The sequence below is a fragment of the Xiphophorus hellerii genome, chromosome 13 (assembly GCF_003331165.1).
Source record: "Xiphophorus hellerii strain 12219 chromosome 13, Xiphophorus_hellerii-4.1, whole genome shotgun sequence".
NCBI lineage: Eukaryota > Metazoa > Chordata > Actinopteri > Cyprinodontiformes > Poeciliidae > Xiphophorus > Xiphophorus hellerii.
In genome coordinates, this window is record NC_045684.1 from 26,436,509 (window position 1) to 26,508,597 (window position 72,089).

Below are 72,089 nucleotides of genomic sequence, written 5' to 3' on the forward strand. Positions count from 1 at the left end.
GTCAGGTATGACTAGAAAACTGCTTTATTTTATTGGCCATATGTCTCATCTATCCCAGTCTCTCCACTTTCTCCCTCATTTTCCAAAATAGCGTTATAAGATGTAGTGACTGTTCAATAGAAAATAGATTAATATGTATATTTTTGGATTCATTTTGCCGTCCAATCTCTGTTGGTGTCACATAACAGAGAGTGATATGCAATATGAGCAAACTGTCTACATCAGGTGGGAAGTTTGGCACCAGATTGAAAGTTTGAGGAGCAAATTCAGCAGCAATAAACCTGGAAGAAACTTTATGGCACTGAGTTTACAATTAAAGAGATCCAGCTTTCACCATAACAGTCCTTACTGCAGAAGGAAGCTGGTGCTTTAACAAACATATTTCATGTTTTTTTGTATCTACTGTATGTACTGTACATCTATTCCATAAATGTTTTAATGACAATATTAAAAGATAAAGGCAAAGGGAACCTTTAACTTTTCCTGGGCAACGCTCCTAAAGTTTTTATGAAGTTTGTTCTTTCGCTCTGCTTCATTTCAGGATGTGCAACTCGCGCCCATCAATAAACCAAATGGAAACTTGACTTTCCATCCCTGCTCTTTAAAGCTCAAAGTGGCAGTCAGTCTAATTGTAATAAGGAAGCAATTGATGAGCAGCAGCTGCATCCTGTGACCGACACTCTGCTCAGTCATTTGTCTCTGTCAGCTCCCCCTCAGCCCACCCATCCTCCACAGAAGCTTGAAAAGCTCTGGCACATTCAGCTGTGACTGCAGATCACCAGGTCTTTTGTCCCTGCACATGGCGTGAAGTGCACCCCCAGCCCTTCTGGTCAAGACCAGTTTGGCTTTTCTTCCTCTCTGCCAATGCAGAGTGACACTTAAGGTGGCAGCTGGCTGGGCAGCAGCCATGGAAAACCCGCTGCCATCACGTCATGTTCATGCCTGAGGGCTCACAGCAACATCTGCCTTCACAATCGGTAATGGAGCCAAGCCAGCACAACATATTCATACCACCGGATGCCAGCGTCCCTCAGCTGGGCAATCATCCTCTTCCTCCATCTTGTCTTTATCTCTTGCTCCTTTGCAGTCCAATAATAAGCTATTAGGAAGATGCTTCCCTGTAATTTATTTCCCTCTGCACTGAATGGGAACCACAACATGTATTTGGAAAATTAGCAACTTGACCTCCTGATTATACTTCATCAATGAAAGACGAGTTGGAGCTAAAATAGGGAAGCAGGTGTGTGACTGAGAAACAAGGATGTTCTTTGTGTAAGGCTGCCTAAGTTCTGCTAGCATCCGTTTTTTTTTAGATAGTTTTCATTCTTTTAGACTCATACCACTTACTGCCTCAATCTAACCCTTTCCTACTATTTCATGCTCCTCACTGACATGATCATCACAATCACTGGAAACACACTGCTCTGGAAGATCTGGCTTCTCCAGATCTCCCGTTTTACATTTACTCTACACTTACTTACTTTATATTTTAATATTCATATTTGTACACCAGCCAAAGCAGGCCTGCTGTTAAAAGTATGTTGGTAAATTAAGTAAAATAAATTCTGCATTAGCTTATCAGACTGAGGAAAGAGCAGAACATGATGGAAGCTCAATGAGCAAAAATAATTAAAACATGTAGAGCCCTGAACATCATCACTAACTGTAAATCACAATAAGTGGGCAAAGTCATACAGAGTAAACAGGACCTTGTCACAAAGCAAAATGCTGCTGCTGCTGTTCTTTAAAACCACATTTTATCTGATTGTGTCCTGAGGTAGCTGTGACTTTTATTCATTAAAAAGTGTACATGAAGTCCTGATGGTACTAGTATCTTTTGTTCTCTCCAATCTGCCCTTTCCGGAAAGAAATAGCTATATTTTATCAGCAACTAGGAAATGTCAAGGTAACTCTGAATTGTGGACCCATTACCTCACTGTAAACCAGAACACACTTCATTACACACAGAATAGAAGTCAGATGGTTGCAGTGATTTACAACTGCCTGGTCCAGCACCGTGTGCCATGCAGGGTCTGTGAAGGCTATCTGGGCCATTCAGAGCGTGATCCCATCGGCCCTGCTGGCTGAATTATGGAGATGCCATCAAACCACTGCAATGTTGTAGCAGTGAGACTCCTGGGGATTTACTGAAGCAGCTGTTTCTTTGCTGGATTAAGCCTAAGAATTCATCAGTAAAGTGTCGTCCTTCATTTATTAGGAGTTTGCTTGACTTGATTACAACACCTCTGCTTTTTTATCAGCCATTTCCCTCAGAGTTATTAAAGGCCTTTCTGTCAAATATACAGTAGAACATCAGCAATCATTAGAAACACAAACAGTAACAATCGCCACATGGATCATTTTAAAATCAAAAATGGTGTAGTCTACTATCATAATGTTAAAATAATGGTAGTACTTAACTGAATAGCAAAATGAATCAATGTTATTTTAATGCAGGTTATTAAAAAAGACTAAAACAGACAGATAAGAAAACAGCCATGGAGAAAACTTACTGGTTTCTGATCGGTGTGACAGCTGGCTGAACAGACACATACTGAGCATTTAGTGTTCACACTGGTTCATCAGAAAAATAAACCACTTCCTTTTTAGGTTTTTATTCATCTGTAACTTTAGATATGATCACATTTGATTCCAAATATTAAAACCTTTGTAACAGAAGCATGTAGAGACTGAATGTAGCATTTACTTTTCAGATTGTTCCCAAATAAAACTAATAGATCTTACTCAAAAAGTGTGCAAAGAAATTATTAGACAGCAAAACAAATTAATTATTGAAATTCTTAACTTCACTTTTCTGTATTATTAACTTCTTGAATCAGGTTATCTGCAATCATCATAAAACCTGCAAAAACACTAAAATGTGACTTTCTCATATTCCAAACTGTACAACAAACAAATGCCACTTCACCTCGAATAATCATTTTACTTTTTCCGTTTATGATTAGTGACCGGTCTGGTCATTGGGCCATGCTTAAGTTTTCCTGTTGTATGTTCTTCTCTCCATCGCTGAGTCCACAAAACTTGATGATCTCTTTCTGAAGAGGTCATTTCTTCAAATGTTCTGGTTGGACGTAGCATTGAGGTTCTTTTCCTGAAGGTGGAAGAACGTCTCTTGTGTTCCACTCCAGATGGGCTGGTTTTGACCAGCCAATCATGACAGCCAATCAAACTCCAGGAAATCCCCTCAGACGTGGGTTAGGGCTGTCAAACTCATTTTCATTTTGGGTCAAGATTGTGAATGTCCTTAAAAGAACATATAGATAAAACTACTTATTAACAAACAGTTGAAACAGTACAGCTCTCTCTGCATTCAATTTATACTTAAGATAAAATAATGCTTAACATATTTTCACATTCATGTAATTTAGTCTCCTACAAAAATAACACCCACACAAAAAAAAAATAAAGCAGACAACCGGCCGTTTGTGGTGTAGAGGGCCACAGAGGTAGCTAAGGCAGGCCAGATTTGGCCCTCAGGCCATGAGTTTGAAAATGTCCCTGTGTTAGCAGGGAACTGGATGCTCGGAACCCAACTGAGTCATAAGATTTTCACAAAAAAAAAAAAAAAACAACATAATTAATGATACAACCCTCATCCCCATCTGTTTAAAAATGTAACATGTTAAGTCCACACAATGATGTTAAGATGATATCCAGACAATAAGCTTCTGTGTCACAGCATCTCTGAAGGATGCAGAGTGGCTGTAGGGGACCGAATACAAAGAGCATCATGACTTCTTCTTCTGAAGTTGGACAACAGTGAGGAGGCCCACATATGGATGATACAGAGTGCAAATGCAAATAGTGGAAACATGACCACCAAGCTGGAATAAACAATGGGAGAATGTAGCCTTGTTGAATTAATCCTGTGTCAATTACTTGTGTACTTTATGGAAGAAGGGATTTTACTCCTGCAAATCCCTGAGTTTATGCCGTTCAAGCATATGTCACTTTAATATATACCATAAAGCCTACAGTTATCTGTACTCCTTGGTTTACATGAACCTTGTCTATGACCAACATTTTTCTCCGGACTGGCAGGAATGTTAATCTGCTGCAGTGGCCAACAGTCCCAACTCAAATCTGAGCTACAGAGTAGAATAATAACGAAGAGGTCTTAAGAACACTAAACATTATTTTACTATAATTATTTTTGAGCAATTGAACAACCTGTTTCCTATTAAAAGCACACTTCTTGGTTGGAAAAAAGCAAATTAAAACTTGTCAGATGTCTAAATAATTTAGGGTCTTTGTGTAAATGACTTTAGAAAATGACATTAAAAATCAGCATGTGAAAATTTCTGAACAACGAATTTTATTTTATTTTTTACATCACTGCATTGTTTGTACAATAAATAGATAATTACTGGATTTAACTTTCAGATAATCCTGAAGTGATCTAACAAGACCAACTCATGAACCAAAGTCAAAGAACTGGATTCTTAGTGCTGCAAAAGCAGATCTGAAGGTCTAATGATGAGACAGAGGCACTGCAGAGCAGATCCTACCATCTTTCTGTATGAAATGTATTTTACACAAAGCAATGATGTCAACATAGTGTGTTAATTAAGCATATGCCTGAGACCATAAGACAACGATTTTACCCAAAGAGCTTATTAGTTTCTGGGTTTAGCTTTGAACTTCAGATCTGAGTGAGATAAATGTGTGTGTGTGTGTGTGTGTGTGTGTGTGCGGGTGGGTGTGTGTGTGCGTGTGCTGTGTGCGTGTGTGTTTTAAATGTTTATACATGCCTGGTAGTATTAAAACTATATCATAATGTATCAATGTATTAAAAGCAAGAAAGATAAAAGAATAATACAAACAATGTTTGTCTTAATTTTCACCATGAACAATGAACTCAAAAACATAAGTAAAATACTTATGTTTTTGGGTTCCTCCAAAAACATAAGCACTAACTGGCAGGATTTTGTTCAGATGTGAGATTCTCTTGCTTAGAGGATGAAGCTATCAGGACTAACTAGTAGAGCAACTCATCCACCCGCTTCAAATGAACAAAAATCTTTATTTTTACTTCTTCAGTTTCGCCTGATCAAGGACACGGCGAGTGGAAACTTGGTATTTTGCGTCCTTTTCCGATATAAACAAACGTCCAGCCGTTTTATTTTGCCAAGTTTTCTCGCCCTCAGCTCGTCCCTCCCTCCTCCTGCCTTGTGTCGGAGACGCGCGTTATAAAGCGGAAAGCTCAGCCTTTCGCTTCAGATCGGCAAAAGCTCCGACCGCTGCGCGCACCAGCCGCCAGACAACCAGGACCAGAACCTGCTCCCAGCTATGACCCTGCTGCTGCTGCTGCTGCCTTCACCTGGATTAACTCTCAGCTAACTTCCGCACCTCGGTCGTACCCCACTCAACCAGAGCGCCGCTCCGCTGTGACCAGCAGCCTCCTCGGCGGGTTCTCCGGGTACCTGCTGCCCCACTCCACCCTCCCACTCTCAGCTGTTCTCCTGCAGTCATGGGGTACGTTGCTTCCTTTTTGCCTGGTCAGCTGAGGGGCTTGACCGCGCTGTGAGGGGAACACCAGGTGGATTCATGGTCGTGGGAGCTGAAGCCATCACTCGAGGGAATTAGTGGAAGTTTGAGCTCCGGGAGGATGCAGGTGACGTCTTGGTGCGCCGTGTTCCTCCTGACGCCTGCTCTCTGCGTGGTGAGTTGTGCTTCTCTGCATTTCTTGCACAGCTGCTCTAAAGTTGTACCAGGCAGCTGTGATAGAAACCATAAAGCCATTCCGGTCCTTGCATAAATGTTTCTTTAACAGAGTCAAGTTAGCAGGCGAGACCTTCTCACCTCATTGTTGTCGAAATGGCATTCTTGACAAATAAGTTATTAAAGTGCTCTTTAAATCGTTGATATAAAAATAATAATGAAAAAAATGGAAACAAAATCACAGATTCGTGTCTTGATATTGAGGCAGTGGTTTTTATTCTTGGATCATTTAAACAAGATCTGTTGTCCTCTTATTCGGAAAAGTAACAACTGGTGGCCAAAACTGAGCTTTGTGAGTATAGTTGTCAGGTAACCGTCTCTAGAGGGCGCTCTTGTTTACAGAAAATGTTAAATAACCTCAGCGGCCGCTCTGACTTCATCTAAAAGGTTTTTGATTTCATCTCATCCACTTTAAACGATAAAAGTATCATTTCAGGAAAAAAAAAATATTAACAAGACTCAGCCTACTGCAGACCACAGGTTGCTTCATGCTGATGTCATTTTCGTCCTTTGTCTTTTAGACATATTTTCAAAAATAGTTGCAATTCAATTTTAGAATCAGTCACTTTTGTAATTGTCTTAATCTCAAACACAAAAAGTAAACATGAGTTCAGAGTCGAATTCCAACCAGATAAGAGGGAAATGAAATCTTTAGAACATTTCCAGTTTGTTGCATAAACGTTTAAACCCTTTTCTTGAAAAACTAAATATGCTCCATAAAGACTCTCATTTATTCCCTCTAAATGACTTTGACTTTGTAATTTCCGGATGTATCATTTTAACACGGTCATTGACAATAACATATTTTATTTGATTTTGTTTGCTTTTTGTTACGACTGTTACGACTACAAATATTTGATTGTCAACATAAATTGGTTAAAACATTTATTTGTTTGTTTTATTTTAGTATTTTGGGCATTGTTTGAATATTAGAAATTTTTCCTTTACAATTAAGAACAGAAAAAGAATAGAGAGCCATATTTCTGGGTGAAGAGCTCTCCATGGTGCTGAATGTATCCTAAACTTCTCGGTCTGGTGTACAAACTCATTTACGAAATTCGCTGATTTTCAGAGCCCAGTCAGTGGATTACCACGGCAATCACACTAACCAGGTTTATTAGTGTTAATAAAATTGGCTGAATTTTAAAAGCTAATTTTACATCCCACTGATCCAATTTTTTATTTCATTTTATTTTTTTCTTATTTTTTACCTGCGGCTCAAACCCTGTCCGAGTGTTTCCTTGATTATCATTAATCCTTATATCTTTATGGACAGAACATGAAGATCTTTTTTTTTTCTTTTCCTGTTTTCTTCTTTCCAGAATGTCCATGGTAGTGTTAACTGTGCACACTGTCTGAGCGCACTGATGATGACATTTCTGTCTCCTTTTTGCTCTCCGCGCTGGAAAAGCGCACAGAGGCTCAGAGCCAGCCCGTCTGCAGGCAGCAGCCGGGGATTACAGCTGAACTTTGACGGTTTTATTTCGTGTTAAAGACTATTGTCTGCTTAAGCTTCTTGTCTGAGAGCCGCGCCTTGACCCCGATAACAGCACAGCCCAGGTACTGGTGCCTCACCGACACAAGGCCCGCTATTAAATTAAAACACCCCTCTAACAGTGATGTTTTTTTTTTTAAACAATTGAACATGATATTTATGGATTTGATGGAGTGTTTACTCTACTGAAGTTAACCCCTTTAAATTGTCATGATTTGCATTAATTATTTAATCCTTTTGAATTTCATACTGTTTTAACAGATTTTGAATAGTAAAACTGCTTTATTTAATTAAAATTACTTTGCATTCATGCATTGTGTTCTCTGATCCCTTCAACAAGTTGTCAGGGAAAAAAAATGTTGTTTGGTTTTAATACCAGGATAACAGATGTTATTAATTTGTACATTTTAAAATGAGACTTCACTGGAGAAATAAGAACAAAAACATGTTCATCTTATTTAAAATAATAATAATAATAATAATAATAATAATAATAATAATAATAATAATAATAATAATAATAATAATAATAATGATAATAATAATAATGATAATAGTAATATTTTTTACATGTATAATTTTGCGATCTGTTTTTTTAAGTTAACACATTTAGCAATATATCTTGTATTTTGTGTAACTTTTTGTTGCTTTATTGCTGTCTGGTGTAATATCTCTTTTTATGTGGAGTGATCTGTGGAGTTGTTGTCATTTGTTTGGTTCCTCTGATCACTTAGATTGGGGTGAAGTCACTGATTCTACTATTTAACACAAGGACAGCTTATTTTTTTCTGACATTTTTCCAGTCAGTGCTGCAGCTTTCCCAACCCCTCCTGATTTCTCTCTCCTGTGGGACAAACTTAAGATGTCCCACTGGCAGCAGCCATTGTTGTCGCATTAAAGTGTTTTATAAAACAATGCAAATGGGCTCTGCAGAGTCAAGTGTTCTATGCTTCAGGGAGGAAAAAATGTCCCACAGAGATCAGTGCAGCACAGCTCACACAGTGTGACCGCCCCACGGAAAGCACCAGACCCCCACCCAGCCCACATCACGCTGATCTCCCTCACAACAACCATCAGAGTCGATCACAAACCTTTAAGACGTTAAAAACAACTAATTGTATTGAACAATTTGAAGCTCAAATTAAGATCAGAAAATGTTTAATTTAATTTTATTTAATAGTTTTTTTTCTAATTATCTCATGCTACCTGCTGTACACACTTGGACATTTGCAGCATGTTGCCAGTAAGTGAGAGCTGTTGAGAGTTTTTCCTTCAAAAATGAACATTTTCTCAATTGCTTGTTGACCCTTGGCTCATCTTTTAAAGTGTTTCTCCGCTACACAAAGGAACACTGAACAAACGTGTTCAGAGTTTGTCCTCAGAAATCTACCTACTTCTATCCACCCAGCTTTCCAGCTCTGCTCCGTTCATTAGCCTACATACGGGGGGTCGTCTACCCCTCCAGTGACAAGAGCTACCCAGCTGCTTCTATCGCTTGCTGAGTCGACTCCACAGCTCTCAAACAGCAGAATTTATGGTACAATCATGAGAGTTGACATTAACATTATAGAAGGTAGGGAATTTAACCCAGGTCTTGGACGAATCACGTTTATAAACAGTCATGAAATGATGGAATTTTTGATGACTTAAGGGAATTAAAACACAACCATATTCAGAAATTAAGATTAAGCTGAAATGTATTATCTGATTTTTTTTATTCATGTTTCTTTCACTAGAAACATCGTAATGATAAAACGGCCCAGTCAAACTGTGAAGTGTAGCATGCAATCAGAACAAATAGCATCTAAAACCTACTCTGAGTTGTTCTGTTCCAATAAATGCATAGAGTTCAACTGATAAATGAGGGACATTAAACTGTTTTCTTTACATGGAACTTTTCCTGTAAATGTCAGACTAAGGAGAATAAGAAGAGATGAAAAAATACCAACCTGCCAGTGCTGCATTGTCATTACACCATTTGTCCATCAGAGAGCACTGAAAAGTAACTTTTTACACACCTCGATATTCCACTCACTAAATATCTCACACATTTAATACAACAGACAAAAATCTGATTATTTATGTTGTAAATATTTTGTTAGACCTCAAATCTAAAACCATAAGCTGTTATCTAGAGGGTGATGAACCAATCATGTCATGGCTCATGCAAAAAACAAAACAAAAACAAAACAAAGAAAACACTACAAATTTGAATATGCTGTGATTTGTTTCTCCTCTTAAATTAGCACAGAAATAAAATGAATCACCAGCTGATCTGGGTCCTTTTTGCCACAGAAACAGATTCCCATTGCTCACTTTCTTCTGCCACCTTTTGCAGCTTTTCATGGAGAACTCAACTTCTACTAACAATCAGTTCCTTCATGTAATCAAAGGACGGTTGTTTGAGGTCTAAGAAAAATGTAAATATCTAAAAACCTTGACTTACTTTTGAATTGGATTAAAGGAGCTGATGATTAAATGTAACGTTACGTAGCTGCTGTGTGTCTGGGTCAGCAGAATGACATATAAAGGTGACTGAAAATTTCATCCACCATGAACTGTGACCTTTTCTCTGAGTGTTGAGCCTCATGATGTGAGCTCAGCCTCCCAAAGCACCCCGGCTCCACAAACACCCGCAGCAGCACCTGACCTTGATGTTTGCCCAGAAAGTCCCCATGGACAGCACCAGGTTGGTTTTCTTCTTGCCATGCACACAGCGGCTAAAAGCCAGAAAAGGCAAACGAGGGAACTTTGCTTTGGATTTATTACATTAATGATACTAGACTCGACATGACTAAATATTCAGAGTCACCACCAAGTGTGACTAACTTTTCTGTGTGCATGTTTGTATTTGAAGAGGCAGGACTCTGTGATTAATGACTACAACCTCTATTCTTCACTTCATGCACTGGTCTAGATTTTCAATTGCGTTCTCAGTTCAGAGGTCAACAGTGGAGCTGATTGTTGAAGGGCGTTGCTCTGAGTACCCAGCCCTGCTTTGACCCAGGTTTAATCTTGGGGGAAGTCTAAATCCTCTCACTTCTCTCTCCACATAGAGCAATCCTTTTATGGTGAAGCGTGTGACACCTTGATAACAGAGCTTTGATGCAGGCCTGGGAGAGAAGTGTCTCTGAAGGAAAGAAGTGACTAGATAACCTGGTGCAGCCTGCTTTAAATTTGCGGGTATTCCGTTGAGTTGTGAGTGTGGGCCTGTCACAGCCGCTGCAGCAGAGCGGGCCGAGCCGGCGCTCCAGCTGCTCCCTTCATTCACATGAGATGACTGTCATCTGGAGGGTTTGCAGCCACCTGGATCCTCCTTGTCAGTAACACATATCATACAAAATTCCACCTATTTTTTTATTATTGCATAGAGCCTAATTATTAATTAAGAAAAAAAAAACAATCAGTTTAACTATATATTTATTCTCTCTGGATCTGCTTTCTCTTTACTCAAAATTAATTTTTTGCTTAAAATGGCAAGAAAACAAATTATTTTTGACTTTATTTTTAGTCACAATTCAGTAATTACAAATGAAACACACACACAGCTGAAAATTTTCTATATTGTATATATGGTTTTCCAAGGCAGAAACATGCATGCAGTGGATTGGACATTGTATTGTCTTGGGTTGGAACATGATGATGGGCTTGACTGACCAGTGAAATAGAGCAGGCTGAGATGCAGCAACAGGGTGGAGAACTGGTGGAAATGGCAGAGCAGGTAGTGTGTTTGTGCGGCAGGGACAGTTTTCCTCGGCTGCCTCAGCAGTGATGGAGCTGCCATCAGAGCTGCAAAGGGGGATTACCAGCCATGTCCTTTATCTCCTACTTAAGATCTTCCCATCCTGTTAGATTACTGCGACTGGCCACTCGGTTTCTGTTACCGTACCTTACCCCAGAGACATAATTCTGCTTCAGGAAAAAAAAAAAAAAATCAAGAAGAGTCCAAATTATTCTGTACAGCCAGAACATTACATTGGATTTATACCAGACAAATATGTGCAGTATGATTGTGGGAAAGTTTTTTCAGCAGATCCAAAATATGCAAAAGACTCAGTTCATAATTTTTTTAAGCACTATCATGACCGTTACTTACAAGTTTCATTTTGAAATTGTACAGATTTTGATTGAAATCCAAATAAATGATTATTAATATCCTCTAATAATGATGTCATGTATTAATATTGAATAAATAACACAAAGAATCCTAAGAAATGAGCAGACTGCACCAGACTGGTCCAGGAGTATTTTCTCTGTCAAGTTAATTTTAGTAGTTTTTACAAGGACATGCATAGAGTATAAACAAAATAAATGCAGATTTGAGGAAATAATTTAAATGATAAATATTGTCATGCATTGTCGTGGAACATTTTTCATAAACTTTTTAATTTTGACTTAAATTTTGTTGAATGGCTTTTCCATGGCAGAATCTGTGGTATTTTTAATTTTTTTACATTACAGTTCGGTCTAGAATTGAGAGATGTTGTATCATTTTAATATGGGTAGCAAATATCACATCCGCTGCATTCAGTCACATTTTATAAAACTGTCCAACTCCACTGGTGTCTCCTGAAAAACTTTTGCACCACAAAAAGCTTTTTTTTATTATCAGATATAATATTTTAAAATCTTACTGGCCTTACATGATATTATAGTGATATATGGTTCAGTCGGTAATCATGGCCATGTGGTTGCTTAAGAAAGTGAAAACAGCTGATCAGTTTCGGTGTATTTTAGGAACAGCAGTTATGCCACATGTGAAGTCTAATGAATATTGCTGTAATGTAAGTGCTGGAAGCCTTTACTACACACCCTGCATCATTTCCAGCAGTTTTAAGATGCCATAATGCCATGCTTCTGTATTTTAAACATTACACATTCTTTTATTTATTCTACTCCACAGGCCGCATAGTGTCGCATTGTGTATTTAATCTTTGTGATGATAATGTTCCATTGTTAACACAATGGTAATAGCTCACAACAAATATGTGATATTATTGACCAAAAGCACTTTGTCCACAAGAAGGAGCTTCCAATTTTATTCTGAGTCACAGTTTTATTCATGTAAGCTACAAACAGTCATCAGATCACTGCTGCTCCGTCTCACTGTCACAATCATTTAAAGGAGCAATCCTGTATCTTCACATTAATCACATTCAGCTTTAATTTTGTACAAATACTAAAAGTAATTAGTCTTCCCATATTATTGTATGAAAACACACACAGTCAATTTCATTAGCGAAAAGTTTTCCCTACTTGCTACACAAAAGATATTTCATGTTTTGTTTGTGAACATTCAGAATTCTTTTTAACTTTACTCCAATCTGCAGCTCTCCTCTTCAACATTTCATTTACTTCCAGTTTTAAGGCGGTAAATAAAGAGGATGTGTGGGAAAGGTGAACTTCATGCTCTGACTTTTTGTCCTGAACACTTTCGTCTGTCAGACTGGGCTGTTTCTGCTCTCCCAGTTTTTCTCTGCTTTATCATGCCTCAGTTAATAATTTAGAGAAATGCATGGATATCTAAAGTGACAGGAGATCTTAAGCTCTACCATCAGTCTGCTTTAAGCTGAAGGAGTAGACAATACATTACTTGATCTAAATGTGCAGCAGCAAATCTCCTCAGCACTGGAGTCATCAGGGTATGGATGCTGGTATTTTTCATCTCTGTGTTTCTTCATCACATTTGTGAGCTTCATTGCCTTCAGCTTCTCCAGTTGTGTTCATCCGTACAGTCCTTAAATACCTTTTTCCTGGCCAAATAAAAAGTTCAGGCTGTCAAAATGAAACATCAAGTGATTGTGTTACACTCTACCCTCCATTCAAACATGCCTTAATTTAGCTCATATGCAAAGTGTATTTTACAGATTACAGACATAGGGAAAAACAAAAATAAGTAATAGATGTATATAGATGGTAGCTAAAAAATCTGCTCTCTCAATTCAATTCAGTTAACTTATATTGCACCAATTCACAATTAATGTGGTCTCATGGCACTTTACAAATAACATCATTTCATATAAAAATTGTTAATTCAATCCAGTCTCACAGATTCCTAGTTTTCAAACAATACAATACAATCAAATTCAGTTTATTGTTCTAATTGACTAAAAATAAATATTTTTATAGAAAAAAACAGCAGATTGCTTCGAGTCACTGACTCGCATCAATCACCCCTCCTGGCTGAGCAACACAGGACGGCCGATTGCTTTTAGTCGCTAAATTGGCAGCAGTCCTTCATAATGTCCTTACCGATAGCAGAAAGGAAAACTCTTTTCCATTCTTGTTCTCCTCAACAATCGATTAAGAAATATGCTATTCTAACATTGTAAAAGGTTTTTTTCATACAATAGACTATTTTTTTTCTGATGAATAAAAATTTCTCTAAATATGTAGAGTGCAGTTTTCCAAATTGTATGGTTTCAAGTTCACAGCTCTGGATTAAAGCAGGATGTAGGCATCCCTATGACGACGCCAGCTTCCTGCTCCATAGTACACTGAACATCCGCCAGCTGTGTGTTACTGATCAATAACATCTATCTATCTATCTATCTATCTATCTATCTATCTATCTATCTATCTATCTATCTATCTATCTATCTATCTATCTATCTATCTATCTATCTATCTATCTATCTATCTATCTATCTATCTATCTATCTATCTATCTATCTATCTATCTATCTATCTACTGTATCTATCTAGATATACATATATAGACCAATATAGACTATCTATATCTAGACTAAGTACATTTCTCTTTTATATTGGTCAGTAATTTAATTTCACTTAATTACCAGTTTAAATTAGTTTAAAAATTAACAAACCATGGTTCTTTCAATATTTTATGAAATATTTCATCATATTCAATGAATGGTATGAAGACTGCCACGTTCTATAAACAAACCAGGCAATTGGTGCAGTTTTCATTTATTGAAGGATTAAAAATTACAGCAGTCGTGCCAGAGTTCACTTCAACCGAGCCCAGACCCAGGTTTTTAGGATTTTAGGTTTTTAGGTTCACATTACAGTTCTATTACACATTCACACTTCCCCAAGCGAGTTTGTCTACAAGCTCCAGTTTGTTTGTAGACAAACTCTACACACTAGAGACAAACTAGAGTTTGTAGACGAAATGTTTTAAAAACTGATTCTGAATTAGCATAATTAGAAACTACATGTCTTGATTAGAAAAGTAATCATCAGGATTGGGGTAAAAAAAGACTGTCCACTCCTGTTGAGCAGCAGAAAATCAGTGCAGATGGAAAACTCTGATATGTCAAACTTCTTCATTTAACAGCTGTGCATGAAATATTGTTTGATCAGTTATTCTCTACGGGGTCCCAGCTTCTTGTACCACAGACACAGATTTCCATCGTGGAATATACAATACAGTATTACATTGTTACATTGTTATGATCTAAAAAAAATAATTTTTAATAAAATGAACTTGATTTTATTCAAAACCCATGCAAATGGAGTTTTTAATGATTCAAAAATAGAAATATTACAGTTACAAAGATTTGCTTTGTTTCTCTGTCATGTGATGTAATATTTTTCTTATTAAATCCTGACTGAATGAAGTGATGAAGCATTGTTACCCATAGCAACACTGAAAATTGTGGCTGTATTGATTTTTGAAATGATAATTTCATCTTTTCCATAACCTAGGCCAGAGGAAGCAGGGTTTTTGTCTGTGGTGTCTGTCAGTCATATGTCAGCAGGATGGAAGTCGTCCTTCAGAGGTTAAAGAATGGGACTCTTCTCACACCTCCCTTATCTTGTTTCTCATGTACTCTGTTTCTCTGCTGCCCTGCCTTGCTCTCTGCCCTCTCACTTCCCATTCTGTACAATCTTTCTTCAGAATCTCATGAAAAACTTTCCTTATCAAGCTGACCCCCAACTATAAGTTCTCCTCCTTTAGCAAACACTGCTCCGTAGCGTTTGCTACATCCCACATTAATCCCTTCATGTCTTCCATATTTTCACACACAGTTTCATGGAAAAGCATTTGCCCTTTTACAGATGTTCTGTCTTCGTTATTCCTAACACTTAAACTGTGCAGATCTAACTAGTCTTATTATCAGAGATAATCAATGTGCAGTTTTACAATCATTATTTTATTGCTGAAGGGGATAAAAAACATTTCAAGCTAACCTGACCTTAAATGGTCTTCTTTGCAAATCAATAATTAAATTAATAATTAATCCAACTGAAATACAGCAGCATGAACTTGAATACATCTTCCATGCTTAAAAACATTTAAATGTTGCTAAATTAAAACGGTTCCAAAAATAAGAGCTCCCACACCCTGATGTACAGTACGAGACTCATGCTGTAGAGTCCTCAGCCTCTAGGTTAGGGTGACGTTCAGCCAGAGGTGCTCAAGGCTCTGGATGTTGTGTGGTTGTGTTGGCTTACACAACTGTGCAATATTGTGTGGGGTTACTCCAAACTATGGTGAACCAGGCCTTTTGATACGGGCTGTTAGGTCCCTGAATGACTGACAGCCCGACTCTGAGTGTCAGAGTTTGGCCCACGTTGCTGGCAATAAATCAATCTCGTTTGCAGTGAAGGTTTTCTTTTGTCATTGATTCTCATCAGTGAAAATCTGTCATTTATTTCTTGACAGATTTTCTAGGTGCAGCCACAGTGTTGAAACAGTCTGTTTTGGTGGCCTTAGAATTGGGTCTCTGCTTTTTGCAGATGATGCTATTGGCTATTGGCTGTGATCTACAGCTTTTACTAGAGTGGTGAAGGGACGAGGACCAGTTCCTCCAAATCAAAGGCCGCGGTCTCAAGCCAGAGAAGGGTAGAGGAGGAGATGCTCGTCCAAGAAGAAGAGACTACTCAACAAAAATATGTGCACTTCCTCAGTTTTCTTGCCATTCTGTCTGGGGAAACTATAACTTTGCTACATCTAACTGCATACTTTTACTGCAGTTATTTTGTGTGTAAAAACATATTAATGAATGCTAATGAGAGATGAGTAAATCTAATAAATATGATAGGATCAGGTAACTTTGGTTCGAGGTGCTGCTTCCATGCCCTGTTGAATAGAAACCAGATTTAATTTTTGTATGACTGTATGATGGATTGCATGTTTTCAGGCTTGGCAGTCATTTCGTACTAAAAAACATCAAACATTAACAGAGCATGTTATTATCATTTAAGTTGTGTAACCTCAATTGTTTTGATTGTTCTTATGGGTTTGAACATCTATCTGTGATTCTGTATAACTTTCTTCCTCTGATCCCTCTCAGTCCAGAGAATCTTGCAGATCAGTTACTGCTGATGGGAGTCCCATCCTAACAGGTAGTGAGGTGTCTCTGCAATAATTTGTCCTGTCTCTTTAATGAATTCACTAGGCATTCTGGACATTGGACTCGTAGCTAAGAGTAAAGCCTGAGCAGTCTGTTGGCTCCTAAAAGTCATTAAACCGTCACTGGTGCCACATAGTGCAGCTTGGTCACAGTGATTTGTAGAAGGTATCTCTGTGTTGGAGAATTGACTGAGAAAAGTCTGATTATATCGCAGAGCTTCCTGGAAGGAAATGCTGAAGATATTGAGTTTCTTATAAATTCTGTCAGAAATTTAAGGAACGGAAAACCTCTTTGGCAAATTAGAACTTTTTTGTTTTATAACTTACAATGTGGATGTAGTTTTGTACACACCAGGATCAAATGTCAGTCAAAAGAAAGAATGATGGTCACAAAAGAACAACCACTGTAAGTAGAAGGCAAAACAAACTGGAATTGGGAAACTAATAGTGTTACCACCTTAAATGCAGAAAAGGCAGACCAAGCACAATATACTGCTGTTATAAACTTTATCATACATCTTTGAACAAGAGATTGTTGTGGGACTATGACAGTCATGGAAGAAGGTTGATTGTGTGTCTGATGAAAGAGTTACTGAGGCCAGACCTTCAAACAGTTATAACAGGCTATAACTCCCAGTCTTGCTCTCATGTCAGTAAGTTAAGGTTTTCAGCTTTCAACAAACTCCACATCTTTACAGTTCTGATGATGGAACAGGAAAAGGCCATCACTGACTTGCGTCCTATTAACTGGTTTACATGTATACTGCATTTTTAATGGTTGCTATGGAGATTCAGTGACCTAAAGATGCCAAATTATCAAAGTTGCTCTAATTGTTACTTTGGAGATATTTTTACTTTTCTTCTCGTCCTGTGTGGTACCGATGAGCAGCTCTGCTCTGCCTTGTCTCACTTACAGTTGCTTTAACTTTTAATAAATATTTGCTCTCACTGTTCAAAGGGACACATTTAGTCAAAAAGCTGTTTCCTGGTGAGAATTTCCTTATACATGAAAGTCACACAAATCAGCATGTACTTGAATGGAATATTTCTCATCTTTGAGATTGGACCTTTTTGCAATGTTATATTTATACCTCAGGGAGAAAATAAGTCATGGATTAGTTATTAAAACTTCCTCTATACTAATAATAAGTATTTCATGAGAACAGTTAGAGGTGCCAATAATTATTGTATGGTTGATTTAGAAAAAAATAAGATAAAATAATAATAATAATAATAATAATAATAATAATAATAATAATAATAATAATAATAATAATAATAATAACTATTATTATTATTATTGTTATTATTATGCAGGATGTGGGCATATTTTGCCGCATTGAAAGACTGATTTACTTTATTTTATTGTTTTACATATTTTTCCAATAATTGTGAATTAAACAGCTGTATAAGCTGCTGTGTCTACATAATGAATGTCTGCTCCTTTTTATTAAAAGGTCTATAGTCTGCTGTTGGGGATCCTGCACACATTTTTAAAAATATTTTGTCACTTGTCACTAGCAGAGAATCTCTGTTCTCTGCTGGGATAACAACGATTAATTGATTATTCATAAAACAATTAGCTTATTTGTTATCCATCTTTTGAACAAACTATTTGCTGCATTTCTGCAAATAAAACAATCAAGTCCATCAAGTTCTGACAAGAAATTCCTCAAAACTGAAAGATCAGTTCTTTATGCCAACTGTTCTAATGGAACAATAAAAAAATGTTTTTATTGCAGAACTTTAAATTGTTAAAGAAAAAAAAACCTAAAACAATGGAAAGATTCACTGCTTTAAATGATTAACTTGAAGACAAAAACTGTATCAGAATGATTATTTTTATTTGGATTCAGGACAAGATAATGTGTTACTTAATTTCAATGAAAACAAACCCTTGTGTTTTGGTGGCTGTAGTTACATTATATAATTTTATTTTAATAAATGGAAAGGGTCCTGGTCTTCCCTCCAGCATACAGGGCTGCTTACCAAGTCTTCTCTCCCTACAGGTGTGTTGGAACTCATCTACAGTTTTACTCCAGCTGGGCCAAACTGCCCTCTATACCAGTCCAGGTCTAATTCAGTCTACTTCATTTCATTAGGTTTATTTACTCCTGCACAGCACCATCTCAGTTGTACTCAGTTGTGAGATTTAGCAGTGTGGTTTTATGTAATGTTAAGCTTGTTGACATTATCTTAAATGACACAAACCACAACATTTTAATATTTCAGATTACAGAATATATTGCTTATACTTCAAACTCTTATTAGCTTGTAGTTAATGAACTTGTTCTCTTGTCTGCTTTCAATCAAACTCTTTCCACAGAAGGAAAAACACAAGCCTTTCTGTGACTTGAACCTGAGAGGCAGTCACCAGGTCAGGTTGATCAGAGCTTTGGTTGCATGTGGTGAGGAGGTTCATTCTCAACTTGTTGCTGTCATTTTGTGAATGATTAACACACACAAAAAGGAACATTTTTCAACAATAATAATAGAAGTAATTGATATTTAATTAATGGATAATAGATTTTTTTTTACCAGAAAGAAAGAAAATAACTTACTCTTTTGTCCTACAGCCTCATGCATGAAATGATGGCAGGCTGCATCTCTGCTTAAGGCAGTGTCTAAGGCAGGTGCTATTTGCAGGAAGGTGCAAGACTATATATCACTACTGAAGCTCCTGGGTCATCATCTGCTTTGTCTTTCATACTCAAGTGGAATCTTCCTCTATATTGCTCCAACAGCTTTGAGTGGTACCATCATAGATACCTTCCTCAAACAGAATGGTGGTGACACTGTTCTCTGGTAGTTTGACCAGGTCTCTTCTAGTGAGTGTTTGCACATTATTTGCGCCTTCACTCATGTTTTTGTCCAGGAGATAAGCACAGAATGCAGGTTGCAGTAAACCACTGCATCACATCGACTCTGCTGTTCCAGTGTGTTATCACGTTTGCTTTTAGCTTGTGTTCTGGAAATTTGAGTAGCTTCCGCTTCTCTTTAAAGACAAAGTTTGTCACCATGCTCTGGTGAAAAAAGGAAACAACGTATCTCACTTTCTCCAGAAGACAAGCAACACCAGGATATTACAGGCCTTTATGTGTGATCAAAATTATAATATGTCTAAAGTATTTAATGTGTATTAGCAGACTTGCCTCTGGATCAGACGGGCATGTGGCCGTTCTTTCAGTTACAAATGCAAGTGTTTTGTCTATCATATGCCACTCCGTCTTTGCCTCCTTTAAAACTGCACCAAGATTCACTCCTGTGTGTGTGGGGGCCTGTGCAGGGGTGTGTGTGTCTGTGTTATTCAAAAGCTGCATATGAAGAATGTGAATATTGATTTGCAAGTTGTCAGTATGACATGTTAAAGTTCTGTTGTACATGATGGCTGTCCATCGGTAACGATGGACACTAGTGACTCACATTTCATTTCCATTTAAGCCTGACTGCACAGTGTCAGTATATAAGTTTCACTGAATTGTTTCTTCATCAGTATTGAATATTTCAGCTCTAACATATGCAGTAGTCCATTGTAAACCAGTGTTTTCAACAACAATGTAAGGTATCATATGACATATGAAAATGCACTGTGACACTCATTCCTCTGAGCTGTTGCTCACAGCTTTTGTGTAAAGAAAGAAGTCAAATGCATCTGAAACACCAAAGCTGGCAGAGCTAATATGACCTTCAATGCTGAACTTCTTCAGGTGAATAACTAGGTTTGTTATCTTGTGTAAATTAACTCACTCTGGTACCTTTTGCATATGGCATGAGTTTTGTCTGTTGAGTTCTGTTTCCATTGGAATTCAAAATATTTCCACTCTGTCCATGTGGTCAGCCTGGCCTGCAGAACTCCCCATCCTCCTTGTTTCTGTTAATGTTGTTAACATTCACAACATCAGCGCTTCTCTCAGAGTCCGTCCATAATCCATGGAGATTCTGGCGGTCCCAACACCGCTCCGGATGGAGCGAGTCCGGAAGTTACTCAGCGTATCAACATGACATCAATGTCCAACCTCCAGGAAAACCGCTTGGCAATTATAGCTTGTCTGGCGGTTAAGAGAACTACACCTGTTGAGTCCTTGCACGCCGCCATGGAAAAACCTTAAATGGATAATTAATGGTAAAGTAAAGAAATAAAATGAATAAATAAATAATTAAGTAATAAACTAGAATTAAGCTGTTACATTTTCAGCAAATTTCCAGCAAATCTCCTGTCAACATATGCAACTTTTGTGATTGCCAAGAGAGCTGAAAGTCACTGTGTCCATGTTTGCTGCCATGGTAACTCTATAGTATGGCAATCATAAGCAGATCATTCTGATCATTACCTGGGAATTGTGTACTATGAATCATTCACGATGTCTAACCCTGGTGTCTTATGAGTGACTGTGGGAATTTAATTTTTTCCTCTGTCCCACTAATATTTAGCTTGTAAAAGAGCAAAGCACGTTAAGCTCAGAATAACAGGCGCAGCAGCTGAGCTGAAGGTCTGGTTCCCTCCCAAAAAATGCAGCTGTTCAAATAACTGTGAAATTCTGTGGAAGATTAAGTTAAACTCTGCAGCATTCCAACAGACTGAATGAGCCAGGCTCAAATACAGGAGAGTTATTCTCATATTGTGAAGCACTCAGGAGAGCAGATATGAAGAGGCTTTATATTGAAAAGTTTTGTTGTGACTTTTACACTAAATCCCTGCATGAACATGAAAAATTGTCCAGTGCTGAACCTGGGCTGGTACTATGAGTGTCTCTTTACTTGTTCTGTAAAAGAATTGATTAGGTTTTCTAATACAGTAAAACAACTACTTCATCTTTCAAATATGGGACAATTATGAAATGGCCTCTGATTATGTATCCCAGCATTTTACCTGCCTGGCTGTTTACATGGCTAATATCAAAGAGTAAAAGTAAAAAAATAATTCAGTCATGTTTGGATTTGGAATTTGGTTTCCTTTCAAATCATTGAGATCACATTAGTCATTATTTAGCATTTTACTGTTGTAGGTTGAGAATGTGGTTAGAGATGGAAATATCCATCCATTCATCCATCCATCCATCCTTCCATCCATCCATCCATCCATCCATCCATCATCTATACCTGCTTGTCCTCACAGAGTCATGGGGGGACTGATGGCTATCTACAGTGAAGCTTCACTGGATTCACTCAAGTCAGAGTTGTGTGGAGGGACTGGTCTAACTGGGAGGAGTGTGCACAGGCTGAATTTGGTGACGTGGGCGGACTTGCTTGTTCATTACCACCCATAGGCTGAATGCATTGTAATGACACCAGTTATAAGCACTGTCCTGCAAATTCTTAACTTGGTCAGCAGAGCAGAGCGGCACTGTGACACTCATTCCTCTGAGCTGTTGCTCACAGCTTTTGTGTAAAGAAAGAAGTTTACTTTGGAACCAGCTGATAACTGCTTGAAATTCTAGTTTTTATTATTAATATTATTATAGAATAGTATGTGGTTTTAGAATACATTGCCGCTGACATGCGATCTCTTGTGGAATGTTTAGTGTTTGAATATTTGATTAAACAAATTGTTATAGAATAAAGAACGTGAAAAAACGAAAATGTCCCTGTTTGACCACCAATGTTTCCTCTGCTTTTCGTCACCCATCAAACCACTCAGTGACCTCTTCTTCTGAATGTTTCACCTCAAGATAAAAGTCAATGAGTTGGAACAGCAGCAAGGCCGAGATATTGATTTGTTGTGACCTTTTTCCAGACATTACAGTGCAGCAGTTTTTTCTGTATGATGTTTCTAATGTTCAGCCCATCGAGTCGCCTGTTGTCCTTCTTTCCTCTAATACATTTTGAAGGGATGTTGAAGTTAGATTGGTGCGGCTCTCACCAATCTAACTTTTCCACATTTCTACAAACCGGAAGCAAATGAATTTTTGTAATGCTAGCAGGTGCATTTTTGCCCCTGATTAACTAAAAAGGTCCTAACACAGACTGGTGGGTTGAAGTGGACTCAGGAGGAACAGTAAGGGGTTTCCAGCAGAACTAGTCCAGAAAAAAATTCAACCTCTATTTTCCATCTGATCTGAGAAATTATCATCAGAATTAGATACTGATGACATGTTGAGGATGACATACGATAACTGTACCTGTACTGGAAGCACTGAATGTACTTTGACACAGAGCCTAAGGCACTGCTGTCAACCGGCTTACCTCTCCTCAGACTAAAGTTTCAGACAGGGTACTGAGCACTAATCTCAGGCAAAATGTTCTTCATTTACAGCAGAGATTAAGAAAAATCCACGTTAAGGTTTTGTGGTGGTTTTTTATCCTTTCGATTTAGTGGCCCCAAAAACTGGAATGCAGGGGAGAAATTGTTTGGCATCAAGGGAATGAAAATGAAGAGCATATAGAGATATGCTTTGAAGAGTAAGCATGGTGGCATTAGTTTAATCACTATGGAATTTCAAGATTTAAAAGCCATTTATTTGATTTATTTTTCATACAAAGGGAAAGGAATAAATATGGAAATCCTTTCATTTATTTACTTCTAACTTCACTGTACTCGCTTTCTATCAAACTTACTAATATTAGAATGTGAATTATTATTTGACTTAGTGGAGATTATTAAATACTTTTTCAGATTTCTAAGCATTATTGTATCTTACCTGTTTAACAATCCAAACAGTGCTTTCAATATTAAACTGCTAACAAATAAAACAAAACATATGTTTTATATTTAATTAATGAAATTGATTGAAAGATGGCCCTGAGCTATTTTTAATGCAAATTTGATAATAATGGATCTTTTTAGGGATCCATCCATCCATCCATTTTCTGTTCACCCTTTGTCCCTAATGGGGTCGGGAGGGTTGCTGATGAAACTCTTAATTACATATAAAGCTCCTCCTCCAAATCAGATAAGTGAATGGCTTTGCCTTCCATCCTGGAGTTGGACAAGATATTCACTTCTCTTTTTTATCCATCCATCCATCCATTTTCTGTTCACCCTTTGTCCCTAATGGGGTCGGGAGGGTTGCTGGTGCCCATCTCCAGCTACGTTCCAGGCGGGAGGCGGGGTACACCCTGGACAGGTCGCCAGTCTGTCGCAGGGCAACACAAAGACATACAGGACAAACAACCATTCACACACACACACACCCCTAGGGAGAATTTAGATAGACCAATTAACCTAACAGTCATGTTTTTGGACTGTGGGAGGAAGCTCTTTTTTATAATCCCTTTAAATAAATGACTCTTCAACACCACATATGCATTAATAAGGACAGGACAAAACTACCAAATAAAATACAGTACACTGACACTGCTTTGAAAGGACCTCAAAAGATGCCAACCTAGCATGTAGGGGCAAATGTTGCAAAGGAAGTATTGGCAACAGCAACGACCAAAAATCAAGAGGCAGCAAGCTGTGAGGAACATCTGAAGGTTCTTGCAACTTTAACTTGGATTCAGTTTCTCAATGAAGTTTCAGAAAAGAAAAAATGTTAAATGCCATGAAAAAAACACATAATTTTCATCAAATCAAAAATTGATAAAGCATTGGAATGTTAGCATTTCTAGTATTAGGTCATGTTGGGACTCTCAGAGCCTCTGGACTGTTTTATCCGGCTGCTCTGTTTTTCATTTGAAATGTAAAATAACCAACAATGGTTCTGGTGTTTTGTTTCTGTTGATTATTTAAGCTGCATTTGTCTTTCAATTACTGAGCATTGTCTATATCTGAGGATAGACATTTTAAGAAATAGAAATGTGTCTTAGCAAAGTAGTTGTTAATATTTTTGTAATCATGCTAAGCAACTTCTTTTCATTTTGGGTAAGTTTTTATTTCTTTTTTGTTTGACATTTTCAAACTCATCATTTTGGGGGGAGGGTGTCTGAAATCCCTTTTTATCTCCAATTTTTATTCATCACTCTTGATGTGCATCCACTGACTGTCCCCATGTGTAGTTTATTAAAGAATAAACTACCTTTTTAATTTATGATTTGTTTAAGTCTCACCATCAAACATATTTATGAATTCTTTCATATTTTAACAAGAGACTGGGGTGAAAATGGAAGTCATGACTAGAAGAATCTAAAAAGGCTACTAAAAGAAATGCTCCTCTTGATTTTTAAAAATAAGTTTTATTATATTGTCTAAAATATAAGGACCTGATCTTGAAAGACGACAAATAAGAAGAGTTAAAATTGCTTGAGCAAACAAAAAATTTGCAAAGCATGTGCAGTCTGCTTCTGGATTAGTAAATTCAACTTTGGCTGGTACGTCAGTCATTTGCTTATCCTCATCCTGGTATTTTGCACTTCCTGATGATCAGTATGTGCTTGGCATATTCATGAAGGCAGACACACTAAACTTATCGTGCCTGTTATTCTCTTCATTTTGCTGCCAAATCATAGCTATCAGGTTTGCACCTGTTTTGTACGAGGAAGCATTTTAAAGATCAGGCCCACAGTGTCTTGTAGTGCCAAACTAATACGCTCCGTAATTTGAGAACTGAGTTGGAAAACATCTAATAAGGACTAATTGAGACCTGGAAGTGAGCATCCTTTTTAAAAAGCAAGTCAAATCTAAAATAAGCTAGGGATGGTGAAATCAAAACACACATAGAAAAAATATAAGCTTTAATGTGCTAAATTTTTTTTTTTTTTTGTCTTGGTGTCTTTGAACCATTTAGACATATTTTCAACAGTCAAAGACAACAGCAAGTTTTTTTCTTAGTATAGGTTTTAATGAACTCAAGTTAATTATCCCATTTAAACCCACCGGTCACAATAATGACCAAGAAATTAATTTTACTTTCAAGGACTCCAAAAAGCTTACTGATAAAATTTTCAGTTAATGTTCAGCAAATATTGAAAGTTTAGAGTGTTTAGATCAGGGGTTGGGAACCTTTTTGACTCAGAGAGCCATGAAAGCAAAATATTTGGAAATTTATTCCAGTGAGAGCAATATATTTTAAGACTGAATTCAACTAAATGTGAGTATAATAAGCCTCTGAATTTATTCTTTTAAATAATGTTATAATACTCACCATTAATGCGACTTCTGGTGCTGCATGAATTTGCTGATGTCTTTGTAGTCTGGTTGGTACTTGGTAAGGTTAAGCTTCATGCAAGCTGAGGCTTTCATCCGTTAAACGTGATCGTAGGTTGGGCTTGATGTTGCTAAGATGTGAGAATGACTGCTCACATGCATACGTAGATCCAAACATGGTACTGCTCAGTAGCTCTTGGCACGCTTTCTTTCTGCTGTCTCCCGCCGGGTATTTTGACGCAAAGGTAGCATGGCGTGTGTCGAAGTGCCGCTTTACATTCGACCGTTTCATCGACGCAATTTTGTCATTGCAAATTAGACACACCGCAGAACCTGCTCTCTCCACAAAGGCAAATTCTTCGGTCCATTCGTCCTGAAATGTACGATACTCCTCGTCTTTTTTAACTTCTTCGTTGAAGGGTTAGCTTTGAGCTAATGCCCGAGCAGACTGATTCAAAAGGGGGCATTTACCTGTTTACCCAGCAACAGCCAACGTAGGCTATTATTATCCAATTAAAATAATGGACTGCTCCTGCAGCCAATAGCAAGCCTGAACAGGACATTAGCGGTTGAAAATCGATGGATGGATAAAAACTTGTTTTAATCCATCCAAATTAAATATTTTATGTTTTATCTGCGAGCCAGATGCAATCATCAAAAGAGCCACACCTGGCTCTCGAGCCATACGTTCCCGACCCCTGGTTTAGATAATACTGATGCAGTATCACATGTTTAGAGTAAATTATCACATGACCAGAGCTGTTTATATCTTGGTTGCACCTTGGCGAGAGGAAGACTGCAACAAACCTCCCAAAGAAGAGGTTAGTAATATATGTTTAAATCAACATGAGACAAAGATTTTTGGTGCACGTCATCTTTAAAGTGTCTAGTTATGATATTCACTTTTGCATTATCAAAAATTGGTTTGGTGTGTGAGCAGGATGTATAAACATGTTGACGGTCACAATAGTGACAGGAGGGACAATACATTAGACTTAGGTACGCTTATTTAAATACGTACCATATTCTTCCAATTCCAAACTTCTTCTTTTTTAAGATTAATTTTGAGTGTGGCTCTTGATCTGTTGGACTTAGTGATGGCCAGACAAAGTATACAACAATGTAGTTATAAGAAAGATGGAATCCTTACTGATTTTGGTAGTGGTGGCTTAGACAGGGATAATCCATGCCTGATTTTGAATGCTTAGGATCAGTTCATGGGAAAAGAGATGATTTCCCCCTTCACCAATCATGTGGCACTCTGTTACCACCTGATGAAGGGACAACTGTCTCTTTGATGTACCCTTTAAAACAAAAGAGGATCCAAATGAGGTTCTGACACAAGACGAGAAACTGCTGGTCCACTAGAAAGACAACAATACTTTCACAGTAGAAACAAAGATGAGAAAGAACTACACAGAGACTGATGTCAAATAGATCAAATAGATCATGAGAGGTGTAGACCTTCATGACCAAAACCCCTCAAGGTACAGAATCATGATCAGGTCCAAGAAGTGGTGGTGGCCCATCTCAAAAGTGCACCTGTAAGTAGGATGACTGTTGCTTAGGAGGTTGGAGTTTATCTTGTAACTTATGGGTTGCCTACTGGAACTCCTACTTTGTCTGTGTCAGTCGTTGTGACCTTGATCAAGAGAACAATTCACCTGCTATGCCTGCTAGTGGTAGTTAAAGGACTCGGTGGTGCCAGTGTATGACTACCTTACTTCTGTCAAACTGTGCCAGGGAAGCTGTAGCTACAATACAGCAGCTAACTGCTATCAGTGTGTGAATGTGTGTGAATGGGTGAATGACTAAATGTGGTGAAAAGCACTTTCAGGTCATTTGGACTTGATAAAGAACTATACAAGTACAGGTCATTTACCATTAAGATAGTATTTCATAAATGTGTCAAAGGAGGGACGACTGGTTTGCTGACCTTCTCAAGGGTTGTGGCTTATTATCTTATGCAAAGGTTTGGCACAAAGTCAGTAGGTCATGGAAATAGATCTCAAATGGACACTTCTCTTTAAGATGTGACCAAGACACTTACTGGTCAGTCAATGCAAGAATTGTTTCCAGAGATGTTGCTTTTGCACCGCACATGCCTGAGAGAACTTCATAGCTTAATTGCACATTGAGTGCTTCAATAAAGTTCATGGAAAGTAAATTGGGGATGAAATAACCTAAAATTGAAGAACAGCAAAGTCACCAAATGGTGAGAAGGAGCCTTCTAACTAGCTTTTGATTCCAGGCCTTGGGGTCCTGTATACTGTAACTTTCAGGTGTGTCCCTGGTCCAACACACCTGAATCAAATGGATCATCTCCTCAGTATGCAGTCCAGTTCTTCAGAGTCCTGCTAATCACCTGATTCAGGTGTATTGAAGCAGAGACAGATGGAAAAGATGCTTGACACTTGACCCTCAATCCCTGGAGTTGAAGACACCTGGACTAAGTTTATTACTGTATGACAGTGTGACTAACAGATGTTCATGATTTTCAGTAATATAAATTAAGGCTTCTACTATAGATGTTGTCTTTATGATATGTTAACGTGATAACATAACACTACAACAGACTGAAGTTCAATATTATTATGCATAAACACTCAAGCACTCAAATTTACCTTGGTTTAGAATATACAGATAGTCAAATTTGTACTTTACAAAGCAAATGTTGCACTAAAACAATTCTGTAACAAATATACTCAAATAAAGAAACAATGTTCACCTTTTATGATCTTTTCTATTTGGAAAAAGCACTTTTAGCTCATCTTAGTAAGAACACCATATTATCCCACTGGTCACAATTGTGACCGATCATAAAACACACTTTTTCATATATGTTTCCACAATTTTTTAAATTATTTCCCCTTGATTAGTTCAAAGGGCTATCAATGACATCTGATTTTAATATTTTCATGTCTGGAAAAAATGTGGGTTTAAATGGGTTATGATGTCAGAAAGCTGCTGACACGTTCGCTATTGAAATAATTCTTTTTCTTAGATTATCCCAAATGGATGATCTGGGATCAGTTTAGCATGTGGTGGTGAGATAGTGAGGGAAACACACACACACACACACATGCACACCCGCGCACACCCCCACAAACACCAGCACACACACTCATGCACCCCCACGTGCCTACGCACACACCCACTCACCCCCACATCCAGATGAATTAATAAAGATGTTGGGTTCACAATGATAGAAAAACAGAGTTTTAGAATCAGGCCTTGCTGCAGTGACTGTGGCTTGTTTCACAGACATGTTAATGGTGATGCGTTGTTTTCTAATAGATTATCTCAACTGCCTGAGAGATCATTTTCAGCATTACAACAATCAAAACAGTAATTACATGAAATAAAACACTCTTGGCAGATGGCAGCAGAGTTAATTCTGAGTGTATTTTTAGCACCACAGTAATGTTGGAGTGCACATTAAGCTAATTTTCATAATTTTTAAAGACTTCAACACCTTGGGGATCTGCTCCAACTGATTACTGATAACGTGCAACACGCAACAGAAGCTCCAAATGGGCCCAACTCCATTTTTGTCATACAAAGTGTTTTAAAGTAATAATTTATAAAGCATGCTTCAGTGTAAGTAGGAATAGACGAAGGTGGCTTGGTTAAAAGCATTTGACTAGATGGTGGGAACAGAGATGGCAGGCTGTGCTTGGGGAGTTATTGCTCCACTTACTTTACAAACTGAAAATCTCATTAAGTGTGACACTGAAGATTAGTTGAGAGGGACCAAAGTGGAAAGAGAATGAACCCACCAAGGGGCTTTGAGGAGGCTTTAGCTTTGTTTGCCATCATTAATTCAGCATTGAAACAGCTCAGAGGGAAGCTCCCAGTCACTGATCAGAAGAGCTGTGGATATGACAGGCGAACAGGTGCCCTGTTTCCTCTCCAAACACTTCTCCCTTTTAGCTCCAATCTTCAAGTCTTAATTGAGGTGGGTTGTGTGTTTGGACCATCTGTGTGCTGACAAAATAAAGCCAGCTTTGATTTATTACACCTCGGGATGAATTATGTTCTGAATTTCATTTACGAAACTTCCAATTCTGATTGTAAACTAAGATAAGTGTGGTAACAATAGTAACACTGACATCTAAGAATACAATATGACATAAATTGATGCTTTTATTTAACAAAGGGAGTTAAAGAAACAATGTTTTGGGTGTACATTTTATAATCACATTTTATCATTATTGAAGGTTCACACATTAAAGCAGAGTGTGAAGCTCATAGAAAATCTGAGATGTAAATGTGAAAAATAAAATTACCATGTGCATGTTATTGTGCATATGAATACACACAAAAGGTTTATTAAGAAACTGAGCATTCTTTATTTTCTAGCTTGGTGGAAAGCTGCTCAGTGCAGAGACATTTGACTTTTGTTTTGGATTATGTTTACTGTGCTTGGTTTGTTTTGTTGTTTCACTAAACGTCTCCCTTTGGCTTGTAAAACTATCTTCTGTCTCTTTTGTTTTCCCCACAGATTAGAACACAGGACAAAAATAGATCCCTTCTATTTGTTCATAGCGGGTTGTAGTTCTGCTTTTCTAGATTTGTGTTACAACCATGGGACATCATATATCATAGTTTAGTAGTAATGGTCTGATACTAGCCAGGTTCTAAAACTAAGTGTGCTGAAACACAAAACAAAATTAATGTCAAATTTTATTTTTAAAAAAAAAACAACAAAAACTGTAGTTAAGTGGACTAGCGCACTTTGCTGCAAATCAAATGCTGTGGATGAACTGATGAAAAGATGGAGTTGTCTCTTCTGAAGGAGTCTTAGCAATTCATCTGTAACCACAAAGCCAAGAGGAAAAGACTTCAGCAATGAAATGATGGAAGCAATCGTTTCCTAACAAAATAGGAAGATTACTGCAGTTGTCTTACATTTCTGCCACATTCTTTTTAATATTGAGAGTCTGGAATTATTTGCATTGTTGTACACTTAAGTTTAAACTTAAATTATTCCAACAACTGACCAGAAATATGTTCAACCCTTAAAAACAGCAAAAATAAAAGAGGCCGTACCTTTTTTGATAATTATGTTTCTGTATTGTCATTTTTACTTTTGTTTTTGGAATTCAAGCTAGATGAGGAATTTGTATGCTGGATTCATTGTTGTCTTCATAATTCTCTTGACTTAATTAAAGTTACACAAAAAGTCAAAATTAAATAAACTCAAAAATTATATGAATCACTTTATAATTGAGTCAGTGCACTTACATGTGGCTCCACAGTTGTAATCAGTCACTCATAAGACCAGTGCTAATCAGATATTCATGAGCATGCAGAGGCGCATGTCTAATTACATTCAACCTTTTGTAAAAGGACGTCAATCAGACTTGACTAGCTTGATTTTCCTGTTAGAAGTTTGAACATGAAATAAAATCTTAAACACCGATTTTGATAAATTTTTCTTTCTATGTAATTTCAAATGTTGTTATGCCATAAACATAGAATAAAAAACACAACAATTATCTATCAGTCTTACTTAATGATTTCAGATCATTTTCATGAAGCATAGCAGGTGGGAAATCAACTCAGGATGTAATAATTAAAATGGTAACAACCTACCATTTGTGTCAGCACATCGTCTTCCTCTCCCACCGTCTCACCTGCACAGTTACATTACCCCAGTTATGTCTGACTGCCATGGGGGTCAATGTCCATAATATTAACTCCATAAATATATTCAAATCACTCTCAAAAACCTATCATTTTATGTTTTTAAGTTCTTTCATTTTACTATTTTAAATTGACTGTGTGCGTATGTATTTAGTCAGTATTGTTGCTACATGCATGCTCGGTCGGAGGGATTGCTGCAAAGTAAACAGCAATGCAAGCACTGCGTACTGGTCCAGGAGGAAAGAATGCTGCAAATCCATGACTCCATGCAATCTGCTGAGTTTGGTTAGAGAGATTTTTTTAAAAATCTTTTTGAATAATTAACTGAGAAACCTGCACCGTTTGAAAACGGTGCAGGTTTCTCCGTTTCTCTGTATGGATGATTGTATTGAAATGATTTTTTATAAAGTGCCCTGAGACAACAGTTGTTGTGAAGTGGCACTGTATAAATAAACAGAATAAATAAATTAATTGAATTGAATTGCTCTCTGTGTTGCCTTCCAAAAGAATAGAAACTTTCCCAGGTATCTCCCTACCTCTGGCCCAATGACTGCTGGAAAAAAGCATTAGCAGCCCCCCACCTGCATGGTGACTACAAACTATGGCTGGATGGAAACTAAAGGGAATTTTGCATTTGGAAAAAAAAAACTTATGTAGGTTATATAAGTTAGGTTAGGTTGTATAAGTAAAATAAGTTACTTATGTAACTTATATAACTAGATGTAAGAAACATAATTAAACTAGAGTAACAAAGAACAACTACAGACAAGAAGTAAACTAGAACCACTAAGAAGGACTGAACTAAAATAAAACAGAAACAAGGCTGATTGAAGACAGAAAGAAACTAAGGAACAAAATAATAAACAAAAATCAAAACAACTCAGGATCCCATCAAATCTCAAAATACCTAAAATGTCAGATATTTGACACACTTTTATATAGTAACTGATTTTTTTGGGGGGGGGATTTGGGTCAGTTCTTTTCTGTATATTTATTTAAGATGCATTTATAACTTCTGTTTTGAATCTGTGTGTTTTTAATAAAGGGGTGATGTAATGGGTAGAAAGTTCAGAGTCTTATTTCTATCCACACTGAACAGGAAATCCTTTTCTAATGATGTGTCTAAGAAACTCCTCACAGAACTCAGCCATTTGGCAGCCTCCAGCAGCAGTGTGTCGCTAAGCACCAATAGTTAACTTATACTGCCTAGTGTGGGTGTTAATAGCTGTTAGCGACTGAACGTAATGGCTTATTCTCTCAGAGGAGCACTTTATGAGATGTGTACACTGGGAATGAAGAAAACCTCTGGATGGTTTGGTAATGTAGAACGTGCTGTTCAGTGTAGCAGAGCAGAAAACCCATCAAAGCTTCTAATATGTGTGAACACAAGTGTTTTACACAAGTAAAATTACTCTTCTATTTTACAACTTGCATTTCATCAGTTTCTTTCTACATGTTTAGATTTATTTCCTGATCCAGTACATGTTCTGTGTGTCTTTGTTTTAGAAAGACCTTTGTAGCACTTTAATTATAAATAAAAATCATATTCATCAAGATTAATAATGTCATCATTTCTCAGCATCTAAATGTTTGCCAGAAAAATTCACCCTTCAACACTTTTTCTTGACATCACTGGCATATTTTACCTGAACATTGTCCTTATAGAACAGTTGGACAGAGAAGGTGACACAGAAAAGCAGGCATGTAGAGTTGGAGTCTCAGCGTGTTTCTCTGACGTGTGTCTGGTAGATAATCTTAGAAGGGAACCAGAGATTCGATGATGGCCTGCAGGGCTTCCAAGATTTGGAGATCATCACCAAAAACAAATACTGAAAATACCAATGGAAACCAATTATAAAAAGTTTTATTGCTGTAGCTTCTAAAGGAGAGTATTTATTTTCAAATAAATAACGGGCTGCACAGTGGCGCAGTTGGTAGAACTGTTGCCTTGCATCAAGAAGGTCCTGGGTTCGATTCCCGGCTGGGGTCTTTCTGCATGGAGTTTGCATGTCTCCCTGTGCATGTGTGGGTTCTCTCCAGGTTCCTCCCACAGTCCAAAAACATGACTGTCAGGTTAATTGGTCTCTTTCAATTCTCCCTAGGTGTGCGTGTGCATGGTTGTTTGTCCTGTATGTCTCTGTGTTGCCCTGCGACAGACTGGCGACCTGTCCAGGGTGTACCCCGCCTCTAACCTGGAACGTAGCTGGAGATAGGCACCAGCAACCCTCCCGACCCCATTAGGGACAAAGGGTGAACAGAAAATGGATAGATAAATAAATAACTTTTTAAAAGTTATAATATAAATAAGCAGGACATCATTTTTTAAATTCTATTTCTTTTATATTGTGTTACAGTTTTTCTATAGATTCGTAACCAGACACAAACATGGTGGTTGAATGAAAGTCATAAATCTGTGAGCTGTGTAAAAATTTCTAGGCTTTACTGTGATTGGAGGGCAGCAGCTCCAAGAGAGAAACTGTTAATGCAATACACAGGGTAACTTCTTCTGGTTGAAATATGGAGAGAATGGAGCCCAGATAAAATATTCATGCCAGTCAGCTTTATCCAGATGTTTTTTCCCCTTCATTTTAAGAGAGGTTCAATCAAAGATATAAATTTTGTCTTGGGACTTCACATGGCAGCATATGTCAGAGTTATGGTAGTTGCTTTTACTGTGCAGGAGAGTTCAGCGAAGGATCAAGCCTACTTGAAATCATACTCAAGTACTAAAATATCTGGGATGCCTCAGCCCATATCTGGGAAGGTCACCCTGTAAAGGTCAAATGTTTTTCACCTGGAACTGTCCAGCTGGGTTCCTCACTAAGAATCAGAACAAAATTGTTAGAAGTAGAAAAAGTATTTTTGTTTGATGAGTTGGTATTGATATGAATAACCAAATCTAAAAACAAGTTCATCAGCCTTTTCTTTTGATGGTGATTGTGTCTGCCCACTAGACAGCTTACAGGAGTTTCCTCTTGTCATGACATCAGGTTGTCATCACCACACCAGAAAACTGTTTTAGGAAACTTTGCATCAATCTTTGTTGTTAAGGTTTTCAGGGAGAGATGGTTCCAAGACAATAGAAACAATTTTAATGCTGTAAGGAGAAGAACCTTAAAATGCATTGAGTTCTAAACTAGCAGAATAAGATCATCCATTTTAAAGGGAATTCTGACAGGAATCACATTATCTGCATCAGAAGTTTATTAATCACAGCACTGCAGTTTTCAAAGATCTCAGTAACATCATCTGCAGGATAAAAATCATTTTAGCTCCATCTAGTGTTAGATCCCAGGAGCAAGACCAGACACAGGAAGATAGTAAAATTTTTTATTTTATATGAAGAGTTTTTCATTCCTCCTCAAAATTATTGTTTCATCTGATCTGAACAAAATTATCTTATAAAGCAAAGCCAAAGTAAATTTGAAAAGGGGGAAACTAACGTCCATATAAATAATTCCTTAGCTGTTTTTTTAACTGCTACATAAACGTGTGCTGTCTAACCAATGAGGAAATACAATCTGAAAAACTGTATTAGATTTTTCTTGTATGTGATTGTTGACAAGCAATACATTTGAATCATCTAAACAAAACTTTGGGGCCATTTACAAACCTAATGTAGAGACTCTGAGCCCAAGTCTCTTTCAAAAACCTCTCTGCAGCCATCTTTCCCTCTTGAGTTGCCTGTATATGGCTGTTAATTGAGATGACAGAATAATGCTGATAAACACCATCATTCACTGACGAAACAGAAAAAACTTTGTGGCCAACAATCAGTATTGTAATAATGCAGCATCATATAATTTTTAAATGAGTTATCTTGGAATAATTTACTCACTATGGATGTTACATTTCACCAACCTTATTTTCACTGGTTGTGGAGCCTGTTGCTATGGTAATTAGGCAGCAAACAGGCTTGTTTTCCATACAACTTGGGCGATTAATAATTAGGAAATCCTTACATGCTGATTATGTGAGGTAAAAAAAACAATCTGTCAGCACAAGAATGAGATTGCTGCACCAAACAGGCCCTCACATTCTAGATTATTGTACTAAAGACTTAAAATAAATGGACACTTTGTTTACTCTAAGATTGACCCACATAAAAAAATATTGAAATGCAATTGTTTAACCACAATTATGTGTCATAAGCATGTCAAGCATGTACCCCAAAGACTTTACAGGGAGTTCAAAACTATTTTAATTGACTTTGGTAGAGAGAGGATGACTGCTGTGCCAAGGGGGGAAATGCAATACTTTTAACAAATATGTGGATATGAGAGATAGCATTCTGTGTTGATATTTTCTAGACCTCACAGTTTAACAAGAGGGCAGGAATAGGAATTTTAAGAAGTTCCTGGTTTTACAAACTATGTGGGTTTGTAAAACACTTGAGGGAACCACAGGGCACTTAAACATGTGTAGCTCCATCTCAGAGCTGCAGTTTCCAAGTCAACCTCCCACATTACAGAGAAACCCTTCACACACACGCACACCACACGCACACCCCCGCCCTCACACACCCATTCACACACACCGTCCCACTCAGCTCCTTCAAACTAGCAGCAATTAACAAAAACTGTGCGTCTACTGATGCATAGATCTTTTAGATCAGATATCAGGAATAGTTTTGGATAGTGTTAAGGTTTTTATAGTGGGGGACTTTACCCCGCTATCTTCACATCTAAGGTGAAAAAATCCCCAATATATTTATTTACATCTTACATATTAACATTGAAAGTCAACATGTGAGATGAATGGAACAAACTAGACTAAAACCCCACAGAGTTAGAGTTGCTTTTGAGCCATTATAACTGAAACACTGACCAACAGTGTGATGGGTCATGATGGCACTTGGCACAATGTAATGTTTACAGCTTTTCTCAATTGTTGACTGTGAGGTGTCATCTGTGACTTTGGATTTTTACGATGTAAAGCACTTTGAATTCCCTTATTTCTGACATTTGCTATACAAATAAACTTTGATTGATTAATTAATTAATTAATTCATTGATTAAATAAAGCCTTTGAAAGACATTCATCATAAATACAATGTATTTTAGTAAAAACAAAATAATTGGCATCCTGTCTTTGGTATGTGAGGTGGCACTGGGAATATTTGTATAGTCTGATGTCTGGACTGTGTTGATTCAGAGTAGGACAACACATTTTTAAAATTGTTGATTAAAATGATTTAAAAATAAAGTATATGCACTTTGAATCATTGCATATGGACAAAAGACAAAAGTAATTTCTGTTTTCATCATTTCTCATTTGATGAGCAATGATGATTTTTATTGCAAATACTCAAAATGATAATCATTCTTGTTTTCTTTCACAGAAATATAATATTAAATCAAACTGTGATAATAACTGGAGTGATTCCTTGTTAAATCATATGAGAGGGTTATAGAAGGCAGAATTTTGATTGTATTCTCCATCGAGCCAAGATGAATGGGATGAATATGACCATCGTTGGGTTAAAGTGCCTTGTGAAAGATATTCAAGCCCTAACCTACAAACGTGTGGCTCCAGATTAGGCAGGGATCCAGCTGCTACCAGAAGGATGTGTTTGAAATTCACCAGATAGTTCAGAGGCGTTCTTAGTTTGATGAGGTTCATCACCTAGTCCAGGAGCTGTGTGCTGACCAGGGTCACCTCAGCGCTATTTTTGTCTCACTCAAGCCCATTTACATGACCTGCTGACCCCCAGTGGTGCCTGCATCTCCTGCCAGGACACCAACTACGGGCCTCAATGCCACAAACAAAGTCTGTCTGACTGGTCAATGCTGCAAAAGTTTAGATTTTACAACTCTAGCAGCTTTAGGCTGCTGTACACCAAATGTTCGAAATCTGAAAATGTGACACCAGATGCATTAAAAACTTCAAAGAATTGCAGCAGTAGACATGCAGTAAAACTTTGATGACCCTAGAGGCATGTCCACCTGTCCTTCCAACATCCACATTAAATACTTCATTTTTACCCATTTTCCTGTCACAGTTGTTAAAACATATACTGTATGTCCCCCTAAAGACTGTGTTGCGTTATTCTTATTTTTAGTTTATTATTTATGTTCAATTGTCGTGACAGGATAAAAAACTGTAATTCAGTTGCACTGCTTGCTTGTTTCAGTTTCTTTATTCTTTCCTTTTATGTATTGATTGGTAATACATTCTAGAGACTTTGCTGAAGGACATCACAACTTTACAGATCATATTCCTAGAAGGACCAGTTATAAATCCATTTAAATGAAATTCTTCACCATGCAGGAGTGTTGAGTATAAGAAGGCATTTTGTCTGTTTGAAAAGAAAATAGCTGAGGCTGTTTCTGCCTCACACTGTCAGAGCATTGCTGAGCCTGAAAGATGAGCTGTTTCAGTGTTATGTGTTCTGTGGTTTAATAAAATAGGCTTCACCAAAGTTGTAAATGAAAGAGTTAATATAAACCATGAAATTAATTGTATCACGTTATTCTTCATCAAAAATGTGAACTTTTCTCTTCTAGATACAAATAATCCTAATAAAGAGGGTTTTCAACAATTTCTAATCAATGTATCCTTTGAAACAAATCAAAAACTGGATTTAAGATTATTAATAATAATAATAATAATAATAATACTTTATGTTAATAATAAAATGCTTAAGCATCAACATCAGCACTTGTCTTACAGAGTAATGAGAATAGCTCCATTTCAGTTTTCCCATTCAGATTAACATCTGGAACATCCTTTAACATGGAATAACAAAGCGGTAAATCACAGATAACACAAATTTACAGGAAATATTTCGTATTTAAATATTTAGTCATTGCATGAAACATTGAATTTTTTTGTTTTTTAAAAATTGTGTAGTCTATATTTAGATGACTAAGTAGTAATAGCCAACGTAATGAATTTCCATCTTCTACAAATACCTTAAGAAATGTAAATAAAGCCTCAGAGGTTTGCCACAGCAAAGTTCTGGAGGACAAACAGTCCTTCTCCCTGCTCTGCCACATTATCCTCCTTCATTCCAATTTAGTATTATATTTGATCTTATTTCAAATTTTAACTTTGTTCTCTCCAACTAACATAGAGAGGTGTGAATGCAATCTTGCATTTTACCAGTGAAGCATTTATTACTTTATATCAGGCTTCTATTAAGTTGTTTCTCTCCTAAAGCAGGTATCACTACCATTAACTTCTTAGTCTAATATTTATAGAACTCCTACATCAATGCTTGTGTTTCTTTTTTGTGTATATCGGCTCTGTCTTCTCAAACTCCAGTCAATCGAGGCAGATGGTCTCTTGCGCTGATCCAGGTTCTGCTGGAGGTGTCTTCCTGTCAATGGAGAGTTTTTCTTTTGCTATGCGCAATGTGCTGCAAGTCACAGCGCAATGTGCTGTGACTTGCAGCACATTACGCTGCAAGCACAATCTGCTGGGATTCCTAATAAAAAATTTTTACCAATTGAATAATAAAGGGAGCAGCACTGTGTTGCTTGATAACTAGGGTCAATTTTAATGCATGCATGATATTATAAAATTATAATTTTTTGCTAAAAAAAAAAAATAAAACAAGGCCATGCCAAAGTGTATTTATTTATGGCCTTTTGAATCAGTGGTATGTAAATAAACTGAACTGAATTGAATCACATTGAAAAAAATGGATTCAACAATCTCACATCCTATCAGTGAATGGGACATTTACTGGGACATGGAAAAGTAATATTACAGTGCTTTACATCATCTGTTACTTTTCTTGAGTATTCAGATTATGAAGCATCAGGTATGAGTGAAAATACTCTATTCACTGTGTGTAACCTCAGTGAACAAAGAACAATGATGTTTTAACCAAAGATCCATGAGACGTAGACATACCTACTGTTAATGTTAAAGTGAGACTCATTGTTTCTGCTGAAGCTTCCATGTTCTGATGTTAGTATAATGTGCTGAGCCTTTTGTGACACTTTGTGGCTCAAAATACAGCAAACACTACATATTGTTTGCTACATTGCTCCTACTTTAAAAATTGGTCTCATAAAAATTTTAAGTTGGAACTCTTTTTATTCTTTTATTTTTGGCTTTTATTTACCAGAATTTGAACATAGCATTTCTTTCCCCAGGAAATAACTGAAACCTCACAAATATAATTCCTAAATGTAATTTTTCTCTCTATGAATGTATTGGGCATTTCATTTCAGATATAGGAGAAACAGAACATATGAAAAATGTACATTCTATATTACTTGAGAAAAAAAAAATATTTGTCCATTATCATCAATGAAGAAATTTCATATATGGCCTCATGTGACCTTGACTTTACCTTTTAGTCAGCCAATGTAGTTTATACATGTGTCTAGGGCACTCATCTAACACTGGCTAACAAATATATTTTACTCTCTTTCCCAGATTACAAGTGTCCAAGCCTCAAGGTCAGACATTGTAAAGACAGGACACCCCAAGTCCATGCCAAAGCATATATGGACAGAAAATGGGAAGGAAATGTCCATCAGCAGGCTCTTGTCACAGACTCTACATGGCAACAAGAACAGTACTGCTTTGGACCTTCACTATAACACCCCAGAGCCCTACTCAGATCAAGACCTATGGGATTGGCTGAGAAACTCCACAGACCTGCAGGACTCGAGGCCTCGAGCTAAACGGCGGCCCATGGTTAAGACAGGAAAGTTCAAGAAGATGTTTGGCTGGGGGGATTTCCATTCCAACATAAAGACAGTGAAACTCAACCTTCTTATTACTGGGAAAATTGTGGATCATGGCAATGGTACCTTCAGTGTGTACTTCCGCCACAACTCAACTGGCCAGGGGAATGTATCGGTCAGCTTGGTCCCTCCAACAAAGATAGTGGAGTTTGATGTGGCAGCACAGCAGTCGGTCATTGATGCAAAGGACTCCAAGTCTTTCAACTGCCGAATAGAATACGAGAAGGTGGAAAAGGGTGCAAAGAATACGCTCTGCAACTTCGATCCATCTAAGACCTGCTACCAGGAGCAAACCCAGAGCCATGTTTCCTGGCTCTGCTCCAAACCTTTCAAGGTTATCTGCATCTTCATTTCCTTCTACAGCACTGACTACAAACTGGTGCAGAAGGTGTGCCCAGACTACAACTACCACAGTGACACTCCCTACTTCCCCTCTGGCTGACATTCTCAAATGCAACACAGGCAATTCAACAGATGATTGGAAGAAAAACTGGGGACTCTTCCCATTCCAGAGAAATCTGTATGTTCACCATAACATCCCGCAACATGTCTGCACCATTCAGTATAATTTTGTTTTTCTTCATTTATTATTAAAATTGTTTAGAAGGAGCATATCATTTGAAAATGTCAAACCTAGATATATAGAACTGTAAGATGCTTAAAATGTACCTGGAAAAACTGTGTGAAAACTGATTGTTTGCTGTTAGAATTTCCCCTTTGAATTATGTTATGTATCTCCTCAGCCTGGGTTATAATGGAGAGGCTTATTGGTCCAGTTGGGGCTGTAACTGTCACTGTTAAACTTCATCCTACTTGTTCACTGTGTTTATTTATTAACCCCAAATCTATCATATTTTCATATTGTTTTTTGTTTAGTTTTTTTTGTTTTTCACTTTTCACAATGGATTAACTCTCTGGCCAGCAGGATCTGAAATTATTGCCTCTGCAGTGCACTTTTAAGCTCCTCTTTGTTCTTACATAACTGGAAAGCAAATTTAATTAAGTCATTCTGAAACAATAAAGGATACTCTACAGTCGATATTACTGAAACTGCAAAACAGTTGATGACAAATTAAATGTGAATTTGGTGGTTTTAGAAATGTAAGATGGTCTTTCCTGCCAACAGGGTGAACCGGGATTAAGCGAACTCCTTCACTCAAGTCCAGTTGAATTGTATACTACTAATGTCAATCCTCAGTTGTCCTCAGTATGCTTTTGAGTGAAGCCAGGATGTTGTGTTTAGTGGATGACTGGCTGACTTACTGAATGTTGTCATTGACTGACTGAATGATCATTCACGAAAGGGATGGATGGTGGGTTGAGCTTCCTCAGTCTGAATTAATATATCAACTGTAATGTACTAAAATCTATATCTTAGAGCCTAATTTGTATGAATGATTTGTACTGTACATAGTTTATCCAAATTCTGCTGCTTCTGTACACGTCCCCACATGAGCTGTGTGTTTACCCCTTCCTGCTCTTGTTCACCCCATTATAATGCTTGTTCTTGGTTCCTCTATCAGATACAATGATGTTGATGCCCTAGATGTGAGTTTCATGAAAACAACAATTCTGTACACAAATTGTAAAACTGACTAAATATAATAAAACTATTCTCAGAATTATTTTCTTTCTTGGGGTGCGGGATGAATAAAAACATGGTAAGCTTTTATGAATTGGATGTTCGTGTAGTTAAATTTTTTAAGTTACTGTTGCTATAATAACAACATTTAAATTTAAAAATCTGCTAATGTTCAGGGGTCTTATATATAAAGGACTGCATTGGATTCACACTAACCGTATATGTATGCCCAAAAGGCAAAAATATTGTACACCAAAAATAAAATAAAATAATAATCTAATTTAAAAACCATGTGCATGCACACAGGCAAGCAATTTTCCTTTATAGATCATAGCTAAACCTAAAAGTTTGTGCACAAGGTCCTGTCTCAGATACGGCCCTTTATACACAGAATTTCAACCATCCATCCATTATCTAACATGCTTATCCCTTACCCAAACTCTAGTGAGAGGCGGCATCACCCTGGACAGGTCCTCTAGTACATTGCAGCACATTCAACCATAAATTACCAATGAAAACTACCTCATGAATGTTACGGTGTATTTAAATGAGCCAGTTGATCAATGCAGTTTCATGATTAACAGTGGCGAATACACTGAAAAAAGAGACAAAAATAATACATTTTCACAGGGGCAGAAGGTAATGTTAGTAAGGTGGAAAGTAGTGAAAAAAAGAATTTTTGGTTGTCACAGTGACATGAAATGAAGTTTCTACAATGCTACTGGCGTTTTATGTGTGAACGATATTAAGGCGCACTTCCTCTGCTTCAGTGGGGTTTGGAAATGGTGTTTGGAGCCAGAGCCTGGGGTGGGGTGGAGGTGGGAGGGGTTAGCCACTGTTCCTTGCAGGTTATAGCAGGATAATGCATCAGTACATCAGGCCCTAATAGTTAAAATTCCACAAACTAATTTTTCATCAACTCACCAAGAAGTTGATGAAAGTGCTATCATCTTTAGCACCTGCCTGCTGTCTCTTCCCTACACCGATTTGCATCAGGATGAAGGAGTCACCAGTTAAGTCACTAAATTTATCAAGTTGGAGTCATATATGACTTGCACGTAAAACTGCCTTTTAATGTTAGCCTGCTCTCTAACATTCTGACTTCTCAGGCTAAATTTGATGCATTTACTGGTAATGTTAACAATATCATCCCAGATGGCAGGCATTATTGCATTTAGTGCTGGCTAATATCCCAGACATATGGATAAGTTTGCATACATATTTGGTTCTTTAATGTGGCTTCAGGTAGAGAGTTAATTTTTTTTTATTAATTCAAACACATACCTGTCTGATAATTTGTGCTGGTAGGAACCGGTTGCCTAGAACTCCAGAGTGGTGAAGACCTGTAATTGAACAGGGTCGTTTGGTTCTGGCGTGTCGGTCTCTCCTATACCAGACCCAATTTAACACACAGAAATCAATGCTCTAGTGAGTCTAAAGCAGCATATAAATCAGTCATCATCATCCTGGGCCTGAAGATCTTGGTGAGCCCTGAAAATGCCTCTATCCCTGTTCATTAAACAAGTTAAAACTAAACACACGCATGACTTAAAATATCTCAGCAAGTAATTTACATTTTAACTTCAAAATAAATCATTTGACTTTAAATGCGGGGAGGGGCTGCGGTGATGGGCAGGGAGACAGGTTGACCTCAAATACAAAAGTTCTAACTTTACTTGCCACAACTTTGTCTAAGCAGAGCAACCAATCAATGGCATACCCTCCCCTGCTACATCTTCTATGCCTCCCATCAGCCATCAGGAGAATGTTTGAAATATAGCTTTCATATAATAATAATAATGAATAATAATAATAATTTCAAATGTAAGCTCTTTCATATAATTAGCAACATTTACTCTAATAATCCTTGATGGCTTCTTTTTCTCATTGCAAAGACAGTAGACAAGTTACCTCTGTCAGTTAAACATGTAATTTAAATACATAAATAAAGCCAAATGAGTTAAGTGACATTACACTTCATACGTTACTAAAAATACCTCTTATAAAGTTCTGTAGATTAAGTTGTACTTTCTATTTGTGATGATCAGAGTATTTTAGCATGTAAATAATATCAGAAATCAGACAGGCTACATACAGAAGAACGGATGAATCTTTTCATATTCTGTGCTGTTGGTTGCATTTTGGAGATACATGGTGGTTTGTACACAAATTCACTGTAAGATACAAGAGGACTTTGATACTTTGTTATTAGGAGGTAGTTGTTGTATATTTAGTAATAGAACTAGTTACAAAGAGCTAGTTACAAGTATCTTTTATTTATTTTTGTGAGTCCGTGTACACTTATATTGCACTAAATAAGTACATTATAAAAATTATAAAACAATTTTTCTGGGTGTAGGTGATTTATGTTGAGCACTTTGTGATGAGCACTGAAGTCAACAACAGAACACCACTCAGGTTCAGATCAGTGAGGCTGTCATTGCTCACATGAACATTGAAGTCCCCCAGCTGAACAAGACAGTCCTTAGGAGGTTCATTCTGTAGGTACCCCCTCCAAAGATCTGAACTGCTGCTTGTCTCAAAAGCACAAGTGACAGTCAAAACCTGCCCTCCAACACATAGTCAGAGGGGTGAACCCCAACGCATGAGCACCAAGATGGGGGATATGTCCACTCCTGCTTAGTGCCTTTCACCAGGGGCAACTCCAAAGTGAAAGAGAGTCCATCCCCTCTGATGGGTACTAGTTTCTGAGCCAGAGATGTCCATTGAGGTGAATCCAACAGTTTCTCGCTGGAACATCTCAACCTCACACACTGGCTCAGGCTTCTTCCCTACCAAAGAGGTGAAATTCCACATCCCAAGTGCCAGCTTCTGTAGCCGAGGTTCAGATCGCCAAGGTCAACGCCTTTGGCCATCACCCATAACCCATTGCACCCAACCTCTTTGCCCCCTCCCACTGCAATTTGTCTGGTCCCTCACCTAAGTCTTGTTTGCTTTGGGTAACCCTACTAGTAGCATGAAGCCCCTAACAGCATAGCTAGTAAGATCATTGGGATATTCAAACCCCTCCACCACGGCAAGATGGCAGCCCATGGAGGGGATGATTGATACTTTGATCAATATATTTGCCTGATGATTTTGATGACAATTGACAAAATTTTGCGTTTATTGCTGTTTCATGTTTTTATGGTGTAAAACACTTTAAACAGCCTTATTACTGAAATGTGCTATACAAATAAGCACATTTACAATTGGATGTTAAATGTACCTGTTTATCTTGTAAAATGCTTAAGATGAAAACCATTGTGAATTGGCACTTTATAAATAAGTTTATACTTATAAATAAGTATACTTATAAATAAGTATAAATAAATAAGAACTGAAAACTGAATTAAGATTAGTTCAATAAAATATGTTCCCTGACATAATCTGAAAGAAATCAGTAAAGAAGTGCTTTAACCATAAGTCATGCTTTGCGCATCGTATTTAACATGTTTTTATAAACAATATGCATAATGAGTCTGTGCCACCTTTCACCAGAATGATAGTCATGCATGACTACAATTATTTTAGGAGCATGCTCTGATCAAGCACTATGTGTGATCAAACAGATTTTAATAATTGCCATAAAGTTGGACAGACAGAACCCCGTCCCTGGGGGTTTGTTAAGATTGAAATGTGATGCTGATTGCGTCTGTTCCAAGACCCAGTGGCACCTGCCATCAAATCATCCAACTCTGCAGTTAGAATCAGTTTTCAGCTCTAAATGTATTAGAGTGTCTTGGGTAGAGAAATCTGCTGCTCACAACATATCAGTAATTAAAACGACTACCAGGTTGGTGTGTTTATTGCAGGCCCTAGGAGTGCATTAATAGATGTCCTCATTAATCCTCAAGACCCACTGACAAAAGTTGGTCCTTAATGAGAACTTTTACCAAGTCAGCAGAGGTTGTTTATATTCAGAAAAGAACCAAATGCTTAACTCAGTGATTCTTGCTGATTCTATTCAAGACATTTTGACCTCAGAGCAGTCTCATTAAGAATATTCTTGGGTCCAACATGACCCCCTTGAAAATGGATAGTGTTTACTTGATTAACAGTGATGATGAGGCTACCTTCTTGATAAATGATAGAAAATCAGTACTTTCATGTTAAGCTCAGTGGAGAGTTAAAGCACTTCCTATTGACTTGTGTGGATAAGTACAGTTCATATTAAAAGTGCCCCACTCATCCCCACACACAACAGATGCTTTCTATTCGTTTTGCAAATCAATCACAATCAACATTTTTTTTTTGACAATCAAATTTACAAAACACTTTTAATGTCTAGGTACCACGGATTTCTACAAAACTAATGACAGTTGGATAAAAATATGAAACATAAAACTGGTATCGGCATAAATATTAACCCCTATTAAGTGATTGACCTAATTCAGATGTCAGTTGACATGATATGATCTATCAATCAGGCCTCTGGTTTTGTCAGCAGTTGACCAATCAGTGGTTGCAATTTGTCCTGAAGTGAACTGCCCCTTACCTGGAGGGTGCTGCTCACATCCTTCTCCTTGAGCTCTGCTTTGCTCCACAAAGTAGACAGTCATGAATGTGCAGGCTAGTTATTATAATATGAGGTAAAACTCAAAAATGTCAATTTTACATGATACTGCTTCCTTAAGATCCTTCTGATTCAGACTTAAAAATAACATTGCATACATTTGGACTGTTGCTGATTAGATATGACAGAGGCTTTAATCTTTTGCAAGTTGAACATTACTTGCCTATGTAATTGCAGATCATACAAAATTATTTCAAGATAGAATAACAGAATGATTTAATCAAAAAAATTCCACAAATTAATTTGTTTAAATTGATTTATACAGATTTGAGCATAGTTGACTCCAATTGAGAAATCAGTGTGGCATTGGTCCCCTTCCCATTATTGATTCTCTCAGCACAGGTTAGCAAGACAATAAACGGTAAGTAATAAATGTGGATCTGATATGCAGCCAGTCACCGTTCTGGTCATGATAAGGGCTTGTCCCATGAGAGGGTGTCTCTGTGAATCAGGGCATCAGAACAATGACTTTGGTATACTGCTCACATTAAGCCATCTTTGACAGTCTGATCCTGACCCAATCCACACTTTTCTCTGAACAGAATTTCGGCTTTAATCAAAAGTGGAATGGAAAAGGGACCTTGTGTGCCTCTGGGATATTTTTCCATTAACCATTTTGACACATGACTGACTGTAGGGGATTATTGGTTTTTGAAGAACTATTAACAGCTGTACATTTGCATTTTAATACAGTCCTCCTCAACTTACTAATGCAATTTTCATTTCAGCTTTTTTTTTGCCACCATATTCTTTTAGAAATTTGAAGCTATGGGCAAGAAGCCCTCTATATTCAAATGACTTTAATTGCAAATAAATATTAGTTGTAAATAATCTTAACCCTAAAACACAATAATTTAGATAATACAGGGCATCAGCACATTGTGCAGCAGCACAGGTCTGGTTTGCTATGAATATCTATAAATAATTTCATACTTACTTATTGCCTTTTAATAACACTAGTAATTTAGATCAAAATGACCAAGTTGGGGCATGATCATCAGAAAAGTAATAGCCAAAGAGTTCAGTCTCAGTGATTGTCTATAAATGGCTGCCTGACAAGACTTGAGTTTTTAAAAACAGTAGATGGAGGTATAAGTCAAGGACTGTCTGTCAGGATCCGGGTGGTTCGATTGTTTTGTAGTTTGATTTGATTCTAGTTTCAGTATTATTCTGCATTAGTTTGTTATTCTGATTAGAAGAACACACTTCTAGTTGTTTCTGTTTTACTTTCATTCAGTTCTTCTTAGTGTTTCCAGTTATGTCTATTTCTTATTGTTTATACTTACTTTTTTAAGTATACTTAAATTGTTTATCCTATGCTATTGCGAAAACTGCGATGAACAAGGTATGCTCAGCCACCTGGTTCCTCTGCTGTGTTTGCCCATAGAGGACCAGGGAACAGTTACCCACTTGACAATCAACTTGCAGTGTGTGCGTGTGGGGGTGGGTATGTGTGCGTGTGTGTGGGTGTGTTTGGGTGGGTGTGTGTGTGTGTGTGGGCACTAGGGGCTGAATGACTTCATATTTTTAAGGACAAGAACATAAACTAAACTTAAAATGAATGGATCATCTTTGATTACAGTTAAATTCAACACACACACCTTCTGCTTCTCTGGTTGGAACAGGGTGACGCTGATCAGTTGGACAGACATACTCTACGCTGGAGTTTTTACTACCCCTTTGGTCAATTACTTTATATTTTTGCAGTTCAAACTACTTGACAAATTCACCTGGTTCCAATCTTCTTGGAAAAATCAGTTTTGTCGTGTGACTGTTACAAGTCGAGGTGACTCGTAAAAAGGCATTGCAGAGCAAAGAGTCGACTAGTCTACTATTGGTGCAACCCATAGCGACCACACGGTGGTTTGGATGCAAGGCATCATCCTTACTCTGGAACGGGAATCAGGTTGCGGAGACAGCTTCGTCTGTTTGACTCACATGGGCTTCCATTGTTGATGAGGCTGTGCTTCTTTAGTCAGTTCTGAACTAAATCTAAGCATGGGCTGCTTGTCCTCTCCCTCAGAGGAATGGCAGAAAGTGTCAGTTTGATGATGGCAATCTTAAACAAACTATGATTCTAAGATTCCTTCTGCAGAATTCTAGGTAAAACCAATATCCAGGCCTATTAAGTAAGTACATTTTATTTCTATAGGACTTTTCTCAGACAATAGTCACAAAGTGTTTCATAGTAAAAATATACATTTGAAGGAACATTTAATAAATACAACATACAATGAAAATCGACAAGAACTCTTACCGCTGTTGCCACCATAGCCCCAATCGCAGTGTGCAAATGTGTGCATGAATGGGTGAATGACTGCTTGTAGTATAAAGCATATTGGAGTCCTGTGGACTCCATAAGGCACTAAACAAGTACAGGTCATTTACCATTTCATTTATTATAGCAGCCGAGGGACATAAAGCAAAGGGCTAAAATAATTACTTAAAAATGAATGTCTTTGGGTTTTTTTTTAAAAAAAGTACCCATGTCTCCAAGTAGTGTGGTTGTTCATTGTTTAATCTTAGACTGATAACTTAGAAGGATCTGTCTCTTCTGGTCTTAAAGGTTCAGATTCTGCACAGTGGATCTCAAAGAAGACTACACAGATGCAGGAAGGGACCCGTTTCAGTGCTGTACTTGGAATGTCAAAACCAGGATTTTATTATTTATACAATATGCTACAGGAAGCCTATGAAGTGATTTAATGACAGCGGTAATGTGGGCTCTTCTGTTACTAGATATCAGGATCTGAGCAGCAGAGTTTTTCTATCAGCTGTAGACGGGCCAGTTCCTTTTTGTTTAGAACAAGTGATCAGCCTACTACAGCAGTCTACTTGTGATAAAATAAAACATGAATCAACATTTCAAACTCATTTTGGGAGATAAATGTTATTTAATATGGCAATATTGCACAACTGATAAGTTGTTTGAGATGTGTTTCTGGAGCTTTTCTGTGTTTAGTTTGCATATTCCATCAGGTTAAAGGAAGACTTTAGAATATCTTAAGTGTATGTGCGTCATTGGTCATTTTCTGTCATTGGTCATTTTCTGTCTCTGTGCTGAATCTCATGACATCTTAATGGTGCATTTCTTTTGGCCTACTGACTGTGGGAAATAGGCACTATGACCCTCACAGAAAATAGATAACGAGTGAGGAAAGATCTGGCAACATTTAGCCAATAATTTGCACAGGGAAAATAGAATAGAATAGAATAGAATAGAATTCAACTTTATTGTCATTGCACTGTCACAAGTACAAGCAATGAGATGTAGTTTGCATCTATCCAGAAGTGTTCTACGAGATATAAATATTTATTTACAGATGTACAAGACTATGTATGTATGGACTATAAGGGGTTATAGCAAGAGATATACTGTAGATATTGTGTATAAATATAAATATGGGAGCTATATGCACAGATTATACAGAATATACAAGAATGTTAGGGAATGGATTATAGATAAATAATGGCAGATAAAATTTACAGGTTGTATGTGTGTCTGAAGAAAACAGTCCGTGATGTGTGTGTGTGAGGATAGTCCATGTGTTATTGTTGTATGAGAGGATAGGGGAGTACAGTCCTTATAGTTTATGTTTTATGTCAGGAGGCGTTCAAAAGCGTGACAGCTGTGGGAAAGAAGCTGTTCCGGTGCCTGGTGGTTCTGGTCCCTAGGCCTCTGTAACGCCTCCCAGAGGGCAGGAGGGAAAAGAGTGTGTGTGCTGGGTGAGTGGAGTCCTTTGTGATTTTCCCGGCCCTTTTCAAACACCTTAATGGCAGGGAGCGGTGCCCCGGCGATATACTGGGCAGTTTTCACCACCCTCTGCAGCGCCTGCCGGTCGGAGACAGAGCAGTTCCCGTACCAAGCTGTAATACAGTTGGTGAGGATGCTCTCAATGGTGCAGCAGTAGAAGTTCGTGAGGAACTCTGAGGACAGGTGGTTCTTCCTCAGGGTCCTCATGAAGAAGAGGCGCTGGTGCGCCTTCTTAATGAGTTTGGAGCAGCTGGTCGTCCAAGTCAGGTCCTCGGAGATGTGGACTCCCAGGAACTTAAAGGTGTCCACACGCTCCACCACTGTCCCCTTAATGTGGATGGGTGGATGTGGGTTCCTCCTGAAGTCCACGATAAGCTCCTTGGTCTTCTCAGTGTTCAGCTGCAGGTTGTTTTTGTTGCACCACTCAGCCAGATGGTCTACCTCCTCCCTGTAAGCGGCCTCGTCATTATCTCTGATGAGGCCGATCACCGTGGTGTCATCTGCGAACTTGATGATGGCGTTAGAGCCATGGACAGGTCTGCAGTCGTAGGTGAAGAGGGAGTAGAGGAAGGGACTCATCACACAGCCTTGTGGCACTCCGGTGTTTATGATGATGGTGGATGAGAAGTGGTTGTCCAGCCGGACATGTTGAGGTCGACTGGTCAGGAAGTCGAGCAACCAGTTACACATGAGTGGACTGATGCCGAGGTCTGTGAGTTTGGTAATGAGTTGTGATGGGATGACAGTGTTGAATGCTGAACTAAAATCTAAGAACAGCAGTCTGGCTGTCCAGGTGAGAAAGGACAGAGTGCAGCGCTATAGAGACTGCATCCTCTGTGCTCCTGTTCTGCCTGTATGCAAATTGGTGGGGGTCTAGTGTGGGGGGGAGACAGGATCTGAGGTGTGCTAGGACCAGCCGCTCCAAGCACTTGGTAATGATGGGGGTAAGGGCTACCGGGCGGTAGTCATTGAGTCTGGTTGGGTTGGGATTCTTGGGGACTGGGACGATGGAGGTAGACTTGAAGCAGGTCGGTACCACAGCGCGGGCCAGGGACAGGTTGAAGATGTCCGTCAGCACTCCTGCCAGCTCCCCAGAGCACGTTCTGAGGACACGTCCAGGTATGCCATCAGGACCCGCAGCCTTGTGGGATTTAATCCTGCTCAGAGCCGCTCCTACGTTAGCGGGGAGGAAAGTCAGTGGTTGTTGGCCTGGGGTGGTAGCTGCTTTGGTTGCAGTTGTGGTATTCCCTCTCTCAAAACAAGCATAGAAGTTGTTAAGTTCGTTGAGGAAGGAGACATCAGTAGAATGTTCTTCTCATCTGTGTTTTTTCTTATAATTCTCATAAAAGTAAAAGCTTTTTTAGCTCATTTTACAAAATGTCTCAGTAAATGACTAATACTCAACTTTGAAAGAGTAAAAACTGAAGTACAGGATGTTTACATATTTCCAAAATATGGTCTGAAGTTATGCCATAGCTTCATTTGTTCACATTGTGAGGTAGAAATATTTCTAATGCCAAAAAACGCTAAGTATAAATTAATAAGTGAAATTATTAATGCCAGTAGAGGTAAACATACTTTTGTCTAATGGAATTCTTTGCACATCCAATACAAAAAGCACACTTATCTATATATTCCATGGACATAGCTTCACTATTTTGTTCCTGTCATGACTGTGTGTGCGCGTGTAGGGGTGTGTGTTGAGTGTGAGCCTGTTTCCACCTCAGCAAATCTCCACTTATGGGCGTGGCCGGCACTCTGCGGTTTTCACACCTGACTGCAGTCCTCTCAACGTCTCCGCTGGGACTGAGAGGGACTGATGGACAAACAGAGCCGTTTCCAGAGGAACGAAGCCGGGCTGGCAATGGCTTATCCTGGGGGGAAACAGGCTGTTTTAATAGAAATACAGAAACAAATGTTAATGAAACTTTTCAAATAACAATGTAGTTATTAATAAAAAATAAACAATAATGATGCAAACAGACAGAGACATGTAAATGCTGAGTCATTATGCTCAGATTAGCATAAACTTTAACTAATACATTGCAGAAATCTAAGAAAATAATGTTTTCATTGTCTGAAGTTTATTTCTTTAAATGCAAAATGATGTGTGAGGAAAAAATAACTGTTTGCTAAGAAAACAGTGTGTTGCCTGCAATAGCTACAATACAGACAAAAATATTTTGGAGTGTGAAGGAGAGTGATCTTGAAATCTCCTCATACCTGCCTGGCTTCTCCTGCAACACATTTCCTTTCCTCTCCTTACCTGCATCATCATCATCGTCGTCGTCATGCTGCTGGCTCCTCCCTGACTTTGGTCTTTCTGTTGTGACATTAAAGTGAGTGCAAATTCTGCACAGGAAGGACAGAATATTGGGTTTATTCTCAGCATTTAATAACCAACAAGGGCTGTATAATAGGTAGAGATGGGCAGAGTAGCCCAAAAATGTTCTCAAGTAAGAGTAGCACTACATCAATATATTTTTACTCAAGTCAAAGTAAAAAGTAGCCTTCCATTTTATGAATAAGAATTTGACAAAATGGCTGCTTAAGTACTGAGAAGTTAACTGATCATAAAATTGGATTCAATATGTTAAAATTATGCCTTGTGCAAATTCGGACATTTTAAAAGAGTAAAAGTTTTAAAAAAATAAAATAAAAAAATGCTAATAATAAACAACCCATTTAGGCAATATCAAACTTTATATAACAAACTGATATATTACTACAAGAAATGTGTGGTGGACATCCAGCCATTAAGGACTGAAACTGAATACATGACTGGCATTATAACTATTGATTTAACATAAATACTGCATTATTTCTGATCAAGCAGCAGAAACACGAGTTTCAGGAAGGAAACTCTGTGATCCTGGAAAGTTTAGAACAGCTTTTTATTTGACCCCACTTTCTGATAGAAAATTCCGATCTCAAATGTTACATTTATGTGAGCTGTAAACAAGAAATCATCATCATCATTAACAGAAATAAAAGCTCTATCAGTCTGTGTGGAATTAATCAGTATATATTTTTTAATGAGCTGAGTTATTGAAGTACATATATTTTTCATTAATAATCTGTTTATTGATGAGGTCTGCCAGAGCGAGGTGAGGTCTTGCACACTGTTAGCTGTTTATAAGTGTATAAAGAGAAGAGTCTGGTGGCCGGCAGTGAAGGCGCAGAGAGTCTGGTGGCCAGCGGCAATGGAAGTCTGGGGGTCGTCCATGCGGCCGGAGGGACCCACCAGGAGGAGCTAGATGCCTGCTGGGCTGCCAGAGGAGCAGAGATAGGAGACCCAGGAGCTGGAGGTTTAATAGTGGAAACAGGAAGTCCAGAGGCTGGGCTAGAGTGTAAGGATGGGAGCTGTAGGTGAGGCAGGAGTGGCTTATTGGACATTAGAGTTAACGCTGCTTGTTGGTCCCACTCCTCCTCTTCCAACAGCTCCACTTTACCCAGGCTAAAGAGGAGAGGGGTCTGGACCGATGCCACTTACAGAGCACGGTGCAGCTACTGTATCAATATATTCCTTGATAGTGATAGTGTGCCTCAAATGTTCAAACTCCTCTTTAAGCTGCAGGTCTGCTGGCTTCTTCTGTCATGGTTTGTTTTTTTAAAGAGGAGCCAAACACAGAGAGGTATTCTGAATAAACTGAAGAACGAATACGTACATGTACAAGTACGTGATCAGAGATTATCATAATTTAGCAAATGATGCTTGTGTAATGTCAATGTCAGCAGGAATGAATAAGTCCGATCAAACTTTATCAAAGTTTGATCCTGTTTCACCTGCCACTCCTGAACTCCATTAGATCTACATCAGTGAATCTGCAATGATAACCATGATTTCCCAGGAGACTGAAGACAGCTACAGGACTCCTGGAAGAGGTGTTTGTTATCAATATTAAACTTTTAATAGAATTATAGGAAACAATTTAATTATTACCAGTTCTGCCTCAGGCTATTTGAAAAAGAAATAATTTAATTTTGAGACCTAATTACATGCCACAGTTTTAACTCTTCATTTGTATGTCCCTTCAAGGCTTTGTCTTTGACTTTGTCTTTTCTTCTACCGGTCTTTTTAGTTACACAATTTTCATAATCTTTTCATAAATACATAGAAACATTGGACAATGAATGATGATTCTGAATTCAGCTGCCACATCCATATCATAAGATCAGAATTTGTCATAAAAATTAAAGCATTGATCCATCCTTCCTTGTAGCAATAGCTGAGGCTGTTGGTGGTATGTTTCAACCGTTTACTGCGAGTTAGGCATAAACTGAAACATCACAGGCTATTTCAGTATTGCTGCTTACAATCCAGAACTTTATAACTACAGTCTGCCCATCTTTTGATGTTTGCTTCATGTAAGATAAAGCACCACGTCCCAAAGTTTAAATTCTCTTGACTTTTTGCCTTCCAACCTCTGCTTGGCTCTTGTTCTTGGTGTGATTACTTCCTGCCACAGTCCAAATACAGTATGTTACTGTTACATTAGAATGGTCTTCCTTAGTTCCCTTTAGGTATTATTACTATTTATTAGTTTGGATTTTGGCTATTCTGCTCTACATTTAGCCATTTTCTTATTTACAAATTTCTGTATTTGTGACTTGGAATCAGGACTGTGGTGCAGTTGGTAGCACTGTCGCCTTGCAGCAAGAAGGTCTTGGGTTTGAAACCCGGCCCAGGCTCTTTCTGTATGGACTTGTGCATGTCCTCCCTGTGTATGTGTGTTGTCTCCACATGCACTGGAGATAAACACCAGCACCCGTCATCACCCCTCTAGGGATAAGTGTGAATGATAATGGGTGGATGGATGATTTGGAATCATCATTAACTCTTGGATTGTTTGCTTGGTCCCATTCCAATGAAATATCTACAGATTATGTGAAAATAGAGTAATGCCTCCACAAGATGATAACACAACTTGCAATTGCAAATTCAGCAAAGAAAATGCTAAAATAGTATGGTAGTGTTAGCATTACAAAACAGTTTTGTCAATCTTGAGGATTCAGGAGAAATCTGTAGATTTAAAATATACTGCAACAAGCTTTGCATCTGACAAAGTTGCAAGCCAGCTGGACTGTGATCCGTCTCTCATGATACATCAATGCACATCAGTGAGCAAGTAAAAACACTGAAGGCACATAGCTTTAAAGAAAAGAAGATTAAGATAATTTATCATTTAATTGCAGTTTCTAGCCAAGTGTTCTGATTTTGGGCAAACATTTTACTTTACTAAAAATATTACATTTTAATAACAAATCTGAACTGGGACCAAGTCTTTGTTATCATGCCTTCCCTTCCTTTTGTTTCATTTTGATGGAGTTATCAGATATGGGCAACAACAAGGGATAAGAAGAATGGGAAATGTGGATAACAAGAGTAAGAGATTTATTGGTTTTCTAGAGTTATACTTCTGGGTCTCAATAACAGGATTAATGTGGCCTCCAGTGCTGCTTCTCTTGCTGGAAAAGGATCAATGGAAAAAGGCTAAAGCGTATCAAAAGGATTATAGATTACCAATTAGATGTCTTCTTACCAGAGGTATAAATACACTTTTATAAAGTATTTAGGTCTGAAGGTGAGCTGTGTGAAGACAATGCAGTCCAAATACACAAAGAATATTTTCTGTTCTTCAAAATTGAGAGCTTTATTTCAGTGTTCTGAGCTCGCAGTTTTTCTTGTTTTTAAATCTTGGCTTTGCTTCCATTTTTATTGTCATTTTTTGTCTCCCTTTGATCCATTCAGAAGTAGGAACTGTTACTCTGATCCATGCTTCTCTGATCATCTCGTTTCTGGCGATTATTAACGCCACTGTCATTTCAGATGAAACCTGAATTCCGTGAATTTCCTTCCACTCCAGAAAAACAAGAAGATAGTCTTTCTGTTGTAAAAATTGATATTTATTTGAAAATAAACCCAGTTCCTTTATGTGGACTCTTGTGTAGGATTTTGCATGTGGGTCAGAAAATTAAACCAAAACATGTCAATAAAGAGCTGAAAGTGATTACAAACAGTCTTACATATGTACCTGTGATACTGAGACTGTGAGATAAAGGCAGTCTGGTCTCAGCATGGTAAGATTGTTCTTAAAGACCAGAAGGAGAATAAAGGTGCTAAGTGAAGTGTGGCCAATCGCTATTGATTTTCAGCCTACCTTGCACTGCATTTCGCAACTGGAGTAAATTTAGTGTGGGACATTCTAGAAACAAATGGAGTCCTTCATTGGTTGTGACAGCTGTGCTGTATTTGATAAGAACTAATTTTTCAATCATACGCAAATAAAAACAGCAGCAGAGAAATGAATAACAGCCGTATTATAGGAAGGTTTTGGTCTCACCATATAAATGCAAATATCCACTTGTCATTTTCTCTTTTCCATTGTGATGACTTTGATTTAGTCTGTCTCATACAACATTCCACATATGTTGAATGTTATTTCATTTGTTTACAACTTTGTAATCCCTGATTAAATAATTATCACCTTGTATTTACTTCCCTCTGTTTATTTATTTATTTTTTAGTTTATTACTCATCTTCCATCAGCTCTCCACTAAGGCTTTGCCCCGGTTTCTCTACTGTCCTACGGTCCCACCTGCATCCAATGCATGTTCCTTGTTCTCAGTTTTTAATCAAAGTTTCAGGAAGTCCTGGGTTTGTGTTCTTCACTTTAAATATTCCAAACCTATCTACATCTTCCTCCTGTCCAGTGTCCCCATCTCTATAAATGTGTTAACAATAATACCAAAACAACCCTAGACAAAACATCACAAACAGCCTGGGATCCATCTACAGCAGTGGTCCCCAACCACCGGAAATAATGAACTACTTCCGGGTATTTTATTTAGAAAATCCCAAACCAGATTTTACCGGTTACGTCTTGCGCGTCAAAATTGAGCAAATTTGCAGCAGAATGAGTAACAAAACAACATCGGAGTATTGTGCGAGCGCAAGCCCCCCCCCCAACAACAGCATCGGACTCGATACTTACGAGTCGATATTAAGAATCACTGAGTAGAACTGATCTAAGGTAAAAACAAACAATTCTGATCTAATCAAACAAAGAGATTGTTTGTGACACAGAATAATAATGAAGCCACAGTAGAATTATTAAATCAAACACCAAAACAACTCAACAACATGGGATCCTAACAGTAATATATATTGATGCCACTATTTATTAATCTTAATGATTTATTATTTAAGAAAAGCAAAAACTACACTGGAAAACATGACAAAATAACTTCACCTAGCATTTATTCAAATAAACAAAGACCGCCATATTAAATAACTGTATTGCAATTTTGGTTATCTCCTGATAAAAACACAATTCACTGTAGCAACAGGCTCCTCAATCACTTCAAAGTTGACTTGTTTATTTTTTTTTGTCTCTGGAAGATTAATCAGGCTATTATTATTTTTTAACATTTAAATTTCATCCAGTAATTGCAATCTACTCTGTGATTCTTGTTTCATTAAGAACTAAATTATCCAAAGTCTTGATTTGGCTCATTGTTGATTTTAGAAGACCAAATGGCTACAGACAGCATGAACTAATGACAAGCTTAAGTTAACATAGTTTGCCTGTTTTTTTAAATGTTATTTGTATTTTGGTTTCTGAAGCAAATGAGGCATTGTGATTCAACCTATTTAAGCCCCAAGACAATTTCACTTCATTATTAAAGATTTTATTTGACTTCATGTCATGCCTGGGCGATGAATGTTTACAATAAGCAAGTGTCATGCCATCCAGGCCAAGGTACTGGTGTTGCTATAGCAATTACAGTTGTAAAAGGTTCATTAAGTCCCAAAACTTCTGCCAGACTTAGCTGGTTTATATAAAATTGGACAAATTAGCCAATAGTGGCCTGAAAACAGCTAATTAAAATGAGAAAATAACATAAATAAGGGAAGCTTGAGTGGGCACATGTGGTTGAATGGAATTAATATATCTACACACAAATGTGATTTTATCTTACCAGTGACACAAACCTGTATTTAAAAAAGAAATTAAAGTGGTGGTAAACATGAAGATTATTAATGTTGAATATGTCTTCATGTTCATCATATCAATGTAATATAACAGTTCATACCTGCAAAACATAGAAATACAGCCTGAAGGATCTCTTTTACTTCTGTTTAATTTAAAGTCTATGTCAAAATAATGCAGTAGGTTTTCTTTATTTGTGCATAATTTGAAGACATAAAAGCTAAAACTAAACATCGGTGTACACCTATAACATCCCTGAGCCCAGGAGGACGATGAGCAGGCTCACTTTTTAAATCATCTTATTCCCACAAAAAATCCCAAGTCTTTAATTCCTATGAGTTATTCAGTCATTCCCACAAACTGGAAAAGTAATTCCCACAATTTAAACAAGTCATGCATACATTCTGATTTACTGCTGCAGTAATCCTCCTCAGCTATGATTTATTTATACCAGGTATCTTTTAGTGGTGGCAAGCTAAAGGTGTTTCCAAATTATACCTGGCAGCTTTTAAACAAACTCTTCTACCCAAATCCATGTTACACAACTGGATGTAACCTTGCATAACAGGATTTTGTGTCTGGGAATCAGGTGATAGCCTGGAGGGGATTCATAACAATGTTTCTTTACATCTTAATCATCTGAATTCCTGTAAACTCAGAGTCCTACCATGTACATAATCTTCTAGAAAATCATCAAGGGGTTACGTTGTGATAAATAAGGAATTTGAATGAAAGCATTATGTTTTCATACAAAATATGAATTAGACAGAGGAATGGCCTGTGAATTTAAGCAGAAGTGCAAATAAGGTAAAAAACAAAAAAAGTTCCATTCTGAGGGTAGGGGTGGAGACAGTGGAGACATACAGATATGTGAGAGCTGACCTGGACACTAGATTAAATTAAAATACAACACTAAGGCTGTTTACAAAAAGTGACAGAGCAGACTATGTTTGCTCTGTCAGCTTGTCAGTCTGTGAGGAAGTGTGTGCTTTTCTTAGCAGCAGCGTGTTGGAACATCAGCCAACAAGAGACCCAAAGGAACAGAGAAAAATATAAGGAAGACTGGAAATGCAGGCCTGTGGCTGATAGTATGTAGAGAAATGTTATAGGAAAAAAATAGCTGAAATGTATTGGATCAAACTTTAAAAATTTTACTTAATATTTTGTCTTCAAATAGAGCCTTTATTGTGTCCTATGACATACAGACTGCTGCATTCAATTAAATTTGAATATATGTTTATTCAAAAGACAAAATTAAATTGTATGGGATCAGGCATGCCTTTTTGAAAATTAACCATATAAATTAACCATGTAACAATACATTTGTGTTTTTGAGAATAGCAAACTAGATTTAGGTTTATTTAGTTCATTGCCATCATATACAGTGGACTGGTTGGGTGTGGGTGACTTTAGGGGTGTTGGAGACGTTATGAGGAGGGTTGACCCGATCAGTAAGGTGATCGGGAAACCCGGTGACCATACTGAACCATGGCCCAAGATGGGGTCTGAGGCCACATCTTAGGCAAAGTGGCTTCCTGGATGACAGCCCATGCCTCTTGTAGCTGTGCTGAACTAGGAGGACTGAGCAGGGCTCCAGTGGAAAACTCTTTTTTTTTCAGGATTCCCTGTGGTTATCTCGCCCGATAGAAAAACACCATGACCTTATCCCTTGACCTGCCCTGTGGGACATGCCACCAGGTTTGGGTTAAGATGCTCTGTGTCTTCCTGTGTCTCTTTGGCACAGGAAAGACAGGTTGGTGCTTTGCTGCCAACCTGTTGCCTGTTATCTATCTGCCTGGGACTGCTGCAGCCCTGTGAGGCCAGGGCTACCTGGCTTTTGTTCCTCTTGGGTGCTGAGTGTAGCACAATCTCTAACTTTCTCACTATTGTACCGTCATCGCACCTCAAGGTGACTAATTCACACACATTTGTGCAAAACACTCATACATCTAATCTACACGGACACACACACACACACCCACGCCGGCACATACACACAAAAGGAGCAAATGAACATTCACCAAGACCAACCATGGTAATCAGAAGGATTAAACTGAATTATAAACTAAGTGGGGCTTAGACAAAACAAAATTGTCAGATCTAAAAGTATAGACTCCATTGCAGTATGTTTCTTGGGATGGTGAACATGAATGTGCGAAGGAATGTGAGTGGGTTGTGAGCTGAGCTGTGGTCGACGATGATGTCATTTGCAGCAACACTCTGCAAAGGTGGTTTTGATGAGTTGTAATCGGAATACAAGCATCCTATAGGTGGCTATAGCAACAGCAAGTACAGAGTAGGACTGCAGAGCATCATGCAGGATTTGGCACGAGACCATACAGCACTCTGGAATCAAGATGGACGAAGACAGGAAGGCATCTCTGTGTGCATTACTGTCTTTGTGCATTAGTGGGATAATGACTAAAATATAAATAAAGGTCTGAAGCCCATGTAATATATCTGTTTTTATTTCAAATTCAAAAATACTGTATTGATCCCAAGGGGAAATTAAATTATTGCTAAATTATTTAGCCTCATGGGGATTATTATTAGTTAAGATTAAAGCCCAAAATGATGCTACATGTCATTCTCTGTCTGGGTGTTATCATGGCCAACTCAAGTGAACGCAGAGATTTTAGCCTTAAAGAAAAAAGTGTCATGTAGTTAATATTGAAGCCTAACCCAATCAATGTACATCTTTGTATCACCCCTGCAGTGGTTTTGAAAAACCGTGAGGAACTGGGCAATGACTCCTACTGGAGATGAATCTGGTCCAGGCTGACTGAGCCAGTTAAAGCCATGCCTGTGGAGAGGAGGCTTTAGGAAAACAGATTCAGGACCACAAAAAATGACCCTGCACTGAGGTTTACTAAGAATTAAGTGAACAGCAGTATTTTTGTAATTGTATTTGTACAAACTTCAGAATGACAGCTTCTAGCTCCATTACATTCATTCATTCATTTTTGTACTTTTTCACCTCTTATTGTGTACAATAATTCCAGTATTGTAGAAAAAGCAATGTTTAAAAGACTTTCACAAAATAACATTTTGTGTGAGATAGATCTTTATCAAAGCACAAAGAAAGTGTTTGATGTGTACAGACATTGTACACATGCTGCTACATGTGTACAATGGCTGTGAAAGTCAGTGTGTACAAATCTCTCCGGTCCTTTAGAACAGAGTCATGCATCTCCTCGTCATTAAGCACATGGAGGACAGCAAATTTAGCTGAACTAATTACAATTTAACAAAACTATAATTGAACATTTTACGCTTGTCATGCAATGAGAGACAGATGGGTTTGTAATTATATTACAAGTTGACATCATGGTTCCAAGCTACAGCAAACACCTCTTGTGCCCTTCATGGATGCTGAGGGAAAGTGGCCTACATTCCAAAACAATTTCTTATTGATTTAAAAATCAGTCAGCACTGACACAGAGATAAATCAGGATGAATCACCACTATTAACCATCTTCTTTGTTTCATTTTGTCAGAAGTTGGCTAAATAAGAATTTGTTGTTTTGAGCTTTTTGTCTTAAAGAAATTAAACTATGGAATTTGCAAAATGTGACTATCATAATTAATTATTAGTAAACTGATGAATAAAATGAGCTGTGCAGATTATGCAGTGCCCTGTCTCTGACTGCCTTACCTCTCTTCCTCTCCATGTTCGCCTCTTAAAACTTCCATGTTAAACCTAGCAGTCTTGTCTCTGTATTTGCAGCACAGTTAGAGACATCTGGCCGCTTAGGAAGCATTTAAATACCAGGTCTGGATGATACGGGATGATGCAACAGGACACTTGAAATTCAATCTCTCAATACTGATGTTGATGCTCTGGCATCTGTAATATTACCAAGCCATTTTATAGTGTTTTTGTATAGTATTGGTTGTTGTTGATATGTTGTTGTATTGTCTAATTTATTCCCAACAGCATGTGATTTGTCACTATGAGTTATCCAGTTTTAAATAAAAAAAGGCAATCTGGATGCAGATATTTTCTAAAAAGCTACTTGCTTGAACATTGTTCTTTAGAAAACATGCATGCCCAACTACAGCTACACCTGATGTTAACTTGTCCAAACTGATTTTCAAAAGCTGTGATCCATGAGTACTGTATGTCCCCTCTATCAGCTCAGCTTAAACCTCCAAATTACTTAACTGATACATGGGACCAACGAGTGAATAAGTTTGTTCTCACTATGCTGGGATCTCAGTGGGAAGTTGTTAATTTTACACGCAGTGGATGGAGCTCTATCATTCAGACTATAAGAGGATATCACTCTACAAAGGCTTCTGAATATGACTGTTTCACCCAAACTCTTTTTTGGGGGGAGGGATCGTCTTGAATAACCAAGAAAACAAAGCCAAAATGATCAGTCCAGTTTATTAAAGCCAAATAAGTGGGACAACAGAGAAATATTTTACCATTTCAGTGCTGGACCTCTACCATGGATCCTTAAGGGACAAACATAGAGTGGCCCCAAAAAATCTGATCCAACTCCTTTTGGCACCTAACAAAGCTGCACCCTTTGTTAGGTGTGTATCGTTTATATACCCATGTTCAGCTGATATGTGTTCTGTTGTTTCAAAAGCACAGACGGCAGCTTTTAGTTTATTAAAATGCTGAAGACTAATGGGCATAAGCATGTACAATTATTTGTTACTTGTTCTGCTCCTTGTAGAATGTCAACCAATAATGTCGACAAACACACTTGTAGCTAAATTTATATGACGCTATGGTGCAATTTTCTTAAAACGTCGACAAATATTATTTAATAACAGCATGTAACCCATCAAAACTTTTAACATTTATTCTTTCTTCATAGTTGGTAACAGCTCATTCTTGCAAATATTTTTTTTCTGTGCAACATAGTCATATTTTTCAGTTTTCATCATGTTTGACCTGCATTTCTCTGGTTTTAATCACATCATAGGGATTTCAGGGATTTTACAATTCAATCCACTGTTCTTGCCAAGGGATATTAAATCAAACTTTAATAGCTGTTTGGGCATTAGAAGTTTTATTTTGATGGGATTTTCTTCAACTAAAGACAAAAACAAAATCTCCACCTGCTGCAAAGTAAAATTAATATGAGGGATTTTTTTTTTTTATATGGATGTCATCTGTTTGATTCTGTTACAAGAGTATGAATAGCAAAAGGCAGAGATTCCTGCAGGAAAACCCATGTGCAGATATAACTGAAGAACATATCAAAATTTTTTCTGCTTTTAGGTTATTCTTTATATGCTTTTTGTAAACTGTAAAATAATTCCATGAATATGTCTAATACAATAAACTAATTTTATATACAATAACTATCAAAGGTTTGTACACACTTATGCCCTTATTTTGTTTGATAAAATTTACATGACAAAACACTTTACTGGGTAGACCTGTTGAGTTGAACCAGCCAGGTAACTTAATGCTGATATTGGACATTGTAAAGATGACTTCCTGAAGGTCAAAGTGAGCATCAGAGGGGATTGAAGAGAATTTATTTAGACAGCCTAAGCCGCCGAGGGAGAAGGTGGAGGAGCCTGAACTTTTCTCAGATTATCTGTCTCATATTCTACGGCACAACATGGTGGCAGTTTTAATAAATATGGGAAAAAAATATTTAAAATTTAAAAGTTGCATCCTGTAGTTTTAAAAAGCAGCCAAAGACAACTATTGATCAAAACCAAAGAATGGTTTTGAGCTCCATGCATCTGGTTCCTATGATGCAGCTTAATACATTACCAATGTGTTTCTCAGGGTCTTGTGTTGTTTTGAGGTTTATTATCCTGTTTTCTTTAGTTTTTATTCTTTGTTTAAATCAGCTTTGTTTTTGCTTTCCTTTTGTTCAGTTCTTAGTTATTGTAGTTTAATCCTGTTCCTTATGTAGAGTTATTGTTTGTTAGTGTTAGATTAATTTTCCTAGTTTTTTCTCCCTCGCCCTCCGGTGCCTCTCTCTTTTTCTCTCCCCTCACACCTGCAACCTGTTAGCCAATCAGACCAGGTCTATTGTTCCAGCATTCACCTTCACACCTCTCCTGCTTTCACTCCTTGCTGGTTCCTCCTGTTACACCCCATCATGTTCCTCCATGTATCTGGTTCCTTTCTGTTTTGCTTATGCAACTTCTTGTTAATGATCTTTTGTTTCATTAAAAGATCACCATCTATTGATGCCTCTGCCTCTCTGCATCTGGGTCCATGTACCCTCCTTAAATCATGACAGTGCTTTATTTTGTTCAACTTTACAAATATGATCGTTTGGAAGAAACAAAATTGCCAGTGTGTCACAGTACACAGGCACTTAGTACTTATAATTACAACATATATTTATGGAACCTAATAATTTTCCACTTAATAATAAAACATTTTTACACCACTAAATTATGAGATTGTTTCATGCAAACAAAATTTAATTTCTTATTCCAAGGAAAAATTAGGCAGAATATCTGACATATTTTATATAAGGAGTTCATTAATCCGAAATTACTTTATCATCTTTTTAGCATTAGGGATACAGTTCTCTAAATAGTTATGTTAAACAACCCAGTCTTTGCTTCCACGTCTCATAAGACAACAAACTGGAGCAGGTGGCACCCAGTGTGCTATTCCAGATGAAGTCAGGTTCCCTCTCTCATTTTGAAAAGTTTAATAGAAGCTGTCTATTCTTGAAATCAGTGTTGGAAGCAGAAAAAAGAGCTGGAGGTGTTAATTTCATGGGTTACTTCTTAAATTTAGCTCTCTGATTTTTTTTCTCTCTGAGTAGACTAGAGGAAGTTCTCAATGTCCCCAGGTAAGGTAGCTCTCTCCACCCTCTGACTCATCACATACTGATTAACTCCACTGCTGTTTGACCCCTGCCATCCCCAGTAACATCTTTACCCCCCTGGTTTTAAAGGACTAAGCTTGTTACCAAGGAGAAATGCAACACATGACGCTAGCTTGCGGGTAGGATCACCCTACCAACAACAGCAATGAGAATGTCCTGTAGGTTCAGCCATGTTTGCAGATGGTGAATGAGTTAGATTATCTTTATCCCTTGGCCAAGACGCATTCATCGCTAACATCTGCTTAGTATGAGTCTGAACTGCTTCTAGAAATTAGCTAAGAAAAAGTAAAAAATCTAACTGAATAGTTTTGTTAATCAAAATTAATACAGCAAGAAGGGACTTCCCTGAAGATCTCTTAATGTTATGCAGCATTGAACTTCCAAAACTCTTTTTTGTGAAGACTTAATCCAATGCATAAAGAGTGTTTTCTAATTAAACCCAAAGTTCCACAGAAAAGTTGCAGAGAAACTAAGAAGCTGGAAATGAAAAACATGGTTTTCCATGAGTGTCTTCAGCAGGCTATAACTCCTAATTAAATTTTCTCATTGAAACTTCATTTTAGAAAGGTAGAGAACAGTGCTCTCTCTGCAATGTAATTGAGTCAGAAACAAGCAGTCGGTGCACTGAGCCGGCCTGCCTTTTAAAGAATAATGGCGTCATTTGCTTGGTGTCCATTAACAAGGCATGCAGTGTTATTAATTCCTCAACTTGGTTTCTTGCATTCTCCTAATTAATTCCATTTTGTTTTTCTCACTAAGGAAGCTTCTGCAGATTAATGATGTGGAACAAAAATGTTGTCGAGATGCTGATGTGCTACATTTACATGGGGTGAAATTTCTGTCATTAGATATAAATGCCTGATGACTCGAGGTTTTTTTCTCTTTTCACCCCATGCTTTCAGTGCTGGGGTCCTTTGCCTGGAGGCTTCACTCTATCTGTGTAATTGATTCAACTTGCAAAGTAGAAAAAGAATTAAGGAAACAAAAATTTGTCAGGGCATGTCTTTACCACCTTAAGTATCATATGATGTCCAAGATATGTAGATTTATGGTGCAGAAATTGAAACTGATTTAGTTTTAAAACAAAGAGAAGTGGTAGTAAATGTATTTTCCGGTTCGTTTGTAAAGCTACGTTATGCATCAGCTACATCTACATCTATATCTGCATGTCTTAAAACCATTCTCTCTAAAGCACTCCCTAGGCAGCAGTTAAGGGAGGAGAAAGCCTGTGGTATCCAGACATGATGCCAGTCATTTTAAGGATGCCTATTGGTCCCCCGGTAATTGATAAAAACATGGACATTATCTTCAATGAAAACCCCCCGGATTCCCTGGACTGAACTTGAAAATTGGACATATTATGCTGGTAGCACTTAGCATTCATGAACACCTCATAGGCAGAATTGTGAGCATTGGGCAACAGAAATAATCATCTGACTGGAACATGGTGCAAGGTAATATTCAACTTTTGTGAGGGAACGCACAAGAAAAAATTCCCCACATCCCCTCTGTGCAAATCAAATGTGGCAGTTAGAAAAACAAAATAAGTGAACAAACTGTCACAGCTAAACTACCAAACAAAATCCATACCTACAGCAACAGGAGTCATTGCAATACTACAGAACCAACAGTCCTTGGTTTGCATGTTCACTGTCACAGTTAGAAAAAAAATTTAAACGTGGTAAATTATTCTGTGTGCAACAGATAGCTAACGTTACAAATTGTTGTTAGCGTTAGCTATCTGTGAGAGGCAATCAGCAGTGAACAGTTACCTGTTTGCTGCAGATATTAACTACTAGTCCATTCAGTCCTAAAAGAATAAGAACAGACTTCTACATATAATCAACTTGGTATCATGTGGGGCCAAATGACGCAGATAACCAGTTAAATATTATGGCTAATGTTAACATGAGCACAAGGAAAATGTGTTATTTTATTCACAGAGTACAACTATTATGATAACGGAATCAAATTTGGTACATTGACCAGACTGACACTAATTTCCCCACTTCATCATATTAATGTGATCAGCAGTCAAACCATGCAGCCAACAGTCAGAACAGACATTGGGCTCACTGGTGTTTTCTTTATTCATATTGGCAAACAGGTGTGCATTATTTCCACCTTCAGGCTCAAAGGCCAGGTGTTCACTGACAAGCCCATCAAAACGTGTCATTAGTCATTAGCACAGCCAATTCATTTTCAAAAATACCTTATTGATCCCAAATTGAAGTTAAATATTGTAAGTCCTCTTAATTCAAATTCTTCAAAGAGTTATTGTAGATAGTGTTAATTAATGGTCCCATCTTTTGCAAAATAATGAAAAGATTAGTAATAATAGCTTGACTTAATATGTAAAAGAAAATGTGAGTTTATGCTGCAGTGTGGGAAACTAAGTTGCTGCCAAGAAGCACAAACCTGCCGTGGCTACGGCTCCCCATTAAACAGTTGGTGCTAAGAACACTGATCTTAGAGCAATATTTGGTGCAACAGCATGGTTCAAATTTATAAGCTTCAAATGTTTTAAAAAATGTGCATATAGCATGCAAGTGTGCATGCCATATGCACATTAAGCAGCAGAATATGGCTAGAACTAAATGATAAATGATAGTCTTTGTAAAAGAAATAGAGAATGTAACCCAAAAAACTTATTTGCTCCCATATTGATCAGGGATCCCCATTTTTTTCCTATGCAGAAAAAGAGCCAGTATTTGACAGCACCAGGAGCTGGGTAGCATGTTGGATTAGGTGCAGCAAAATAAGGATATTGCCAGGTAACCTTATCACTTATATTACCCCAAAAAGTGTGTTGAGAGGCAGTAAGAGTGATCACAAAAAAAACTAAGAGCTATTTGCCATTATCGTTCATTTTATCAGTGCCCTCCAAACTTAAAACTAGTTTCCAATCATACATTAAAAATCACCCAAAATGTCTTTGTGTGGGTTTACTCCCTTATTCTTATTCAACCTGAGTTATCGCAAGGCTTTAGTGCAGATATGAAGGTCATTGGCAAATAAGAGTAAATCTCAATTTGTCATGTCTTGTTATTAATTCCTGCTGGGTATCTTGTCAGGCCCAAAATCTGGATGTAGTGATGAATTCTGACCTGAACCTTCAGAGCTACATAAGGACAGTTAAAGTCGGCCTTCTATCATCTGAAAACCATTTCCAGGATTAGAGGAATAATGTCTCAGCAAGATCTAGAGAAACTCATCCATGTACTTATCTTTAGTCACATTGTTTACTGCAACAGTGTCTTCACAGGTCTGACTAAAAAAATCAATCATCCAGCTGCAGCTGATCCAGAACGCTGCTGCTAGTCTTCTGACTAAAACCCAATTCTAAAACTTTTTCACTGGCTCCCTGTAGCTCAGAGAATAAACTTCAAATTATTGTTGTTAGTTTAAAACGGCTTAGTGTCTCAACACATCAAATATCTGCTGTTGCTGTATCAACCTTCCAGACCTCTCAGGTCTTCTGGTTCTGGTTCTACTCTGCATCAGAACCAGAACCAAACATGGAGAAGCAGCATTCAGCTTCTATGCACCACAAAACTGGAACAAACCTCCAGAAAACAGCTGGTTTTGACAGTTATCACCTGTTTAGCTGTGTGATTCTAGCCGTCCTTTGACTGTTTTGATGCTGAAATTGGTGAGTATACACAAAACGTCATGAATCAGTTGAACTAATAATATGTGTACTGGTCTCAAACTTACACCAGTTTTTGGTAAATAAGAAATATTAATCCTTTGCTATCTTTTGTTCAGTTGTCTCTAGTATTTGTGCACACTTTGCATCTTTAATGCAGTCTCCAAATTCTGGGAGTGAGGGAAGAAGGACTTCAGGGAGAAAACCTGATGCTAAGACTTAAGCTGAAAACAAAGGAAACCAGAGAAAATAGGAAAAAATGGAATGAAACAACAGTCACATGACTACATTCCGACTTTAATTTGATCTTGGGTGTGCAATGAAATTCCATACCTCGAAAAATTGTACAAACTGGATAAGAATTAAAGATTGAAAAAACCTGATTCTAAAAAGATTTTCACGATGCTAACTATGCTGTGCAAAGGAGCATGAAAAGACCCTGCTTAGAGGGCCAGGGCATCGATGGCAATTAATGCAAGTGCTGTCTCAGACAAGGAGGCTAATGAGTTTTAATATACATGCAGGTGAGTGGGAGCTGAGTTGCTGAAGCCCTTAATGAACCCATGACAGCCTAATTAGGCACAATTTACAATTCTAGGATACTAATCAGAGGCACTGAGATCCTGCCACACATCTTTGTATGAATAAGTCTTTTTAACTGCTCCAATCAGTTGCTTTGATTGATAATTGCTCACTGTCTCATTCTGTGCATCTGGATTGTGTCTTGGCCAACTTTGTCTATAAAAGCACAGGAGATTTATTTAGGTCATAAATCCAGTCTCGTACACAACTTTTCACATTTCTGTAATTTATTTCAAGATTTTACTTGTTGTCATCTTTGTCATTAGGCATTTCTGAAAACTTCAAAAGCAGCAATTTGTATTTAAAAGTGGAATATACTGTTTGAAAAACAAAGACTTAAAACATTAGATAAAAAAGAATGAGAAAATATTCTTTAAATCTATTTCACTTAATTTAACCCTGACACATAGCATTAAACAACTTTTAAATGAGTCAATTTGCTCTCTGCAAGTGCAACATTATTGTTATTCTATTTTGTAGCTTCCACACAATATGCACTCTGAGTGAGCAGATTCCTACCTTGTCTTTTGTTTCATTACTGCTTGCTGCGGTGATATCCTTCACTAAATCAAGATAACAGATTATTTGGTAACACTTTATTTGACGGGGTGTGCATAAGACTGACATAACACTAGTCATGAACATGAAGCTGTCTGTATGAATGTTTATTGACTGTTGTCATGAAGTGTCATTTGGTAAATAATGACACTTTTAATGCAAAGTTGCTCTAGAAGTTGCATTAAAAGTCCATTAAAGAGCTAACTTTGCATTATTTTGTAAATAATGACACTTTAATGCAAAGTTGACAATTTTAATGAACAACAGTCTTCATGTCAACAGTCAGACATTCATAAAGACTCCTTAATGTTCATGACAGGTGTTATGTTTATGACAGTGTCAAGTCAGTCTTATGCACAATCTGTCAAATAAAGTGTTGCCGATTTTTTTCTTGCAACTTGTTAGCAAATAAAAATATTAAAATCTAAATCAGTCAGTTAAGACAGTATTTCCCAACCCTGGTCCTGAAGCCACACTACCCTGCATGTTTAGGTGGTTGTTTTTTTTTTTTTGCTTCAGTCCAGGTGATTTCAATTGGCAGGTGTTTGCTGAACTGCAATCAGCTGAATCTCGTCTAGTAATGCAGGGAAACATTTGCAACATGCAGGGCAGTGAGCCTGAAGGACCAGGGTTGGGAAACACTGAGGTCACAGACTGTAGACTCATAGAGCAGTGGTTCCCAAATCTGGTCCTCAAATAATTCTGCCCTGCATGTTTCAGTTGCGTCTCTGTTCCAGCACACCTGGTGATTGTTTATGTTTTTTTTTCAAAGCTAAAAATTGGTGGTTTTTCCTACATAAATATAAACAGAGCATGTTAACACACACAAAGAACGCAGGTCGAGATAAACCTTCTAGGGATCTCATTGCAATTCTCTTCCTCAGTAACTTTGACTGCTCTGCACATCCTGGCTTGGGGGAAGTTAAAGCTTATTTGAAGTAAGCAGTAAAAACCTCATTCCATCTGTTTAATTACAGTGGAGATTAGCAGATTATTTTTGCATTACTGGCGCCTGTCGCTCCTCATCACACAGGCAACCCAGAGGGAAAGCTCAGATGGAAAATTACCAAGTAAATGCAGAACTGGATCTGACTTCCCAACTCAAGAAATGAACAGCAAACCTATAAGCATCACATAATGAAGTAGATCTAAATATTTAAAATCTAGGAAGCATGTCTCCGTTGGAGATGTGGAGATAAGATGTGGAGAGTCTGATTTAAAGAAGCTTGTATTTTCCAGACACATAATGACATTTTATAGCAAACTCAATTGACAATGTTACCTTCCTTTGTCGTAAAAATTCTGTCTATATCAAATATAGAAGAAATCTGACTTTGCAATTTGACACCTCAAATTTGACCTTTGTTTCTTTAAGAAGTTTGCTCTCTCCCTGACTCTCCTCCTTTCCGTTCAACAATGCTTCTCTATGATGCTGTTTACAACCATTCTTAGAAGAGTTGTACTGATAAGTAATTTGTAAGATGAGCCCAGCAGGTACACAGTTCCACCAGGTGTTTACTAATTGCTGCTGTCGCTAGTCTGATAGAGCTGTGTGAGGGAGGCTTCTGCTTTGTTAGGCAAAAGCTCTACAAAAGCTTTGGGTAAATGGTCGGTGCATTGTATGCATTAAGAATGGCTGCCGGAGGAGAGTCAAAGATTCCTCCAACACGCATCATTGAGTCAAAGCAACACTTAGTTATTTTCATGAGATATTTTCTTTTTTTCGCATTTAGCACTCAGCCGAAGGCTGGTCTTTTATTGTGGCACCTCAGGCACCTCCTCACCACTGCCCACAGACTGAAGGAACAGACTCACCTGACCTGTCTCATGTGTCCCTTTCTCTGTTTCCACATAATGTGTATCCCATATCCTCATGCGTGATTGGTCAGAAGTCTACCATGCCACCAATCTCAGCTCTTCAGCTGTGAGCAGAAGAGCTGAGTCACTGACACAGAGAGCCGAGCAACAAAAAGGTAAAAAAAAAAAAGACAAAAACTGAGGAGCCAGCGCACTCACAGGCACTCTGCCTCTCTGCCTCTCCAGTGGTTTGCTCAGTGCTCTGTGAGGAGCCGGCTCACTTCAAAGAGTTGAATGTCGGCTCTAACAGGCCAAACTTTGGCGACCAACACGTCACTAATGCAGCGTCACTAGGCAATGGAGAACCTTGAGGTTGTGGTACTGATGGACTCAAATAGACCCAAATATTTAATTTTGTCTTATAGAAACTATTTGCTGGCCCAATTATTGATTATTTCACTATGCATATAAATAAACATTATTTATATTCTGGATAAGGGATGATGTAATAAAAGAAAACTAACTAAGGAATACAGAAATGAACAAAACCCAACAACCCAAAATCCTAACATAGTAACTAACACCTTTATTTAAAAACTCAGGGTTTTTTTTGCTTGTGTTGTCTTTCACTAATATTTAAGTTAGTCTGATGTTCTGAAACTCCCAGGTTTGACAAACATGCAGACAAATGGGAAATAAAGAAGCAGAAAACCCTTTTTCACACCACTGTATACAAAGATTTCCACCAGTCATATTCCACTCTTATCCACTTGTTTGTTAACTAAAACCCATTTCTTTCATTACAATGAAACATATTTCTGCATGTGGAAAG

The 72,089-nt window shown here is 37.8% G+C and overlaps 1 protein-coding gene across 1 annotated transcript; it reads left to right on the plus strand.

Annotated features, from left to right (window-relative positions):
• Positions 1 to 5,080: 5,080 nt before the first annotated feature.
• Positions 5,081 to 41,563, plus strand: nxph1 (neurexophilin 1). The gene is made up of 2 exons (XM_032581675.1): positions 5,081 to 5,683; positions 39,625 to 41,563. Exons 1-2 carry the CDS (start codon positions 5,630 to 5,632, stop codon positions 40,378 to 40,380), a joined length of 810 nt encoding a protein of 269 aa, XP_032437566.1. The 5' UTR covers positions 5,081 to 5,629; the 3' UTR covers positions 40,381 to 41,563.
• The last annotated feature ends 30,526 nt before the right edge of the window (positions 41,564 to 72,089 follow it).

Excerpts from the sequence above, each read along its gene's own strand:
- nxph1 (XM_032581675.1), top strand. The coding sequence starts at position 5,630 with ATGCAGGTGACGTCTTGGTGCGCCGTGTTCCTCCTGACGCCTGCTCTC. Across the intron at positions 5,684-39,624 it reads TGACGCCTGCTCTCTGCGTG|ATTACAAGTGTCCAAGCCTC; the intron begins GTGAGTTGTGCT and ends TCTCTTTCCCAG.